Source organism: Ahaetulla prasina, chromosome 2, assembly GCF_028640845.1.
Source record: "Ahaetulla prasina isolate Xishuangbanna chromosome 2, ASM2864084v1, whole genome shotgun sequence".
NCBI lineage: Eukaryota > Metazoa > Chordata > Lepidosauria > Squamata > Colubridae > Ahaetulla > Ahaetulla prasina.
The window spans coordinates 5,842,126-5,911,716 of record NC_080540.1 but is presented as its reverse complement, the minus strand read 5'-3'; the positions used below and the strand labels follow the sequence as shown (position 1 = coordinate 5,911,716).

General features: G+C 44.3%; 5 protein-coding genes across 14 annotated transcripts; all 5 read left to right on the top strand.

Annotated features, from left to right (window-relative positions):
• Positions 1–2,481: 2,481 nt before the first annotated feature.
• On the top strand, positions 2,482–8,032 carry LOC131192771 (zinc finger protein OZF-like). 2 transcript variants are annotated; one of them, XM_058172273.1, is made up of 2 exons: positions 2,482–2,884; positions 5,608–8,032. In XM_058172273.1, the coding sequence occupies exon 2, from the start codon at positions 5,695–5,697 to the stop codon at positions 7,012–7,014; it is 1,320 nt and encodes a 439-aa protein (XP_058028256.1). In that variant the 5' UTR covers positions 2,482–2,884; positions 5,608–5,694; the 3' UTR covers positions 7,015–8,032. The 2 variants fall into 2 exon arrangements, with proteins under 2 accessions (XP_058028256.1, XP_058028255.1); XM_058172272.1 differs by having other exon boundaries at positions 5,605–8,032.
• A 16,049-nt stretch (positions 8,033–24,081) lies between these two features.
• Positions 24,082–26,284, top strand: LOC131192776 (zinc finger protein OZF-like). Its single transcript, XM_058172281.1, has one exon. It carries the CDS (start codon positions 24,165–24,167, stop codon positions 25,476–25,478), a length of 1,314 nt encoding a protein of 437 aa, XP_058028264.1. The 5' UTR covers positions 24,082–24,164; the 3' UTR covers positions 25,479–26,284.
• Positions 26,285–28,565: 2,281 nt separating this feature from the next.
• Positions 28,566–37,559, top strand: LOC131189527 (zinc finger protein ZFP2-like). Its single transcript, XM_058165652.1, has 3 exons — positions 28,566–28,763; positions 32,567–32,877; positions 35,876–37,559. The coding sequence occupies exons 1-3, from the start codon at positions 28,566–28,568 to the stop codon at positions 37,284–37,286; spliced, it is 1,920 nt and encodes a 639-aa protein (XP_058021635.1). The 3' UTR covers positions 37,287–37,559.
• Positions 37,560–42,991: 5,432 nt separating this feature from the next.
• LOC131192779 (zinc finger protein OZF-like) lies at positions 42,992–58,451 on the top strand. 5 transcript variants are annotated; one of them, XM_058172287.1, is made up of 3 exons: positions 42,992–43,284; positions 45,994–46,228; positions 56,430–58,451. In XM_058172287.1, the coding sequence occupies exon 3, from the start codon at positions 56,517–56,519 to the stop codon at positions 57,825–57,827; it is 1,311 nt and encodes a 436-aa protein (XP_058028270.1). In that variant the 5' UTR covers positions 42,992–43,284; positions 45,994–46,228; positions 56,430–56,516; the 3' UTR covers positions 57,828–58,451. The 5 variants fall into 5 exon arrangements, 3 of the variants coding, with proteins under 3 accessions (XP_058028270.1, XP_058028269.1, XP_058028271.1); XM_058172286.1 differs by having other exon boundaries at positions 56,427–58,451; XR_009153791.1 differs by lacking the exon at positions 56,430–58,451 and adding an exon at positions 50,552–54,427 and having other exon boundaries at positions 43,001–43,284.
• Positions 58,452–61,341: 2,890 nt separating this feature from the next.
• LOC131192724 (zinc finger protein 260-like) lies at positions 61,342–69,187 on the top strand. Of its 5 annotated transcripts, none has more exons than XM_058172159.1 (5): positions 61,342–61,399; positions 62,268–62,326; positions 63,473–63,707; positions 65,133–65,271; positions 66,454–69,187. In XM_058172159.1, exon 5 carries the CDS (start codon positions 66,544–66,546, stop codon positions 68,548–68,550), a length of 2,007 nt encoding a protein of 668 aa, XP_058028142.1. In that variant the 5' UTR covers positions 61,342–61,399; positions 62,268–62,326; positions 63,473–63,707; positions 65,133–65,271; positions 66,454–66,543; the 3' UTR covers positions 68,551–69,187. The 5 variants fall into 5 exon arrangements, with proteins under 5 accessions (XP_058028142.1, XP_058028141.1, XP_058028139.1 ...); XM_058172158.1 differs by lacking the exon at positions 61,342–61,399 and adding an exon at positions 61,406–61,781 and having other exon boundaries at positions 66,457–69,187; XM_058172156.1 differs by lacking the exon at positions 61,342–61,399 and adding an exon at positions 61,406–61,781.
• Positions 69,188–69,591: the final 404 nt, after the last annotated feature.

Sequence of the window (69,591 nt, the reverse complement as noted above, 5' to 3'; positions counted from 1 at the left end):
AGACCGCTACCCCAACAGCCCCAGTCAGAGAATGGGAAAAGCCCCAAGGGCCTTGGTCAAGAATCCACATTGACTTTGCTGGCCCTTTCACGGCCAAACGTTCCTAGTGGTGGTGGACGCATTTTCCAAATGGTTAGAGATCATACTTATGAAGTCCACCACAGTCAAGCAGTAATCGCAACCCTCGCCACCTATTCGCAACTCACGGGTTGCCGGACACTCTGGTGTCCGACAATGAGCCCCAATTCACGGCAGCCCAGTTTGAAGAGTACCTGGCAGAGGAAGGCATCCGACATGCCCTCTCTGCACCTTTCCACCCTGCGCCGAATGGCCTTGCAGAGCGCTCCGTCCGGAGCGCTAAGGAGGCATTGTCCAGGCTCAAGCCAGGTGACTGGCAAACAAAATAGACTTTTCCTAGCCGTCCAGCACAGAACCCCAAGCACAGCCACTGGGAAAAGCCCAGCCGAATTGCTAATGGGACGAAAACTCCGGTGCCCACTTGATCGCTTGAACCCCATTACACACCGAGGGTTACAAGGGGAGCTAGAAAAACAAGGAAATGAGCATAGGCGACGGGTGTGGGCCGAAACTATGGGGACGGCCCTAGTTGGCTCGCAGGACAAGTAACAAAAGTAACAGGGCCAAAATCGTATGTGGTAGAGCTACCAGACAACCGAATGTGGCGGCGCCACATAGATCAGTTAAGGAAACGAATAACTGACCAAACCAACCAACAGAGACAGGTAATGACCAATACCACTTTGAATCCACAGCTGACAATGACCCGGGGGAGGCGCAAGACTTAGCTGAGGTCCCAGAGTTCCAGCGACGCCATCAGGTCCCCGAGGGAAACAGCAAGGAAAATTCCAAAATTAATCCAAGGCCGGATGGCCAAGAAAAAGAGTCGGCCAATAATCCAGAGCCCGATGGCCCAGAGAAAGAGCTGGGAGGAGAAAACAGCCCCTCCGACCAGCTCAAAACACCACCCAGAACTGAACCGCGCAGGTCAGAAAGAACTAGGAGACGCCCAGGTTATTTGCGTGACTACGTCGAAAAATAACATGTAAATAAATATGTAAATAAGACCAAGTGTTTTCTGGGAGGGGAGGAGTGTTATGTATTAACAGTTGTGCCTTTAAATATTTGAGCGGGAAATCAGCACGTTGCTGATTGGACGAAGCCTCCAGCAGAACTGTATAAAAGGAGAGGTTTTTCCCCAGCTGGGTTGCTGGGTTCACCATACATTAAAGAGCTGTTGTCACTACCTTGGTCTCCAGCCTCGTTACTTCCCGAACCTAACAGGTTGTGTTGCCTCCATGGGAATAGAATAGAATTTTTTTTTTTTTATTGGCCAAGTGTGATTGGACACACAAGGAATTTGTCTTGGTGCATATGCTCTCAGTGTACATAAAAGAAAAGATACGTTCATCAAGGTACAACATTTACAACACAATTGATGATCAATATAGCAATATAAATCATAAGGATTGCCAGCAACAAGTTATAGTCATACAGTCATAAGTGGAAAGAGATTGGTGATGGGAACTATGAAACGATTAATAGTAGTGCAGATTCAGTAAATAGTCTGACAGTGTTGAGGGAATTATTTGTTTAGCAGAGTGATGGCCTTCGGGGGAAAAACTGTTCTTGTGTCTAGTTGTTCTGGTGTGCAGTGCTCTATAGCGTCGTTTTGAGGGTAGGAGTTGAAACAGTTTATGTCCAGGATGCGAGGGATCTGCAAATATTTTCACGGCCCTCTTCTTGATTCGTGCAGTATACAGGTCCTCAATGGAAGGCAGGTTGGTAGCAATTATTTTTTCTGCAGTTCTAATTATCCTCTGAAGTCTGTGTTTTTCTTGTTGGGTTGCAGAACCGAACCAGACAGTTATAGAGGTGCAAATGACAGACTCAATAATTCCTCTGTTGAACTGGATCAGCAGCTCCTTGGGCAGTTTGAGCTTACTGAGTTGGCGCAGAAAGAACATTCTTTGTTGTCCTTTTTTAATGATGTTTTTGATGTTAGCTGTCCATTTGAGATCTTGCGATATGATAGAACCCAGAAATTTGAAGGTTTCTACTGTTGATACTGTGTTGTCAAGTATTGTGAGAGGTGGAAGTATGGAAGGGTTTCTCCTAAAGTCTACCACCATTTCTATGGTTTTGAGTGTGTTCAGTTCCAGATTGTTTTGGTTGCACCACAAGGCTAGTCGTTCGACCTCTCGTCTATATGCGGATTCGTCATATAGAAGAAGGAGGAGATCTGGGTTCCTCCCCCAAACATTCCTCCTTCCTTCCTGTCTTGGCGTCTCTGGGGATTAGGAAATCCCGCTTCCAGCCTGCAGAGAGGGACACTCTTCCCATGGGCAGAGGAACCCTCCACACCGACGCCCATCGGAGCAACGGAGGCGGTTTCGGAGAATGTGGTCCTGGCTGGGAGGGGAGAATAGAGGGGGGGGGGGAAAGAAGAGGGGGCGGGAAAGGGGCGGGGTTTCAAACGGAGCCGAGAGGAGAGCAGAAGCTCCACCCCCCGCCTCTCCCCTCCCACTTTCTGGATCTCCGCTTCTTTCCCAGATTCCCTCTTCGGCCGGAGATCCCTCGGGAGACTCTTCTGGCTTCCGCTCGGAGCTGGACGGGCCGTTCTTCCTCCGGGCTCTTAGCCGCGCCTCCTCCCAGGAGATCCTCTCTCCACCAGGAGGAAGGGAGCTGCGGATTTTGCTCTTCGGCTTTTGGGGGTTTTCCTCGGAGAAATCCAGCTGGCGTTGCCTGCAGGGATCGGATCCCTCCCTTCCCTCCAAGGGGGCAAAGGGGGCTCCGTCCAGGGGCTGGATCAGCCCCCTCCTCGCCTGGCCGAGGCTCTCCGGGTGGATCCGGGGAGGAGCTTTGGGTAAGTTTCTTCCGAAGGTCTCTCTGTGGTCCGTAAGAGATCGAAGCCTCTGAGCGTCCATATCCATCAAGTACAGTTGGGAAAATGGAGTAAACGGAGTTTTAACACTTTTGTTGAGGTTTGTAATGTGCTCTCTCTATGGAGATTGGCCTCATTGCAATGGGGAGGGGAGAGTTTGGGGGGGAAAGAAAAGCTTTAAATTAATTGAATTGAGTTCATGTTGTCCTAACTCACAAGAGATCCTTTTTCCTTCAGCTCAATTTAAAAGGGGAAGAATGAGATCCTTTGATCTTATGCCAATGTTTAATCTGCTTCTGATCCTAAAGGCTTGGTAGAATCAGGAGAAATCGGTATTTTCCTTGTTTTGCCCTGAGGCGGATGTGATGTGGCTCTTCATGCTGGATGTTTTCCAAATCAAAGGTTTTAAGGAGGTTTGAGGCTGGTTGCCACCTGATGCTTCCCTACTATTCCCAGAGGGGCTGCCAAGAACCAGGGGGAGGCAGAAGGCTTGGGGTGGGGGGGGAGGAAGGGAAGGGCCGTGTCTCCTCCAGATGCTGCTTCAAGGCCAGCCAGCATCCCACTTCCTAGCAAACTCTGCTTGGACCCCTTGCCTGAACCTCTTTGGTTGTGGGGTTGGGGAATGGGAGGAGATCAGCCCTTTTCACACATGCTCTTCCCCGTCTGATCTCTCTCACCTTCCTTTGAGTTTTCCTACTCACAACTATGCCATGGTCCATGATGGACTTCATAGCTTAATCACACTATTCTGTGTGTGGTCCACATACACAACCACACCACACACAGAATAGCACTCACTCTGCTGGAGGGAAGTTCCCTGAGGATGGGCTCCAGCACATGTTTGAAAGCTCGGAAGACAAAACCTCTGATCCTGTTAACTGACCCGGATTGGATCCTGCAATTTGATTCTGGGACACGTTTATTCGCCTTTATTTGTTTATCTTTATTTGACAAAACGGCAATGCAGTGAAAGTTTTTGCCTTGACATTTGTGTTTCCTATAGGCAGTCCTCGATTTACGACTAAATGTGGACTGCAGTGTCACTTGTTGAGGAAAGTGGTCATTACGTGAGATATCACATGACTGCTTTGCTCAAGAACTGCAATTCTGCCCTGTGTTGCGTTTGTTATTAGCAATAGCACTTCGACATAGTGGTTTACAACAGGGTTGAAATGCTCCCGGTTTGGACTGGCTCACCCGATCCGGTAGCGATGGCGGTGGGTGGTTCAGAGACCCGGTAGCAAAAATCCCTGGCCCCGCCTCCCCTGCCTCTGCTGAGCCGCACCATCATCAGAGATGTTTTTTTTTACTTTTAAAAAAACATGCCTTTAAAAGTTTAAAAAAAAGCCTTTGAGGATCCCGCAGCTCAGCTGAGATTGCCAGAACCCTTTAAAAAAATTTTTTTAACAACCTGTTAGGCCAAAGAGGTTATTAAAAAAAAGGTTTTAAAAGGCTCCTCTAGCCTTTTTTTAAATTGATATTTCAACTTTGTATATTTTATTGTTTTTATTTTTGGCTGTACACCGCCCTGAGTCCTTCGGGAGAAGGGCGGTATAAAAGTTTAAATAAATAAATAAATAAATAAATAATAGCGATCCCAGCTGAGTTCCTCATCACCAGAACCTTAAAAAACATGTTTTCCACAAGCTCTTCAGTCAAAGAGCTTGTAGAAAACCTCCTTTTAAGAGGTTCTGGGCTGTGATATCTTATACTGCTCCTTTCCGGCTGGCTTTACATCAGTTGCATCAGCTAGCACCTGAATCCGCCTGCCTAAAATCCATCTCAGTCAGCAACTCAATTTGCCTGCTTTGCTGGCTGAGGAACTCTGGGAATTAAAGTCCACAAAACTTAAAATTACTAAGGTTGGAGACCCCGATCTAAAAAATATAAATAAAATAAAATAATAAAATATTTGTGCAGCTTTCTGAGATTTGCTGTGTTTCTGTAGTGCTTCACTCTAACTACACAAACACACAAAATCTCACAAAGCTGTATGTGGCATTTTGTGTGTGTGTGTGAGAGAGAGTCAGTTGTGTGTGTTTAAAGTGTGAAAGTTGGTTTTTGAGCTTTTTGTGGCTGTGTGAGGTTCCTGCTTGTTGCAGGGGCCATTTTGAGTGAAGGGCAGCTTCTTTTACATTGTGTGTGAGTCAGTTGTGTTGTGTTGTGTTGTGTGTGTGTAAAGTATGAAAGTTGGTTTTTGGTACCTATTGATTTGTATACTTTGTTTATTATTTTTATTATTTATTGTTATTGGCCACGCCCACCCAGTCATCTGACCACCAAGCCATGGTCTTGTCTGCGTTCCAGAAAACCCCTCCTGCGCCAATCCACAACCATCCCATGTCGAAGCATCACTCCAGCCACTCCTTCTCCAGATGCGAACCCAGCCTGACCTTGACCGGCAGAAAATGTTATTATGTCTAATCATCCCTTGCACTACCACCCTCCTCCCTTCCTTTCCCACAGAGGAGAATTGTGGCAGCGCATGGAAGCCTTCGGCCTAGTATGGCTTCCAAAGCTGACAGCCCACCAATTATGCCACGCCCACAGAACCGATAGAGAAAATTTTTAGATTTCACCCCTAGTTTATAACACTCTCTGGGCAGTTTACAAATGTCAGCATCTTGCCTTCAACAATTTTGTGATTTTCTGTGTTTCATGAAAGGAAATAATGTTTTCATTCTTCTATTTTGTTCCACCAGCAGGAAAACAACTGTGACCAAAGATTTACCTTTAAGACAATTAACAAGAGATAGTAGAAATTCAGCCCAAGGCAGCAGCCAAAGGAAAGCATGAAGCCTGGGAAACGCTTGGATCCCCCATCAGACAAAAGCAGCTCTCCAAGAACGCCCAAAAGGACCCATCAATGCTCAGAGTGTGAGAAATCCTTTGCTCGCAGATCCCTCCTTTTGACCCACAGGAAAGTCCATGTGGGAAGTGGATCCAGTCAAGGTTTGGAGGCTGAGAAATCTTTCTCTGGGAAAAACTCCAAAGAGCTCAGAAGTTCCCCTAGACTGAAACCCTATAAATGTGAGGAATGTGACTTATGCTTTGGTCGAAAGTCACACCTTCTTACACATCAGAAAATCCACACTGGAGAGAAACCTTATCAATGTCTGGAATGTGGGAAATTTTTCCGTAGAAAGGGCACCCTCAAAATCCACGAGAGAATTCACACAGGGGAGAAACCTTACAAGTGTTGGGAATGTGGGAAGAGCTTTTCTCAGAAATCAAATCTTTGTGCCCATGAGAAGAATCACGCAGGAATAAAACCTTACAAGTGCTTTGAGTGTGGAAAATCTTTCACTCTGAGTTCAACTCTTCAGTGTCATGAGAAAACACACCGAGGAGAGAAAAACGAAAAGTGCCTTGTGTGTGGGAAATGTTTTACCCAGAAATCAACACTGGTGCAACACCAGAGAATTCACACTGGAGAGAGACCCTATGAATGCCCAGAATGTGAGAAACGATTTATGTTTTCTTATGAACTTCAAACACACCAGAAGTGGCACAAAGGGGACCTACCCCATAAATGTGGGGAGTGTGGGAAAAGTTTTGTTTCTCCAGCCCATGTTCAGATTCATCAGAGAATCCACACAGGGGAGAAACCCTACAAATGTGAGGAGTGTGGGAAATGCTTTTCCCAAAAACAACACCTTGGACGCCATCAAAGGTTCCACACAGGAGAGAAGCCGTACAGATGTGTACAATGTGGAAAATCTTTTGCTTCTGATGGAGGCCTTTGGAGCCATTATAGAACCCACACAGGGGAGAAGCCACATCAATGCTATGAATGTGGAAGATTTTATCGTACTTCATCAGCCCTTAGAAGTCATGTGAAAAGTCACAGAGGGGAAAAAAACTACAAATGTTTTGATTGTGGGAGAACATTTGCTCATTCAGGTTCCCTTAGAAGTCACAGCCGAACCCATACCGGAGAGAAACCCCACAAATGCTCAGAGTGCGATAAATGTTTTTCTCGGAAATATTGTCTTGTGATGCATCAGCGAATCCACACTAGAAAGAAACCCTACAAATGTTTGGAGTGTGGGAAATGTTTTTTCCATCCTTCAACACTTCGGGTGCACACCCAAAGTCACACAGGAGAGTAGCCTCACAAGTGCACAGAGTGTGAGAAACTCTATGAGATTTTCATAGAAAATCAAAGGAAAAAAAGTACCAAAAAGTCTATAGCAGAGATAAATCTCTTCAGCTGTGGAAAACATTGGGAACACTTTTTTAACACATCTTAATGTTTACCAGGAACTTTACACAGTGACAATTAAAATCCTACAATTATTTGGTGTGAGTAAATGTTTTTCCTACTGAAGGAACCTGAAATAACATCAGAGAGGACACAATGAGGCAAAAGGGTGTAAATGTTGGGAGTGTGAGAATATGTTGCTCGCAAAGCCGCATTTTAAACTTACCGGAGTAATTACACAAAATAGTTATAAGTATGTGGGGAGTTGATGAAATGCTTCGCAGACTACAGGACATCCTTGACCTATGACCACAACTTGGAATGGATTTCCGCCTGTCATAAGTTCCTTCAGTCGTAAGTCAAGGAACCAGGTATTTCTCTTAATGTTCACTAGACTCTGTTGATCAATGAGAAGTGAAAATTTAGAGAGGAGAAAAGGGTGAAGAGTGGAATGAATCTGGTTGTTTTTTGTTTGTTTTTTGGTAAAAAGTTTTATTTTCATTTTCCAACAACCTATTCAATGTACAGTCTCTTATTCAACATTAGTCATTAACTTTCATTTGTTACTTATTCGGACCTGCCCAGTTACCACTTCCTTCCTTAACAAACCTTTCCTCCTCCCTTCTCTATTTTCTTCTACTTTCTTCATCCTTCCTCTCCTTTGCTTTTCTACATCCTCTCCTCCTTCCCCACTCCTCTCTTCTTCCACCCTTTCTAACCCTCTCTCTTTCCCCTTTCTTCTTCCTCTCCTTTCCCCCTTTTCTACCTCTCTCTTTCCTACCTACTTTCTTCCTTCACTCACTCCTCTCCCTTTCCATTCCCTTCTGAAATGGCAGCTGAGCAGCCCCGCTTTCATTTCAAATTATTTCTATTTCTTAATTACATATCTTCAATCATTCTTTTACATTGATCCTTCATCTCCCCCTCTCCCCTTCCCTCCTCCCCTCCACCCCGAGACTTCCCAGAACAAAGTACAGGTATAAAATCACTCCTCTCTCTAAGACCTTAACTCCGCTGCCAGAAACAAAAAAGTACATTCTTCTTCCAGTCCATTATATATCAGTCCATTCCACTCCTAAAATCTTCAGAATCTTCCAATTAAATTAGTATTTCCAGTTCATCAATAAAATACATAGTTTTTAATATCCAATCTTCATTAATTAACACCAAATATATATCAATCCATTCCACTCCTGAAGTCTTCAAAATCTTATAGTTTTTAATATCCAATCTTCATCGATCAAGACCAAAACGATATTCCATCTTCCAGTATTCATCAGAAATTCTTCTATAATATACCTTTCTTCCTTAAACAGTGTCCCAAATATAATTCATATTTCCAGCTTAAATTCTTAAATTTTTATCCAATCTCCAAAAATAATATTCTATCTTCTCATATCTTTAATATCACTTACATAAATCAAATAACATTGCTAATATTAATATTTCTTCAATTTACCTTACATCTATCAAATAACATTATTAAAATTATAACTTATATCCAAAATATATCAATTATAACAATTAAATTCTATTTAACCAAATACCAACATTACATCCATAAATTTTTCTATCCTCCAAAGGTTAAACAATATTCCAACTTCCCATTCCTTTATACCTCACATATATCAAATAGTAACACCTTATACCCAAAATAAGTCAGTTATAAAAATTAAACCCTATATATATATATTAAAAAAAAAAATACCATCAGAATCACATCTTAAGCATTCTCCTTCCCCTTGTCTTCTATCTTACACCTTTCCTTACACATTTTCAATCTCCAAAAATATCACTTACATAAATCAAATAACATTGCAAATATTAATATTTCTTCAATTTACCTTACATCTATCAAATAACATTATTAAAATTATAACTTATATCCAAAATATATCAATTATAACAATTAAATTCTATTTAACCAAATACCAACATTACATCCATACCTCCAAAAGTTAAACAATATTCCATCTTCCCATTCCTTTATACCTCACATATATCAAATAGTGATATACCCAAAATAAGTCAGTTGTAAAAATTAAACCCTATATATATATATTAAAAAAAGAAAATACCATCAAAATCACATCTTAAGCATTCTCCTTCCCCTTGTCTTCTATCTTACACATTTCCTTACACATTTTCTTACACATTTTCCACCATCTGCTCACCAATCAGCTTAACATCTAACAATAAAGAATTTCCAATCTTTAATATATTGGTGTAAAAATCTCTTGTTTAAAAACTTATTAAGAAAAGATAAGCCTCCAAAAGTTCCTATAAAAAAATAAAAATAAAAAAATTCCATATTTGAAATGAAGAAGTTTGCAAGATTTTAATAGTTAGTTCTGTTTGCTTAAGAGTCATTCATAAACTGCAAAATCTACCAAAAAGAGGAAAAAAAATTCAATAAACTTTTCTTCTTAAACATTGTGATAAAGAAAAAGGTAAAAAGGTAAAAAGAGAAAAAAAATCATTAACAATTCTTGTTCATTCCATTTAAAAAAGTAGCTTGTTATGTTCTTCTTTATAGTTTCACTTTCCTTTGTATATTGCAAACGCCATTTTAAATCCACTCAAGTTGAAAGTTAGTTCAAAGGAAAGCTATTTAAGAACTGAAGATTTATTACTTGCAAATTCTTGCTAGTCCTCCTACTTTGTTCTGTCTGTGTTGAATTCTCTTTAGAAATAAATCTTGGCACAGAGATGGTCGCGGCTTCTCGTTCTGTATAAACAGAAGCACCCTGGGCACGGAGCTTCGTCAGGCTAAAGGGGAGCTCTCACCCTTCGATCCCCTGGTTAAATTCCAGGGACTCCCGGGGAGCTCTACCCAAAACCTGACCACTCTTCCCTCCCCCTTCACCCGGGGGAGAAAATTCCAAACCGTTTGACAGCCCATTTACGCTGTCAGGGACGGTTTGACGAAACCCAGGGCAGAAGATCCCAAAGGAACGTCCATGAAGCCTGCGTTGCCAACCGGAAGCCTATGAATCTGGTTGTTTATTTAGTGATAAAGTTTTGTTGTTGAATCTGCTGGCTGAGGATGAAGAGGGAAAGTTTCTTTTTCCTTTTATATTTTTGGAAGGAATTTTTTTCATTGTCTTTTTCATAGATTCATACACGAATACTTGTACTAACTTTCTTTCTGCGCATATAATCCTGAATAAAAGTATTTGTTAAAATAATCAAGAGGCCCTTTTTCAGGAGATGGACTGGGTGGCTCAAAACAGACAAGATGGCAGTAGGGGTGAAATCCAGCAGGTTCTGGAGAACTGGTAGCGGAAACTTTGAGCAGTTCTGAGAACTAGCAAATACCACCTCTGGCTGGTCCCAGAGGGGTAGAAATGCAGATTTTGCAGTATCCTTCCCTTGCGACACCCACAAGCCACGCCTACCAAGTCACACCATGCCCACAGAACCGGTAGTTAAAAAATTTGGATTTCACCACTGGATGGCAGTCAGATTGTGCCATCTGTGCAGCCAAAGTGGGTTGAGGAAGTGGCTCTAGGACCTCCACTGGATCAGGGGATGGGCTGCGGGGAGGAGAAGGAGGAGGAAGGTTGTTTGGGAGTCCAGGGTCCATGGTTCCCAGTGACTACTAGCGGAGGGAGCCACATTTTCAGAGGAGGGGCGGGAAACCTGTTGCAAGAGGCTACCGGAAGATGCCCCCTAGAGGAGAGATGGGGAACTGTGGGTCCCAGCAGGATTCACCCTTGGTGGGGGGCCTGGAGCAGGGAGGAATATGAGGGGAAGGGGAGGTGCTTCCTGATTGGTCTCCATCTTTCCAGGGTGGAAAAAGGAGGCAGACACTCAACTGGTCCATCCGTCCCCCTAAAGCTCTGGAGAAAACATTGGATCCTGGTGGGGCCTCTTTGCCCCCCAAAACAGCAGAAAATACGAGAGATGGGAAGGGACCCCCAGGAACACTCTGGATTGCAAGGAACATAATATCCATACTTCTCTAGCCCTCTTCCTATTGGGGTGGATCTGGGGAGTGAATCACAATAAGGATACCTACACCCATAATCCTCTGCTCTCCCAGCCCTTCGACCCCCACCTGCCCTGGATACTCCAAAATTTTCTTCTCCCCCAATCTATCTATCTTTGAATGATTTTCAAGGCCTCTTTCCTGTCCCCCTCCCAAATTGGCCCCCTGTAGCCCCCCCCCCGAAGATCATCTCAAAGGGAGGGGCCCCAGCACCCTTCACTCAAGGGAGAGTTTGGAAGAGCAACTCACACCCCCCTCCAGTGGAAGCAGAGAGGGTGAGAGGGGAAGATTATGAGACTTGGAGGGAGGGGCTGCAGCTTAAGTGGGGGTGTTCAGGGGCTGCTTCATGCCAGGACCGGAGGATAGTTTGTATGATCTCTGGGGTTTTTGACTGCAGGGGGGGTCTGGCGGTCCGGTGGAGAAGGGGACCCCCCCCCCCGATTCCATGGTTATACGACTTTTCTTCTCCCCGCAACATAAATCCTACTATGTGCCTTTGCATCCATTTGGGGTTCAGCTCCCTTCTCTGTCCTGTGCAACCCCCCCAAGGCCATCTCAAAGGGAGGGTCTCCAACCCTCTTCACAAAAGGGATAGTTTTGGGGAGTCAGTTTATGAAAGCAAACCCCCCCCAAATATTCTTCTCCCTCAATTCCCACTTCCCATCCAGGTTGTGATTCAGCAATGGGGGATTATGGGGTGGGTGTGTGTGGGGGGGTTTCTGGGTCTCCTCCCCAAATTTAGTCTCTTCCCCCAAGAAGGGAATCGAAGCTCAACTCTTCCCGCAGCTTAAAACAAATGGAGATTCAGAAGAAAAACTGAAGTTGCAAAAACACTTTTGCCCCAAAAAAAAAAGCATTTTTTTTCTTATAGTTTTGGTGCAGTTTGTGGATTCAGGTCAGAAAATGCCTCAGTTTCCCTCTTTCACGTTGCCTTTCTATCTCCTTCCTCTTTTGAAGAAAGAAACTTTGGGACTTGGGTTCTAAATGAGGGTCGCAAAGGTCCCACTGCCACCCAGCCATATACCAAGCAGAAATATCTTGTATCCCTTTCTGCAATCAGGACCAGGCCACAAGAGGAATAGCTCCCTCTTTGTCATGTAAATTCAAAAGACCACATGGAGATCAAAGCTCCTGCAGGTTCCCACCTCTTTTACCCTCCATCCCATTTCCCACCACTGACATACCAGCTCCATTCTCCAAGGGTGAAATGTAAAATTTGTTACTACTGGTTCTGTGGGCGTGGCTAGGAGATATTGTGACTTCTAATTTTTTTAACTTTTAAAAGCATTTTTTCTACAACCTCTTCAGCCGAAGAGGTTGTAGAAAAATGCTTTTAAAAGCCTGTGATGATCAGGCAACACAGCTGGGATCATCAGAGGAAAAAAAAAGCTTCGAAAGGGTTCTAATGATCCCAGCTGAGCCGTGAGATCATCAGAGGCCTTTTTTTTTTTTACTTTTAAAAGCATTTTTTCGGCCAAAGAAAAAAATGCTTTTAAAAGTAAAAAAATAAATAAAACAAAACCTCTGATGATCGCATGGCTCAGCTGGGGCGGTGGGGGAGTGTCAGCCTCCACTTTATTTTAACTATTTCATCTACTGGACTGTTTTACTGTTTTATTACTTCATTAACGGTTTTCTTCTTACTGAATGTCTTACATGATTAATGGAGGAGGGGGGAGGTTTGTACTGTTGCCAGTGTTTGGCTGACATTACAGGTGTAGTAGGAGATAGTCTTTCAAGCAGACGTTTGAACTGATTTGGCCCGTGAACGTAACGGGAGTTGCCTGCTTCGCATTCCATCCAGAAGATTGACAGAGGGAGAATATCAGAAGTGAAACTACACGCGACCAAGGAGGAAGACGACATTGGATTATGACTGTTTGAACTCTGGTGGGAGGAGGGGTCAGGAGCAGATATGATGTCTGTGTTTATAGTATACCTTCAGTTCTGGCTTAGCTTTCTTGGCAATCTGACGTGTTTAGTAAAAATTACCAATCTCTTCAAAATGATAGAATAGAATAGAATAGAATAGAATAGAATAGAATAGAATAGAATAGAATAGAATAGAATTTTTTTATTGGCCAAGTGTGATTGGACACACAAGGAATTTGTCTTGGTGCATATGCTCTCAGTGTACATAAAAGAAAAGATACCTTCATCAAGGTACAACATTTACAACACAATTGATGGTCAATATATCAATATAAATCGTAAGGATTGCCAGCAACAAAGTTACTGTCATACAGTCATAAGTGGAAAGAGATTGGTGATGGGAACTATGAAGATTAATAGTAGTGCAGATTCAGTAAATAGTTTGACAGTGTTGATGAATTATTTGTTTAGCAGAGTGATGGCCTTGGGAAAAACTATTCTTGTGTCTAGTTGTTCTGGTGTGCAGTGCTCTATAGCGTCGTTTTGAGGATAGGAGTTGAAACAGTTTATGTCCAGGATGTGTGGGATCTGTAAATATTTTCACGACCCTCTTCTTGATTCGTGTAGTATACAGGTCCTCAATGGAAGGCAGATTGGTAGCAATTATTTTTTCTGCAGTTCTAATTATCCTCTGAAGTCTGTGTCTTTCTTGTTAGGTTGCAGAACCAAACCAGACAGTTAAAGAGGTGCAAATGACAGACTCAATAATTCCTCTGTAGAACTGGATCAGCTCCTTGGGCAGTTTGAGCTTTCCGAGTTGGCGCAGAAAGAACAGTCTTTGTTGTCCTTTTTTGATGATGTTTTTGATGTTAGCTGTCCATTGTAGATCTTGCGATATGATAGAACCTAGAAATTTGAAGGTTTCTACTATTGATACTGTGTTGTCTAGTATTGTGAGAGGTGGAAGTATGGAAGGTTTCTCCTAAAGTCTACCACCATTTCTACGGTTTTGAGTGTGTTCAGTTCCAGATTGTTTTGGTTGCACCACAAGGCTAGTCGTTGACCTCTCGTCTATATGCGGATTATTGTCTCGAATGAGACCAATCACTGTTGTGTCATCTGCGAACTTCAGTAGCTTAACAGATGGATCATTGGAGATGCAGTCATTGGTATACAGAGAAAGAAGTGGGAGAGCACAGCCTTGGGGGCCCTGTGCTAATTGTACAGGTCTTTGATGTGATCTTGCTTAGCTTCAGCTGCTGCTTCCTGTTTGTTAGGAAGCTTGTGATCCACTTACAAGTCTGTTCCGGTACCTGTAGCTGGTTTAGCTTAGTTAGAAGAATGTCTGGAATGATGGTATTGAATGCTGAACTAAAGTCTACAAAGAGCACCCTTGCATAGGTCCTTGGAGACTCAAGATGTTGTAGGATGTTATGCAGAGCCATATTAACAGCATCATCTGTTAATCTATTTGCTTGGTATGCAAATTGTAAGGGGTCTAACAGCGGATCCATGATGGTTTTGAAATAGGAAAGCACTAGCCTTTCAAAGGGTTTCATGACTACAGATGTTAAAGCAACTGGTCTGGTGTCATTCAGCTCCTTGATGGTGGGCTTCTTTGGCACATCTCTAGTGATTTATTGAAAATATGGGTGAAGATGGGGGCCAATTGGTCAGCACAGACTTTTAAGCAAGAAGGAGTTATCTTGTCTGGGCCTGGAGCTTTTCCTGGCTTTTGTCTGTGAAATAGGTCCTGCACTTCCTGTGATCACTAGGGTTGTGAACCCAATGAAATGGGGTCAGTTGTAGGAGGCTTGGCTGTTGTTGGTGTGTCTGAGATGGGGGTTGTGGAGATAGGTGGATGTAGTTTCCTTTCAAACCTGCAGTAAAACTCATTCAGGTCATCTGCCAGTTGTTGATTACCTTCAGCCTGGGAAGGAGGTTTGCCATAGCCGGTGATATTTTTAAGAGTTTTCCACATGTTTGCTGGTTCATTTGCTGAAAACTGATTCTTTAGCTTTTCAGAGTAGCTTCTTTTTGCTGCTCTTATCTCCCTTGTTAGTGCATTTCTGGCCTGATTGTACAGCATTTTGTCACCTTTTCTGTAGGCTTCCTCTTTGGAATGTCGTAGCTGCTTAAGTTTAGGTGTGAACCAAGGTTTGTTGTTACTGTATATTCACAAGTTCCTTGTAGGTACACATAGGTCTTCACAGAAGCTGACATATGATGTTACAGTATCTGTGAGTTCATCCAGGTCTGCAGAAGTATCTTTAAAAATATTCCAATCAGTGCAGTCAAAACATGCCTGTAGCTTTAATTTTGATTCCTCCATCCAGGTCTTCACTGATTTAATTATTGGTTTTGTGGCTCTATGTCTTTGCCTGTAAGCAGGTACAAGGTGAATCATGCAATGATCAGAGTGTCCTACAGCTGCACGTGGTAAAGACCGATAAGCATCTTTTAGTATTGTGTAGCAATGGTCTAGAGTATTCTTGCCTCTGATGGGACAATTGACATGCTGAAAGTATTTTGGTAGCTCTTTCCTTAAGTTTGCCTTGTTTAGATCTCCCAAAACAATGGCCAGTGAATCAGGGTGTTTGGCTTCAGCCTCCATGATTTGGTCAGCTAGAGTTCATAATGCCTTGTTTACACAGGCTGTGGTGGGACATAAACAGCAATTAGAAGAAATGAGGAAAATTCAATAAATAGGAAGGTTTGCAGTTGATAATTAGTGCCTCTAAATTATTGTCACAGAATTTGTAAATTATTTTAAAATCTTGACACCAGTTTCTGTTAATATATAGGCATAAGCCTCCTCCTTTCTTTTTACCAGATGTTTCTGGAATCCTGTCTGATCGTTCAATCTGAAACCCTGGAATGGTTAACTCTTTTCTAGCATATCTTTCCTTCTAACCAATGATAAAATAAATCCCATATTTTGGTGCTTATCTTCTTATTTCTCTAATTTCAAATGTCAGTTTACTCATCTCTGCATTCCATCATCATCCTAATAATTTCGTCTTGCAAGGTAATTTCTCATTTTCCAATTTTGCAAACACAATAGCTGCTGTAATAATATTCACAAAGATATTTTATATCTGTACTATATATTTCAGGTATAATTCCCACAAAACTTCTGAATAAAGTCTATATGTTTTAATCATTTTCTCAACCATCTGTTATTTTAGTCAATATCTGAATGAGACCAATCACTGTTGTGTCATCTGCGGACTTCAGTAGCTTAACAGATGGATCATTGGAGATGCAGTCATTGGTATACAGAGAGAAGAGAAGTGGGGAGAGCACACGGCCTTGGGGGACCCCTGTGCTAATTGTACAGGTATTTGATGTTATCTTGCTTAGCTTTACCTGCTGCTTCCTGTTTGTTAGGAAGCTTGTGATCCACTTACAAGTCTGTTCCGGTACCTGTAGCTGGTTTAGCTTAGTTAGAAGAATGTCTGGAATGATGGTATTGAATGCTGAACTAAAGTCTTAAAAAGGACCCTTGCATAGGTCTTTGGAGACTCAAGATGTTGTAGGATGTAGTGCAGAGCCATGTTAACAGCATCATCTGTTGATCTATTTGCTCGGTATGCAAACTGCAAGGGGTCTAACAGCGGATCCATGATGGTTTTCAAGTAGGAAAGCACTAGCCTTTCAAAGGTTTTCATGACTACAGATGTTAAAGCAACTGGTCTGTAGTCATTCAGTTCCTTGATGGTGGGCTTCTTCGGCACTGGGATGATGGTAGAGCGTTTGAAGCAAGAAGGAACATAGCACATCTCTAGTGATTTATTGAAAATATGGGTGAAGATGGGGGCCAATTGGTCAGCACAGACTTTTAAGCAAGAAGGAGTTATCTTGTCTGGGCCTGGAACTTTTCCTGGCTTTTGTCTGTGAAATAGGTCCTACACTTCCTTTTCTGTGATCACTAGAGGTTGTGAACCCAATGAAATGGGGTCAGTTGTAGGAGGCTTGGTTGTTGTTGGTGTGTCTGAGATGGGGGTTGTGGAGATAGTTGGCTGTAGTTTCCTTTCAAACCTGCAGTAAAACTCATTCAGGTCATCTGCCAGTTGTTGATTACCTTCAGCTTGGGAAGGAGGTTTGCCATAGCCGGTGATATTTTTAAGAGTTTTCCACATGTTTGCTGGTTCATTTGCTGAAAACTGATTCTTTAGCTTTTCAGATTTGCTTCTTTTTGCTGCTCTGATCTCCCTTGTTAGTGCATTTCTGGCCTGATTTTACAGCATTTTATCACCTTTTCTGTAGGCTTCCTCTTTGGAATGTCGTAGCTGCTTAAGTTTAGGTGTAAACCAAGGTTTGTTGTTACTGTATATTCACAAGTTCCTTGTTGGTACACATAGGTCTTCACAGAAGCTGACATATGATGTTACAGTATCTGTGAGTTCATCCAGGTCTGCAGCGGTATTTTTAAAAATATTCCAATCAGTGCAGTCAAAACATGCCTGTAGCTTTAATTTTGATTCCTCCGTCCAGGTCTTCACTGATTTAATTATTGGTTTTGTGGCTTTAAGTCTTTGCCTGTAAGCAGGTACAAGGTGAATCATGCAATGATCAGAGTGTCCTACAGCTGCACGTGGTAAAGACCGATAAGCATCTTTTAGTGTTGTGTAGCAATGGTCTAGAGTATTCTTGCCTCTGGTGGGACAATTGACATGCTGAAAGTATTTTGGTAGCTCTTTCCTTAAGTTTGCCTTGTTTAGATCTCCCAAAACAATGGCCAGTGAATCAGGGTGTTTGGCTTCAGCCTCCATGATTTGGTCAGCTAGAGTTCATAATGCCTTGTTTACACAGGCTTGTGGTGGGACATAAACAGCAATTAGAAGAAATGAGGAAAATTCACGAGGTGAATAGGAAGGTTTGCAGTTGATAATTAGTGCCTCTAAATTATTGTCACAGAATTTGTAAATTATTTTAAAATCTTGACACCAGTTTCTGTTAATATATAGGCATAAGCCTCCTCCTTTCTTTTTACCAGATGTTTCTGGAATCCTGTCTGATCGTTCAATCTGAAACCCTGGAATGGTTAACTCTTTTCTAGCATATCTTTCCTTCTAACCAATGATAAAATAAATCCCATATTTTGTAATGTTGCTTATCTTCTTGTTCTCTAATTTCAAATGTCAGTTTACTCATCTCTGCACATTCCATCATCATCCTAATAATTTCGTCTTGCAAAGGTAATTTCTCATTTTTCCAATTTTTGCAAACACAATCCTAGCTGCTGTAATAATATTCACAACCAGATATTTTATATCTGTACTATATGTTTCAGGTATAATTCCCAACAAAAAAACTTCTGGCTTATAAAGTCTATATGTTTTTTAATCATTTTCTCCAACCATCTGTGTATTTTAGTCCAATATCTTTTCGCTTCAACGCATGTCCACCACATATGGTAATATGATCCAGGTATCTGATGACACTTCCAACATTTTTCGGATTTGTCCTTGAACATTCTAGATGCCACCTGTAAAACATCGTTCATCAGGTACAACATTTACAACACAATTGATGATCAATATATCAATATAAATCATAAGGATTGCCAGCAACAAGTTATAGTCATACAGTCATAAGTGGAAAGAGATTGGTGATGGGAACTATGAAACGATTAATAGTAGTGCAGATTCAGTAAATAGTCTGACAGTGTTGAGGGAATTATTTGTTTAGCAGAGTGATGGCCTTGGAAAAACTGTTCTGGTGTCTAGTTGTTCTGGTGTGCAGTGCTCTATAGCGTCGTTTTGAGGGTAGGAGTTGAAACAGTTTATGTCCAGGATGCGAGGGATCTGCAAATATTTTCACGGCCCTCTTCTTGATTCGTGCAGGTCCTCAATGGAAGGCAGGTTGGTAGCAATTATTTTTTCTGCAGTTCTAATTATCCTCTGAAGTCTGTGTTTTTCTTGTTGGGTTGCAGAACCGAACCAGACAGTTATAGAGGTGCAAATGACAGACTCAATAATTCCTCTGTAGAATTGGATCAGCAGCTCCTTGGGCAGTTTGAGCTTACTGAGTTGGCGCAGAAAGAACATTCTTTGTTGTCCTTTTTTAATGATGTTTTTGATGTTAGCTGTCCATTTGAGATCTTGCGATATGATAGAACCCAGAAATTTGAAGGTTTCTACTGTTGATACTGTGTTGTCAAGTATTGTGAGAGGTGGAAGTATGGAAGGGGTTTTCCTAAAGTCTACCACCATTTCTACGGTTTTGAGTGTGTTCAGTTCCAGATTGTTTTGGTTGCACCACAAGGCTAGTCGTTCGACCTCTCGTCTATATGCGGATTCATCATTGTCTCGAATGAGACCAATCACTGTTGTGTCATCTGCGAACTCCAGTAGCTTAACAAATGGATCATTGGAGATGCAGTCATTGGTATACAGAGAGAAGAGAAGTGGGGAGAGCACACAGCCTTGGGGGGCCCCTGTGCTAATTGTACAGGTATTTGATGTGATCTTGCTTAGCTTCACCTGCTGCTTCCTGTTTGTTAGGAAGCTTGTGATCCACTTACAAGTCTGTTCCGGTACCTGTAGCTGGTTTAGCTTAGTTAGAAGAATGTCTGGAATGATGGTATTGAATGCTGAACTAAAGTCTACAAAAAGACCTTGCATAGGTCTTTGGAGACTCAAGATGTTGTAGGATGTAGTGCAGAGCCATATTAACAGCATCATCTGTTGATCTATTTGTTCGGTATGCAAATTGCAAGGGGTCTAAGAGCGGATTCGTGATGGTTTTCAGGTAGGAAAGCACTAGCCTTTCAAAGGTTTTCATGACTACAGATGTTAGAGCAACTGGTCTGTAGTCATTCAGTTCCTTGATGGTGGGCTTCTTCTGCACTGGGATGATGGTAGAGCGTTTGAAGCAAGAAGGAACATAGCACATCTCTAGTGATTTATTGAAAATATGGGTGAAGATGGGGGCCAATTGGTCAGCACAGACTTTTAAGCAAGTAGGAGTTATCTTGTCTGACCTGGAGCTTTTCCTGGCTTTTGTCTGTGAAATAGGTCCTGCACTTCCTTTTCTGTGATCACTAGGGGTTGTGAACCCAATGAAATGGGGTCAGTTGTAGGAGGCTTGGCTGTTGTTGGTGTGTCTGAGATGGGGGTTGTGGAGATAGGTGGCTGTAGTTTCCTTTCAAACCTGCAGTAAAACTCATTCAGGTCATCTGCCAGTTGTTGATTACCTTCAGCCTGGGAAGGAGGTTTGCCATAGCCGGTGATATTTTTAAGAGTTTTCCACATGTTTGCTGGTTCATTTGCTGAAAATTGATTCTTTAGCTTTTCAGAGTAGCTTCTTTTTGCTGCTCTTATCTCCCTTGTTAGTGCATTTCTGGCCTGATTGTACAGCATTTTATCACCTTTTCTGTAGGCTTCCTCTTTGGAATGTCGTAGCTGCTTAAGTTTAGGTGTAAACTTAATGATCTTGATTCTGTCCCTCTGTTTATGCAGCCCAGAACTGTGTTGGCTTTTTTAGCAGCTGCTGCACACTGCTGGCTCATATCTAAATGGTTGTCCACTAGGACTCCAAGATCCCTCTCTCAGGTACTACTATTGAGCAAGGTACCACATATCCGGTATCTGTGCATTTTGTTTTTTTGGCCTAAATGTAAAACCTTACTTTTTTTACTATTGAATTTCATTTTGTTAGATAGCGCCCAATGTTCAAGTCTGTCAAGATCTTTCTGTAACTTGAGCCTTCTGGAGTGTTGGCTATTCCTGCCAGCTTGGTGTCATCTGCAAATCTGATGAGTTCCCCATCTATCCCCTCGTCCAAGTCATTGATGAAGATGTTGAAGAGTACCGGGCCTAAAACAGAGCCTTGGGGTACTCCACTGCATACTTCCCTCCATGTGGATGTAGTTCCGTTGAGGACTACACGTTGAGTGCGGTTGGTCAGCCAGTTATGAATCCATCTGGTGGTGGTGCTGTCTAACCCACATTTTTCTACTTTATCTAGTAGTAGGTTATGGTCTACTTTATCAAATGCTTTACTGAAGTCCAAGTAAATTATATAGACAGCATTCCTCTGGTCTACTAATTTTGTCACTTTGTCAAAGAATGCGATAAGATTAGTCTGGCATGATCTGTTTTTGACAAACCCATGTTGGCTATTAGTTATTACTTTGTTTGCTTCTAGGTGTTCGGTGATTTGTTGCTTGATTATCTTTTCCAGAATCTTCCCCGGTATTGAGGTCAGACTTTTCCTTTTTTGAAGATGGGAACTACATCAGCTCTTTTCCAGTCCTCTGGCAGCTCTCCTGTGCTCCAGGATCTTTGAAAGATATAGTTCAGTGGTTCTGAGATCTCATCTGCCAGTTCCTTCAGAACCTTGGGGTGTAATCCATCCGATCCTGGTGATTTGAACTCGTCTAGGGTAGACAGGTGTTCACTTACCATTTTCTTCCCTATTTTAACTTGTGTTTCTAATCTGTTTTTTGTGGTGCTGTTTTTGATAGGTTGGATTGTTTTTTCCTTTTGTGTAAAGACAGATGCAAAATATGAGTTAAGTAGATCTGCTTTCTCCCTGTTGCTTGTCATCTTCTTGCCACTTTCTCCCAGCAATGGGCCAATTGTTTCCTTGACTTTTAACATGTTGGAAGAAGTTTTTTTGTTATTTTTTACTTTTGTCGCTAGCCTTTGTTCATTGTGAGCCTTAGCTTTCCTCACTTCATCTTTACAGGCTCGGGCTATTTGCTGATATTCTGCCTTAGTTATTTGCCCCCTTTCCCCTTTTTATACTTGTCCTTTTTGTCTTTCAATTTGTCAGATAGTTCTTTATGCATCCATGCTGGTTTCTTTTGAGATCTATTATTTTTCTTCCTCATTGGTATTGTGCTAGACTGGGCTTTTATAATCTCTTTTATAATATATGATCGACACATAAATAAAATAAAATAAATAAATAAATAAGGAGTGTCTCTAGATTCCCAGAAAAAAAGAAATCTGGAGGATTTAAAAAAATAACCCTGAGGGTTAGGGTTAGGGATATTTCCATAGAGATATCACTTCAAAGAGTTTAAATTTAATGCAAGGTTTTTGTGGGATTCTTTGGCTTCAGTAAATGAGACCCTCCTTAACTCATCACTTGCCTTTGATCACTTGCCGTGTGGTTAATTCTCTTCGTGGACCTCTTGCTTCACAATCAGGAGGTTGTGAGTTCGATCCTAGGTAGAGGCAGATGTAGGGTCTCCTACTTGGGCAGCACTGGACTAGATGACCTGCAAGGTCCCTTCCCACTCTGTTAATCTGTTAAATGGTATCTCCTCCCCAGCCCTAAGCAGCACAATGTTTTCTTAGCTGTTTTACTTGGGAAGTGGTCTCTTCCCTCTTGATCTCATAGAAATATCCTTTGTGACATCGCTGATGTGCTCAGAAGCTGGGATCAGCCAGACTCCTATTGGCTACTTCAGGAGGGCTGCTGTCATCTTCCTGCCTCTTGTGAGCACCTTCATGAGGACACCTGATTCCCCAGAAGTGGATCCCACTGTAGCACTAGGGAAGAGGTGCACCTAACTGGAGGGGAAACTGAGTTCCCCTCAGAGCTGCTCTTCCTCTGGGTCAGGATCCCCTCCCCTCTTCTCCAGCTCCAGAAACGCCAGGAGCCTTAGAATCAATCAGGGAGGAGATCTCAGGGCGGAAATGGGGGGATCCTTGGTGGTCTCTGAGCTTTGGTGTTTCCCCGGAGACGTCTCATTACCCACGTGCATGTGCAGTTGGAAAAATGGAGTAAATGAACCTTGAAAACGTTTCTTGAGGCTTGTAATGTGCTCTATGCAGACTGACCTCATTGCAATGTGGAGGGGAGAGTTTGGGGGAAAGAAAAGCTTTAAATTAATTGAATTGAGTTCATGTTGTCTTAACCTATAAGAGATCCTTTTTCCTTCAGCTCAATTTAAAAGGGGAACAATGAGATCCTTTGATCTCATGCTAATGTTTAATCTGCTTCTGATCCTAAAGGCTTGGTAGAATCAGGAGAAATCGGTATTTTCCTTGTTTTGCCCTGAGGCGGATGTGATGTGGCCCTTCATGCTGGATGTTTTCCAAATCAAAGGTTTTAAGGAGGTTTTGAGGCTAGTTGCCACCTGATCCTTCCCCTCTGCTTCCCTCCTATTCCCAGAGGGGCTGCCAAGAACCAGAGGGAGGCAGAAGGCTTGGGGTGGGGGGGGGAAGGAAAGGAAGGGCCGTGTCTCCTCCAGATGCTGCTTCAAGGCCAGCCAGCATCCCACTTCCTAGCAAACTCTGCTTGGACACCTTGCCTGAACCTCTTTGGCTGTGGGGTTGGGGAATGGGAGGAGATCAGCCCTTTTCACACATGCTCTTCCCCGTCTGATCTCTCTCACCTTCCTTTGAGTTTTCCTACTCACAACTATCCTTGGCTCCCATTGGACTTCATCCTGCTGGTTTCTTCCATTTTGGCTCATCAAAATCTTCGTTAAATATTGGTTTAGAGCATAAAGATTTGTTTTTTATGGATCCAATTGGGTCGGTTACCAGGATTTTGTCTTCTGAGCTTTTGGTCTTGTGCTGGAGCCATTCTCAGAGAACCTCTCTCCAACAGAGTATGTGCTGTGTGTGTGTGGTCCACATACACAACCACACCACATACAGAATAGCACACACTCTGCTGGAGGGAAATTCCCTGAGGATGGGCTCTAGCACAATTCCAAAAACTCGGAAGACAAAATATCTGATCCCGCTGACCTACCCAGATGGGATCCTGCAACTTCATCCTGGGACACGTATATTCACCTTCATTTGTTTTTTACCTTTATTTGACAAAATGGCATTGCACTGAAAGTTTTTGCCTTGACTTTTGTTTTTTCTATTGGCAGTCCTCGAGTTACGACTACAACTGGGCCGCAAACTCATTTCTTGATGAAAGTGGTCATTACATGAGACATAACATGAATGCTTTGCTCAAGAACTGCAATTCTTCCCTCACTGTTGCGCTTGTTATTAACAATAGCACTTTGACTTAGACACATAGTGGTTTACAGCACTCTCTGAGCAGTTTACAAATGTCAGCATCTTGCTTTCAACAATTTTGTGATTTTCTGTGTTTCTCATTCTTCTTTTTTGTTCCACCAACAGGAAAACAACTGTGATCAAAGATTTACCTTTAAGACAACTAACAAAAGAGAGTAGAAATTCAGCCCAAGGCAGCAGCCAAAGGAAAGCATGAAGCGTGGGAAACTCTTGGCTCCCCCATCAGACAAAAGCAGCCCCCTAAGAACGCCCAAAAGAACCCATGAATGCTCAGAGTGTGGGAAATTCTTTGCTCGCAGATCCTTCCTTTTGACCCACAGGAAGGTCCACGTGGGAAGTGGATCCAGTCAAGGTTTGAAGGGTGAGAAATTTTTCTCTGGGAAAAACAATCTTAGAAGCTTCCCTAGACTAAAACCCTATAAATGTGAGGATTGTGACTTATGCTTTAGTCGAAAGTCAGACCTTCTTACACATCAGAAAATCCACACTGGAGAGAAACCTTATCAATGTCTGGAATGTGGGAAATCTTTCCGTAGAAAAGCCACACTCAGAAGCCACGAGAGAATTCACACAGGGGAGAAACCTTACAAGTGTTGGGAATGTGGGAAGAACTTTTCTCAGAAATCAAATCTTTTGACCCATGAAAAAATTCATGCAGGAATAAAACCTTACAAGTGCTTTGAGTGTGGAAAATATTTCACCCAGAGTTCAAGTCTTCATAGTCATGAGAAAACACACCGAGGAGAGAAAAACGAAAAGTGCCTTGAATGTGGGAAATGTTTTACCCGGAAATCAACACTGGTGCTACATCAGAGACGTCACATTGGAGAGAGACCCTATGAATGCCCAGAATGTGAGAAACGATTTATGTATTCTCGTGAACTTCAAACACACCAGAAGTGGCACAAAGGGGACCTACCCCATAAATGTGGGGAGTGTGGGAAAAGTTTTATTTCACCAACCCAAGTTCAGATTCACCAGAGAATCCATACGGGGGAGAAACCCTACAAATGTGGGGAGTGTGGAAAGTGCTTTTCCCAAAAACAACACCTTGGACGCCATCAAAGGGTCCACACAGGAGAGAAGCCATACAGATGTGTACAATGTGGAAAATCTTTTGCTTCTCATGGAGGCCTTTGGAGCCATCATAGAACCCACACAGGGGAGAAGCCACATCAATGCAACGACTGTGGAAGATTTTATCGTACCTCACCAGCCCTTAGAAGTCATGTGAAAATTCACACAGGGGAAAAAAACTACAAATGTTTAGATTGTGGGAGAACATTTGCTCATTCAGGTTCCCTTAGAAGTCACAGCCGAATCCATACCGGAGAGAAACCCCACAAATGCTCAGAGTGCGATAAATGTTTTTCTCGGAAATATTGTCTTGTGATGCATCAGCGAATCCACACTGGAAAGAAACCCTATAAATGTTTGGAGTGTGGGAAACGTTTTTTCCATCCTTCAACACTTCGTGTGCACACCCGAAGTCACACAGGAGAGTAGCCTCACACGTGCGCGGAGTGTGAGAAACCTTTTCATAGAAAATCAAAGCAAAAAAAGCACGGAAAAGTCTATAGCAGAGATAAATCTCTTCAGCTGTGAAAAACATTGGGATCACTTTTTCAACACATCTTAACGTTTACCAAGAATTTTACACAGTGACAAGTAAAATCCTATAATTATTTGGTGTGAGTAAATGTTTTTTCCTACTGAAGTAACCTCAAATCCCATCAGAGGACACAATGAGGCAAAAGGGTGTAAATGTTGGGAATGAGAATATTTTACTCACAAATCCACATTATAAACTTACCGGAGTAATTACACAAAATAGTTTATAAGTATGTGGGGAGTTGATAAAATGCTTCGCAGACTACAGGACATCCTTGACCTATGACCACAACTTGGAATGGATTTCCGCCTGTCATAAGTTCCTTCAGTCGTAAGTCAAGGAACCAGGTATTTCTCTTAATTTTCACTAGACTTTGTTGATCAATGAGGAGAAGTGAAAATTTAGAAAGGAGAAAATGGGGTGAAGAGCGGAATGAATCTGGTTGGTTATTCAGTGATAAAGTTTTGTTGTTGAATCTGCTGGCTGAGGATGAAGAGGGAAAGTTTCTTTTTCCTTTTATATTTTTGGAAGGAATTTTTTTCATTGTCTTTTTCATAGATTCATACACGAATACTTGTACTAACTTTCTTTCTGCGCATATAATCCTGAATAAAAGTATTTGTTAAAATAATCAAGAGGCCCTTTTTCAGGAGATGGACTGGGTGGCTCAAAACAGACAAGATGGCAGTAGGGGTGAAATCCAGCAGGTTCTGGAGAACTGGTAGCGGAAACTTTGAGCAGTTCTGAGAACTAGCAAATACCACCTCTGGCTGGTCCCAGACTGAGGTGGAAATGGAGATTTTGCAGTATCCTTCCCTTGCTATGCCCACCAAGCGACACCATGCCCACAGAACCGGTAGTAAAAAAATTTGGATTTCACCACTGGATGGCAGTCAGATTGTGCCATCTGTGCAGCCAAAGTAGGTTGGAGGAAGTGGCTCTAGGACCTCCAGTGGATCAGGGGATGGGCTGCGGGGAGGAGGAGGAGGAGAAGGAAGGCCATCAGGGAGTCCAGGGTCCATGATTCCCAGCAGCTGCTAGAGGGTGGAGCCACGGTTTTCAGAGGAGAGCGGGGAAACCTGTTGCAAGAGGCTACCGGAAGATGCCCCCTAGAGGAGAGATGGGGAACTGTGGGTCCCAGCAGGATTCACCCTTGGTGGGGGGCCTGGAGGTGGGAGGAATATGAGGGGACGGGGAGGGCTTCCTGATTGGTCTCCGTCTTTCCAGGGTGGAAAAAGGCAAGCAGAGACTCAACTGGTCCAGCAGTCCCTATAAAGCTCTGGAGGGAACCTTGGATCCTGGTGGGGCCTCTTTGTCCCCCAAAGCGGCAGGAAATACGAGAGAAAGGAAGAGACCCCCAGGAACTCTCTGGGCTGCAAGGAAAATAATATCCATACTTCTCTATCCCTCTTTCTTTGAGGGGGAATCTGGGGAGGGGATCACAATACAGATTCCTACACCCATAATCCTCTGCTCTCCCAGCCCTTCGACCCCCAGCTGCCATGGATACTCCAAAATTTAAGGTTTTTTAAGGCCCCATGGAGTCCAGGCCTTTTTCAAAATGGCAGCTGGACTTTCTTGGTTTTTTTCCCTTGGTTTTTTCTCATCCCAGAAGCTTCTCCAGTTCTGACTGAGTGGTGGAGGATGGAAGGATTGATATTCCTTGCAGTCACTTGGTGCTGAATCAGGGAGCAAAGGGGTCTGGAGCCTTCCTGGGGTTGCTGAAAAGACCCTGTTGTAGACAGGAGGAGGGGGGGGTTCCTTTCCACCCCCCCTCTGTTGTGGGAGGGCTGCTCGTTTTGGCAAAGATTTGGCCCCTCTTTCCATCCAGGGCTCCTCTCTGTCCAGAAGGTGGAGGTGGCTGTCCTCGAAAGAGCCCCCCCATGTCTTTTTAGATGCATCTCCTCCTCATAGGTTTGTCCTCTGGGACACAATACAAATCCTTCCTTTCTCCCCCTCCCAGTCAGTCAGAACTGAAGAAGCTTCTTAGATGAGAAGGGAAATGTTTTCAAGGATTTTTTTTTTCCTTTTGGGGGAAAAATGCACCTTTGCGAAGTGAAGACAGGGTTTGGGGGCTCTTCGGACTTAGTCTGGGGGGAGGAAGCCTCTAGCAGTGGCTGGTCCGGAACCTTTTTTAGAAGTTAGCCAAGGTGGGGGGGAGGCAGAGAGTGCCTGGAGGGCTGGGGTCCCCGGAAACCCCTCTGCAGCCCCGTTTTTTGGGAGGGCTGTATCTTATCACACATCAGCTACCTGTTCTGTTTCCCTCCCCCCAATACTCCCAGCAAAGAGTCAGTCAGAGGCCTCCTTTTCTAATTTATTTACATAGATTAGATGTCCGGGCCACGTCTACCCACGGGCCTGCCAAGTTTCTGGAGATAACGAGGAATTTATAGATAAGGCCAGAATTACTCACGAATATACTCTTCCCTCCATTGATACAGTTTGCCGGCGCCAATTCATTGCTTTGTCCAAGACAAAAAACCAGGAAGTCCCGCCTCCTATTTATAGTCTCTGCAGATGTCACTGCATGACAATTATGACTTGGCTTTCCCCCAACACTCCTTCTGCTGCGCACGCTGATCACGCCTGCGCAGCCTTGCATCACTCCAAAACTGTTCTTGGGGTGTTGCCAAACCAGAAGAAGGCTCCAGGGAATCAGGTCTTGCCGGCCCCTCCTCCTCCCTTTGAGTGGGTGCCAGGGAGGGAAAGGGCTCAAGAGAAACAGGGCTTGCCAGGTCTTCTCCCTCACTGTCTGAATCATCCGAGTCCAGGAGTCCGGGTCCAGGAACCTGGGTCACAACACTACCTTTCCTTGACCCCCCCCCACCTCCACTTCTAGGGAAGGGAAATTGGGGGAGAGAGGGGGCGGAGACCATGTGGAGATCAAGGCTCTTGCAGGTTCCCACCTTCTCTTGCCCTCCACCCCATTTCCCACTACTGAAGTACCAGCCCTTTTCTCCCTCCTCCTTCCCCCAGAAGCAATGAGGGCCCCTCCCAGCTCCGCTCCTGCCCCAGGCAAGCCCCCTCCTTACCAGAGGTCCTCTGTCCCCCTTCGCTCCAGGGATCTGGCCAGCACCCCCACCAGCAGCATCAGGGGGATCCCTGTTGAGCCCATGGATGCTGCCCCACAAAGAGAGAGGAGAAAGACGCGGATGCTCCCAGCCCCAGAGACCGCATCTGTGGGTCTGTATTGAGGGGAGGGAGCGTTCTCCTTGAACTTCGGAATTGGGAATACCCAAAATCAAGGCAACAGTCGGGCCACTAAAGAGAGAAGACGGCAAAGAAGAAACAGGCAGCAGAGAGAAAGCAGAGCTGCTGAACTCAATGCTGCCGAATCCATGGTGGCGAAAAAAAACGAGGTAAATGTTCAGATTGGGAGAAAAGCCCCACCCACCCTTCAGCATTTGGCAGCCACACCCGAAATCGCACAGGAAAGTGCCTTCACAAGTGTGCAGACTGAGAGAAACCTTATCATCGTAAATGAAAGCTAAAAATGCATCAGAAAGTGCATAGCAGAGATAAATCTCTTCAGTCGTGAACAATGCAGCCGTCATTATTTTCAAAAGTCGCATCTTAAATGTTCACCAGGAACTTCGCACAATGACAGAAAGGAAATTCTACAATTGTTTGCTTTGGGGAAAATGTTAAATACAATCTGAGACTCCAGAATCATACAAAACTGCATAGATGTTGGGAATGTCAGGAGGTTTGGCTCACAAAGCAGCAGCACTAGAAACTTGGCAGAATGAAAAAGAAAAGAAAATTTTTTTACGGGAGTGGAGATCATTTTTGGCAGAGCACAGCTGGTCCCCCACTTATAATCACAGTTAGAAACGGATTCCTGGTAACAGATTTATACAGTTGTACTTTCTGGCAGCCATATGACTGAATCACATTTTATGACATTTTTTTGTGGTCAGTAAACAAAAAGGAATCCAAAGTATAAAGCAAATCTGGTCGCAAAAGCCAGCCGGTTGCCAAGTGCTCATAATGTGGTCACATAACGTGTGTACGGTAGGGGGGACAACATTTTACTATGGCCAGATTTGTTTTATGTTTGCCGTAAATTGAGGACTGTTTGTAATGAAATCTTGATAAGCCTTGGAGCATTTGCGAAAGGGGATCATTGTATAAATACTTGGAACATTGCAAAATACTGACTTCACTGAGACCTCTGGAGACCCCAAAGGATGCACAAAAAAAAGAAATTGTGCGTTTGGTGTATGGGAAATATTTTTCTAGAACGTCTACCTGGGTCTGAAGGTTAAAATGACCTCCAGAAACCCTCCAGGTGCTCAGATGGCTGGAGACTCTTTTTTTTTTTAAAGTTTTTTATTTTTAACACATTAAAACAAGACACAAACATACAACATTTATATACATATCACTTTTTTTTTATCGGCACATTCGAAATGGTCCTTTCTTACGATTTACACGTATTTTAACTTTGTCTTAATCTGCTTTTACTATCTGTCTTCCTTTATTTCATCTTCATTTTACCTTGATCTTCATCATTTCATCTCTTCTTTATTCCCCTTTCTCAATTTTCCTATTTTCCAACCATTCATACCACCTACACCACACTTTGTAATATTATGTTTCCTCTTTCTCCTTGAGTTCTTTTGTTAGTTTATCCATCTCTGTGCATTCTAAACCTTTTTTAATTAATTAAGTCTTCTTCTGTTAATGGGTTCTCCTTCCAATTTTGTGCATAGACTATGCGGGCTGCTGTTAGTATGTGTAATGTTAAATACTGTATTTCCTTTGTGTAATTTCCTATGGGAATCCCTAGTAAAAATTGCTGTGGCTGGAGACTCTTTCTGCGTGACAAACCACATCAGAGCTTTGTGTGTGGAAAATCTGTTGCTTGAAATGAGACATTTGTGAGTCCCCTCAGAGAAAGTCCCTAGAAATCTTTCTGGCATAGAAAAGGTTTTATCCTGAAATCTTTTCAATATAACACAAAAGCAAGTCATATTTGGGGTAAAATGAGAAAAAAGCTCCCTGGCCTATTGATATTAAAGAAAGCTTGTCATCTTTTTAATTTGACCTGTCAGAAATGGTGTAGCATCTCCTGCTTGGGGGGGGGAGGTGTTGGGGTTCGACTAGATGACCTACAAGGTCCCTTCCAACTCTATTAACCTGTTAATTTAGAATGTATTTCAATTCCTTTATGGTTATTCTTGTTATTCTCTTACTGTGATATTTCATCAGTATTCATATACCATGTTACATTAAATGTTCTTACTTATTTCTTTCAATCTGAAACCAATTATTCAATTTTTCATAGAGATATCACTTCAAAGAGTTTAAATTTAATGCAAGGTTTTTGTGGGATTCATTGGCTTCAGTAAATGAGACCCACCTTAACTCATCAACACTTGCCCCGTGGTTAATTCTCTCCGTGGAGCTCTTGTCTCACAATCAGGAGGTTGTGAGTTCGATCCTAGGTAGAGGCCGATGTAGGATCTCCTCAATGGTGGGATTCAAGTAATTTAACAACCGGTTCTCTGCCCTAATGATTTCTTCCAACAACCAGTTTTCCAAACTGCTCAGAAAGTTAACAACAGATTCTCCCGAAGTGGTGAGAACTGGCTGAATCCCAACACTGGATCTCCTTCTTGGGCAGGGGGTTGGAATAGATGACCTGCAAGGTCCCTTCCAACTCTGTTAATCTGTTAAATGGCATCTCCTCCCCAGCTCTAAGCAGCATAATCTTTTCCTAGCTGTTTTACTTGGGAAGTGGTCTCTTCCCTCTTGATCTCCACTTACCTTCGCCCATTGGCGCTGGATCCCTCAAGAGAGGCTTCTGATTTGAATTCCGGGAGCTGAAGTCTCCCCATCATAAAAGATGACAATTCCCAATCAACACCAAGGACATTCTATTCTATTCTATTCTATTCTATTCTATTCTATTCTATTCTATTCTATTCTATTCTATTCTATTCTATATGGCCTAAAAGCCCTGCATTAGAAAGCCTGAGGCTATGGGTTCCTGCTTTGGCCATGAAAGCCAGCTTGGGTGACCTTGGGCCAATCACTCTCTCAGCCTAGGCCGCCTCACAGGGTGGTTGTGAGGCAAATAGGTAAAGGAAGATGTGTGGGATAGGTAATTTGAAAAAAATAATAAAGGCGGATATCAATAAATAAAAATAAAAAATCCTCTCCATTTCACAGTAGCTTGGCTGCCTTGTTTCCCTCTTGGGTTGGGTTGCCTCCATGGGAAGAAGGAGGAGATCTGGGTTCCTCCCCCAAACATTCCTCCTTCCTGTCTTGGCGTCTCTGGGTATTAGGAAATTTATTGTTTATATTGTTTCCTTCATTATATCAAATTGATATAGTTGATGCATATTTTTTTTACATATATATACACACACACACACACACACATATATATGTATGTAGGTCTTTGGTTATTCGGGTTTTCTCCCGCGTAAAATTGGAAGTGTCTTGGCGACGTTTCGACGAAGTCTCATTCGTCATCTTCAGGCTTCAGCTTCATGCTTCTGGGAGCAATGTATGATTGCAGCTGTTTCCTCCTTTCTTCCTGCTGCAATCACACATTGCTCCCAGAAGCACGAAGCTGAAGCCTGAAGATGACGAATGCGGCGTCATCAGTCAATTACGAGTGAAACCCGAATAACCAAAGATCTACATACCAAGATACGTTGTTTTATCTATGACAATTGTTTGTGTATACTGTTGTAACAAAAAGAAATTTTAAAAAAATCACGCTTCCAGCCTGCAGAGAGGGACACTCTTCCCATGGGCAGAGGAACCCTCCACACCGACGCCCATCGGAGAAACAGAGGAGGTTTCTGAGCACGTGGTCCTGGCTGGGAGGGGAGAATAGAGGGGAGGGGGAGGGCAAAGAAGAGGGGGCGGGAAAGGGGCGGAGCTTCAAACGGAGCCGAAAAGAGGGCAGAAGCCCCACCCCCCCGCCTCTCCCCTCCCACTTTCTGGATCTCCGCTTCTTTCCCAGATTCCCTCTTCGGCCGGAGATCCCTCGGGAGAATCTTCTGGCTTCCGCTCGGAGCAGGAGGGGCCGCTCTCCCTCCGGCCTCCAAGCCACCCCTCCTCCCAGGAGATCCTCTCTCCACCAGGAGGAAGGGAGCTGCGGATCCCGCTCTTCAGTTTCTGGATTTTCCTCGGGGAAATCCAGCTGGCGTTGCCTGCAGGGATCGGATCCCTCCCTTCCCTCCAAGGGGGCAAAGGGGGCTCCGTCCAGGGGCTGGATCAACCCCCTCCTCGCCTGGCCGAGGCTCTCCGGGTGGATTCGGGGAGGAGCTTTGGGTAAATTGCTTCAGAAGGTCTCTCTGTGGTCCGTAAGAGATCGAAGCCTCTGAGCATCCATATCCTGCACGTGCAGTTGGGAAAATGGAGTAAACGAACCTTGAAAACGTTTCTTGAGGCTTGTAATGTGCTCTCTTTATGCAGACTGACATCACTGCAATGGGGAGGGGAAGAGTTTGGGGGAAAGAAAAGCTTTAAATTAATTGAATTGAGTTCATCTTGTCTTAACTCACAAGAGATCCTTTTTCCTTCAGCTCAATTTAAAAGGGGAAGAATGAGATCCTTTGATCTTATGCCAATGTTTAATCTGCTTCTGATCCTAAAGGCTTGGTAGAATCAGGAGAAATCGGTATTTTCCTTGTTTTGCCCTGAGGCGGATGTGATGTGGCTCTTCATGCTGGATGTTTTCCAAATCAAAGGTTTTAAGGAGGTTTGAGGCTGGTTGCCACCTGATGCTTCCCTACTATTCCCTGAGGGGCTGCCAAGAACCAGGGGGAGGCAGAAGGCTTGGGGTGGGGTGGGGGGGGAGGAAAGGAAGGACCCTATCTCCTCCAGATGTTGCTTCAAGCATCCCACTTCCTAGCAAACTCTGCTTGGACACCTTGCCTGAACCTCTTTGGCTGTGGGGTTGGGGAATGGGAGGAGATCAGCCCTTTTCACACATGCTCTTCCCCATCTGATCTCTCTCACCTTCCTTTGAGTTTTCCTACTCACAACTATGCCTTGGCTCCCTTTGGACTTCATCCTGCTGGTTTCTTCCATTTTGGCTCATCAAAATCTTCATTAAATCTTGATGAAGGTATCTTTTCTTTTATGTACACTGAGAGCATATGCACCAAGACAAATTCCTGGTGTGTCCAATCACACTTGGCCAATAAAATTCTATTCTATTCTATTCTATTCTATTCTATTCTATTCTATTCTAAAGATTTGTTTTTTATGGATCCAATTTGAATTGGTTACCAGGATTTTGTCTTCTGAGCTTTAGGTCTTGTGCTGGAGCCTGCACAATGTGTGCTGTTGTGTGTGTGGTCCACATAAGTAGTGGGTTGCTACCGGTTCTCCCCAGTTCGCAAGAACCAGTAGTAAACATTTTGAGTAGTTCGGAGAACCAGTAGTAAAAATTCTGCCTGGCCCCACCCCCAATATATTGCTACCTCCCGACTCCTAGCTGATCAGCTAGAAGGAAAAAATCAAGACTCACTTGTTGAAGAAGAGGGGGGGAAAAATCAAGACACTGTCCCTTTAAATTGAGAAGCCAAGAAGCCTCCCAACTGATCGGCTCACTTCTCAGCCAGGAGATCGCTTGGCAAAGAAGGTGGGGGGAAAAACGCTGTTGTTTTAAATTGACAGAATGGCTAGAAGCTCCTTTCTCGGTCAGCTGAACAACAAATTGGATAAGAGGAGGAATTCTTATATGGTTCAATGTTTTTGAAGTTTTGGGGTTTGTGCAACATGGGCTTTGTGTTTCTAAAAAGGTTTGGGCGATTTCCATTGTGAAGTATCCTGTCTTGAATGAGTTTTCTGCCTGCTTGTAAATGGAGCCGAACTTCCGGCTTCCACTTTCTATGATCTCTGCTTACGAAGTTTCCTTTATGCAGCTGGCAGGAATGTGGAATTCCAGGCAGGTTCCTTGCTAGCAGCTTGATTATTCCTTAATTATCTGGGATTTTTATTTGGGAAATGAAGAGGGGAGAATTTGATTCCTTCCCAGAACAGATTAGTGGGATGGGGAGGAAATGGGGATTTTAAAGTAACCTTCCTCTGGAGTGGGGAGGGAATGGGGTTTTAGGCTTGCTGTCAAACGTCAGCCATAATACTAATGATTGTTTTGAATAATATGCAGGTTGCATTACATGAATGGCTATTTTATATGTGAAATTATGACTGAAACCTATATAGGTTCACACTGTCAGGAAGTTTGTCCTTAGTTTTAGGTTGCTTCTCTCTTTGTTGAGTTTCCATCCATTGCTTCTTGTTTTGCCTTCTGGTGCTTTGGAAAATACTTCTCCCCCCACTTCTTTCTAGCAGCCCCTTCAAAGACTGTTGCCTATCACACTCTGGGGCAAAGCATTTGAGCCATTTCCTCCTTTCAGTGGTCCATGAAAGTGCATCTATAGCAGAGGTCTCCAACCTTGGCCACTTTAAGACTTTAAGACAGCAAAGCTGGCTGAGGAATTCTGGGAGTTGGTCCACAAGTCTTAAAGTGGCCAAGTTTGGAGACCCCTGATCTATAGTATGTAGATAATAAAGTTAAAAAAAGGTGAACAACATTTTTACAGAACTATAGATACGTTGAGGCTGGGTGTGACAATGAATGGCTGGGAGGGGAGGGGCCAGGCGTGGTACTCCTTGACATGAGAGACATTGAGTTGGCCACGCCTACCCAGTCACATGACCATCCAGCCATGCCCACAAAATAAGCCACGCCCACAGAACCGGTAGTAAAAAAATTTAGAACCCACCCCCGGTCCACATACACAACCATACCACACACAGAATAGCACACACTCTGCTAGAGAGAGGCTCCCTCAGGATGCGCTCCAGCACGAGTCTGAAAGGTAGGAAGACAAAACCTCTGATCTTGTTAACTGACTCAGATTGGATCCTGCAACTTCATTCTGGGACACGTATATTCACTTTCATTTGTGTTTTATCTTTATTTGACAAAACGGCAATGCAGTGAATATTTTTGCCTTGACTTTTGTGTTTCCTATAGGCAGTGCTCAACTTATGACTAAAACTAGACTGCCATCTCACTTGTTGAGCAAAGCGGTCATTATGTGAGACATTACATGAATGCATTGCTCAAGAACTGCAGTTCTGCCCTCACTGTTGCGCTTGTTATTAACAATAGCACTTTGACTTAGACACATTGTGGTTTACAGCACTCTCTGAGCAGTTTACAAATGTCAGCATCTTGCTTTCAACAATTTTGTGATTTTCTGTGTTTTTCAAAAGGAAATAATGTTCTCATTTTTCTTTTTTGTTCCACCAGCAGGAAAACAACTGTGACCAAAGATTTACTGGCAAGTCAGCTGTCAACCTATAGTAGAAATTCAGCCCAAAGGCAGCAGCCAAAGGAAAACATGAAGCGTGGGAAACTCTTGGGTCCCCCATCAGACAAAAGCAGCCCTCCAAGAACGCCCAAAAGAACCCATGAATGCTTAGTGTGTGAGAAATCCTTTGCTCGCAGGTCCCTCCTTTTGGCCCACAGGAAGGTCCATGTGGGAAGTGGATCCAGTCAAGGTTTGGAGGGTGAGAAATCTTTCTCTGGGAAAAACTCCAAAGATCTCAGAAGTCCCCCAACACAAAATCCCTGTAAATGTGAGGAATGTGGCTTATGCTTTGGTCAAAAGTCAGACCTTCTTAGACATCAGAAAATCCACACTGGAGAGAAACCTTATCAATGTCTGGAATGTGGGAAATTTTTCCGTAGAAAATACAGTCTAAGAATCCACGAGAGAATTCACACAGGGGAGAAACCTTACAAGTGTTGGGAATGTGGGAAGAGCTTTTCTCGGAAATCAAATCTTTCGACTCATGAGAAGATTCATGCTGGAATCAAATCTTACAAGTGCTTTGAGTGTGGAAAATGTTTCACCCTGAGTTCAGGTCTTCGGAGTCATGAGAAAACACACAGAAGGGAGAAAAATGAAAAGTGCCTTGAATGTGGGAAATGTTTTACCCAGAAATATATACTGGTGCGACATCAGAGAATTCACACTGGAGAGAGACCCTATGAATGCCCAGTATGTGAGAAACAATTTATGTATTCTCATGAACTTCAAACACACCAGAAGTGGCACAAAGGGGACCTACCCCATAAATGTGGGGAGTGTGGGAAAAGTTTTATTTCACCATCCCACCTCCAGGTTCATCAGAGAATCCACACGGGGGAGAAACCCTACAAATGTGGGGAGTGTGGGAAATGCTTTTCCCAAAAATACCAACTTCGAAGACATCAAAGGTTCCACACAGGAGAGAAGCCATACAGATGTGTAGAATGTGGAAAATTCTTTGTAGACAAACGAGGCCTTTGGTGTCATCATAAAACTCACACAGGGGAGAAGCCACATCAATGCTATGAATGTGGAAGATTTTATCGTACCTCATCAGCCCTTAGAAGTCATGTGAAAATTCACACAGGGGAAAAAAACTATAAATGTTTAGATTGTGGGAGAACATTTGCTGATTCATCTCACCTTAGACGTCACAGCCGAATCCATACAGGAGAGAAACCCCACAAATGCTCAGAGTGCGATAAATGTTTTTTACAGAAATATTCTCTTGTGATGCATCAGCGAATCCACACTGGAGAGAAACCCTATAAATGTTTGGAGTGTGGGAAATGTTTTGCCCAACCTTCAGCACTTCGCATGCACACCCGAATTCACACAAGACAATAGCCCCACAAGTGCACAGAGTGTGAAAAACTTTTTCATAGTAAATCAAAGCTAAGGTAAATCTCTTCAGCTGTGAACAACCTTGGGAGCACTTTTTTTCAACAGTCACATCTTAATGTTTATCAGGAACTTCACAGAGTAACAGAAGTAATGATGATAAATGTTGAAGATGATGACACAAAAATGTTGTACCCAGATGATATACAAATTGATCAGTGATGTACAAGAATGATAAAAGAGATGTAGTCATAAAATAAAAAAGAATTTGAAATGAAGATGTATGTTATGTTATGTTATGTTATGTTATGTTATGTTATGTTATGTTATGTTATGTTATGTTATGTTATGTTATGTTATGTTATGTTATGTTATGTTATGTTATGTTATGTTATGTTAAATAGAAAATTGGGGCTGCCCGAATACCATTCTAGATTGAATTGATAATGGAAACAAGGGAGTGGAAAAGGAGAGAGGAGAAGGGAGGAAAGGAGAGGAAGAAAAGGCAGGAGAAAGAAGAGTAGGAGAGAGGGTTAGAAAGGGAAGAAGAGAGGAGTTGTGGAAGGGGAGAGGGAGTAGGAAAGGAAAGGAGAGGAGGAACAAAGAAAGTAGAAAGAGACACAAGAAGGAAGGGAAGGGAAGAAGAAGAAGAAGAAGAAGAAGAAGAAGAAGAAGAAGAAGAAGAAGAAGAAGAAGAAGAAGAAGAAGAAGAAGAAGAAGAAGAAGAAGAAGAAGAAGAAGAAAGGTTGTAGTAAAATAAAGGAGAGGAAATGGTAAAAGAGCAGCCCTGAACAATTAAAAATGAAAGTTAAAGGATAAGATGAATGATGGCTAAGAGACTACATTTAAATATGTTTATGCCAAATAAAAATAAAAACTTTTTATAAAAAAAAAGGTTGGAGCTTTTTTCAACAGTCACATCTTAACGTTACCAGGAACTTCACACAGTGACAAGTAAAATCCTACAATTATTTGGTGTGAGTAAATGTTTTTCCTATGGAAGAACCTCAAATAACATCAGAGAGTACACAATGAGACAAAAGGATGTGTTGTGACCCAGGTTCCTGAACCCGGACTCCTGGACTCGGATGATTCAGAAAGTGAAGGAGAAGACCTGGCAAGCCCTGCTTCTCTTGAGCCCTTTCCCTCCCTGGCACCCACTCAAAGGGAGGAGGAGGGGCCGGCAAGGCCTGATTCCCTGGAGCCTTCTTCTGATTTGGCAACGCCCCAAGAACAGTTTTGGAGTGATGCAAGACTGCGCAGGCGTGATCGGCGCGCGCAGCAGAAGCAGAGTTGGGATAAAGCCAAGTCATAATTGTCATGCAGTGACATCTGCAGAGACTATAAATAGGAGGCGGGACTTCCTGTTTTTTTGTCTTGGACAAAGCAATGAATTTGCGCAGGCAAACTGTATCAATGGAGGGAAGAATATATTCATGAGTAATTCTGGCCTTATCTGTAATTTCCTTGTTATCTCCAGAAACTTGGCAGGCCCGTGGGTAGACGTGGCCAGGACATTTATATATATGTAAATAAATCAGAAAAGGAGGCCTCTGACTGACTCTTTGCTGGGAGTATTGGGGGAAGGGAAACAGAACATATTGGGAGTGTGAGAATATGTTGCTCGCAAAGCCGCATTTTAAACTTTCTGGAGTCATTACACAAAACAGTTATAAGTATGTGGGGAGTTGATAAAATGTTCCGCCGAGTACAGGACGTCCTTGACCTATGACCACAACTTGGAATGGATTTTCGCCTGTCATAAGTCCCTTCAGTCGTAAGTCAAGGAACCAGGTATTTCTGTTAATTTTTACTAGATTTTGTTGATCAATGAGACGTGAAAATTTAGAGAGGGGAAAATGGGGTGAAGGATGGAATGAATCTGGTGGTTTATTTAGTGCTAAAAGTTTAGTTGTTGAATCTGCTGGCTGAGGATGAAGAGGGAAAGTTTCTTTTTCCTATTACCTTCTTTTTTTCATTGTCTTTTTCATATATTCACACAGAGATATTGGTACTAACTTTCTTTCTGTGCATATAATGCTGAATAAGAGTATTTTTTTAAAATAACCAAAAGGGCCTTTTTCAGATGGACTGGGTTGCTCAAAACAGACAAGATGGCAGTTGGATTGTGCCATACGGTGCAGCTCTCGCACCTCCCCTAGATCAGGGAATGGGCTGCAGGGAGGAGGAGGAGGAGGAAGGCCTTCAGGGAGTCCAGGGCCCATAGTTCCCAGCAGCTACTAGAGGAGGGAGCCAGAGGAGGGGCGGAAAACCTGACCCAAGAGGCTACCGGAAGATGCCCCTTAGAGGAGAGATGGAGAATTGTCAGTTCCACTCTTGGGGGGCCTGGAGGGGGGAGGAAAATGAGGGGAAGGGGAGGCGCTTCCTGATGGGCCTCCTCCATCTTCCCAGGCTGGAAAAAGGCAGGCAGATACTCAACTGGTCCAGCAGTCCCCCTAAAGCTCTGGAGGGAACCTTGGATCCCATTGGGGCCTTTTTGCCCCCCAAAGCGGCAGAAAATACGAGAGAAGGGAAGAGACCCCCAGGAACTATCTGGGCTGCAAGGAAAGTAAGAGCCATACATCTCTATCCCTCTTTCTTTGAGTGGGGGAATCTGGGGAGGGGATCACAATAACGATTCCTACACCCATAATCCTCTGCTCTCCCAGCCCTTAAACCCCCACCTGCCCTGGATACTCCGAAATTTTCTTCCCCCCCAATCTTCATCCCCACTGTCTTTGAATGGTTTTCAAGGCCTCTTTCCTGTCCCACTTCCAAATTGGCCCCCCTGTAGCCCCCCAAGATCATCTCAAAGGGAGGGCCCCCCAGCACATTTTACTAAAGGGAGATTTTGGAAGAGCAACTCAACCCCCCCCACCCCGAAATTGGACTTTCTTGGTTTTTTTCCCTTGAAAACATTTCCCTTCTCACCCCAGAAGCTTCTCCAGTTCTGACTTGAGTGGTGGAGGATGGAAGGATTGATATTCCTTGCAGTCACTTGGTGCGCAATCAGGGAGCAAAGGGGTCTGGAGCCTTCCTGGGGCTGCTGAAAGGACCCTGTTGTAGACAGGAGGTGGGGGGGTCCTTTCCACCCCCCTCAGTTGTGGGAGGGCTGCTCATTTTGGCAAAGATGGCCGCTTTGGCCCTTCTTTCCATCCAGGGCTCCTCTCTGTCCAGAAGGTGGAGGTGGCTGTCCTTGAAAGAGCCCCCCCATGTCTTTTTAGATGCAGATGGACATCTCCTCCTCATGGGTTTGTCCTCTGGGACACAATACAAATCCTTCCTTTCTCCCCCTCCCAGTCAGCCAAAACTGAAGAAGCTTCTTAGATGAGAAGGGAAATATTTTCAAGGATTTGTTTTTTCCTTTTGGGAGAAAAATGCACCTTTTGAAATTGAAGCCAGAGTTTTGGGGCTCCTTCCGACTCAGTCTGGGGGGAAGGAAGCCCCCAGCAGTGGCTGGTCCAGAGCCTTATTTAGAATTTAGCCAAGTGGGGGGAGGCGGAGAGTGCCTGGAGGACTGGGGTCCCCGGAAACCCCTCTGCAGCCCCGTTTTTTGGGAGAGCTGTATCTTATCACACATCAGCTACCTTTCTTTGCCGAAGGGAAATTGGGGGAGAGGGGGCAGAGACCATGTGGAGATCAAGGCTCTTGCAGGTTCCCACCTTCTCTTGCCCTCCACCCCATTTCCCACTACTGAAGTACCAGCCCTTTTCTCCCTCCTCCTTCCCCCAGAAGCAATGAGGGCCCCTCCCAGCTCCGCTCCTGCCCCAGGCAAGCCCCCTCCTTACCAGAGGTCCTCTGTCCCCCTTCCGCTCCAGGGATCTGGCCAGCACCCCCACCAGCAGCATCAGGGGGATCCCTGCTGAGCCCATGGATGCCGCCCCACAAAGAGAGAGGAGAAAGACACAGATGCTCCCAGCCCCAGAGGCCCCATCGGTGGGTCTGTATTGGGGGGAGGGAGCGTTCTCCTTGAACTTCGGAATTGGGAATACCCAAAATCAAGGCAACAGTCGGGCCACTAAAGAGAGAAGACAGCAAAGAAGAAACAGGCAGCAGAGAGAAAGCAGAGCTGCTGAACTCAATGCTGCTGAATCCACGGTGGTGAAAAAAACGATGTAAATGTTCAGATTGGGAGAAAAGCTCCACCCACCCTTCAGCATTTGGCAGCCACACCCGAAATCGCACAGGAAAGTGCCTATAAGAGTGTAAAGGACCCCTCCATTTCCACCCTGAGCTCTTCTCCCTGATTGATTCTAAGGCTCCTGGCATTTCTGGAGCTGGAGAAGAGGGGAGGGGAGCCTGACCCAGAGGAAGAGCAGCTCCCAGGATAACTCAGTTTCCTCTCCAGTTAGGTGCACCTCTTCCCTGGTGCTACAGTGGGATCCACTTCTGGGGATCCAGGTGTCCTCATCAAGGGGCTCACAAGGAGCAGGAAGATGACAGCAGCCCTCCTGAAGTAGCCAATAGGAGTCCGGCTGATCCCAGCTTCTGAGTACCTCAGGAACGATGTCACAAAGGACATTTCTATGGGATCAAGAGGGAAGAGACCACTTCCCAAGTAAAACAGCTAGGAAAACATTGTGCTGCTTAGGGCTGGGGAGGAGATACCATTTAAAGGATTAACAGAGTGGGAAGGGACCTTGCAGGTCATCTAGTCCAACCCCCTGCCGAAGCAGGAGACCTTACATCTGCCTCTACCTAGGATCGAACTCACAACCTCCTGATTGTGAGGCAAAGAGCTCCACGGAGAGAATTAACCACGGTTAAAGGCAAGTGATGAGTTAAGGTGGGTCTCATTTACTGAAGCCAAAGAGTCTCTGAGCTTCGGTGTTTCCCCAGAGACGTCTCATTACCCAAACTAGTAACATCATCAAGGCAGCAACCAATCACCAAGCTCAAGGAGCCCCAAGAACACCTCAACTCTTATGGGGCCTTTTTGCTCAACTCTTTCAGGCAGTGGTGAAATGTAACAATTTTTGCTACTGGTTCTGTGAGCTTGGCTTGGTGGGTGTGGCTTGGTGCTGGGTCTTGTGACTGGGTGGGCATGGCCAACATTTTTTTAAAAAAGCTTTTTAAAGCATTTTTACTACCTATTCTCCTGAACACAAACACACAATCACAGAAACACACAAAGGGTTTCAGAACAGGTAGTCCTAGCTGAAAGCAGGAGGGAGAAGGGGTGGGGCCTCAAGGAGTAGGTGGAGCCCGAGATGAAGCTAGAAGCCGCACCCCCCTCGCTCCCCTCTCACTGGCTGGGTCTCCACTCCCCTTCCCCAGCAAGGATCTGCGCTGGATCCCTCAAGAGAGGCTTCTGATTTGAATTCTGGGACCTATCATAAAAGATGACCATTCCCAATCAACACCCAGGACATCCAGTATTAAGTGTTGTACCTTAGAATTCTTGATGAACGGATCTTTTCTTTTATGTACACTGAGAGCACATGCACCAAGACAAATTCCTTGTGTGTCCAATCACACTTGGCCAATAATTCTATTCTATTCTATTCTATTCTATTCTATTCTATTCTATTCTATTCTATTCTATTCTATTCTATTCTATATGGCCTAGTCTTAAGGCCCTGCATTAGAAAGCCTGGAAATAGGGGGGGGGTCCTTGGTGTTTCTCTGGAGACGTCTCATTACCCAACTAGGTAACATCATCAGGGCAACAACCAACCACCAACCTCTGGGAGCCCCAAGGACTTCGCAACTCTTTCAGAGCTTCAGCTTCTAGAGATACACACAAACACAAAGACACAATGGCACACACACAAAAAAAAGGGTTCCAGAGCACGTGGTCCTAGCTGAAAGTGGGAGGGGGAAGGAGAAGAGGCGGCGAAGGGGCGGGGCTTCAAGGAGTAGGCGGAGCCCGATAGGAAGCCAGAAGTCCCGCCCCCCCCCGCCTCTCCCCTCCCACTGGCTGGATCTCCGCGATTCCCGCTTCGCCCGGCGAGAACCGGCGCTGGATCCCTCGGGAGAAGCTTCAGGGTCCCGATCGGGGCAGGTGAGGCTGCTCTCCCTCCGACCTCCAGGCCGCCCCTCCAGCCAGTAGATCCTCTCCCCGCCAGGAGGAAGGGAGGTGCGGATCCCGCTCTTCGGCTTCCCGGGGTTTCCTCGGGGAGATCCGGCTCTGGCGTTGCCTGCAGGGAGCGTCTTCCTCCAGGGGGGCAAAGGGGGCTCTGTCCCCGGGCTGGATCTGCCCCCTCCTCGCCCCGAGGGGATCCGGGTGGATCCGGGAAGGGGCTTTCTTCCTTCAGAACGTCTCTCTGATCCGGCAGACCACGAGGTCTCTGAGCATGCGTATCCCGCAATTTGAAAAGAAAGTGTAAATTGTGCTTTAAAACATTTACTGAGATTTGTAATGTGTTATTCACACTCTGACCTCTTTGCAACTGGGAAAGGAAAGAAAAGAACAATTAGTTGTTTTCACAATCCATAAAAGAGATCCTCTTTCTCTGACCTCTGTCTGAAAGGCCAAAAATAAAATCCTTTGTTTTTATGCTAATCTTTGCTTTGCTTCTGCTGTAGAATAGAATAGAATAGAACAGAATAGAATATAATTTTTTATTGGCCAAGTGTGATTGGACACACAAGTGAATTTGTCTTGGTGCATATTTCTCTCAGTGTACATAAAAGAAAAGATACGTTCATCCAGGTACAACATTTACAACACAATTGATGGTCAATATATCAATATAAATCATAAGGATTGCCAGCAACAAAGTTACAGTCATACAGTCATAAGTGGAAAGAGATTGGTGATGGGAACGATGAGAAGATTAATAGTAGTGCAGATTCAGTAAATAGTCTGACAGTGTTGAGGGAATTATTTGTTTAGCACAGTGATGGCCTTCGGGAAAAAACTGTTCTTGTGTCTAGTTGTTCTGGTGTGCAATGTTCTATAGTGCCGTTTTGAGGGTAGGAGTTGAAACAGTTTATGTCCAGGATGCGAGGGATCTGCAAATATTTTCACGGCCCTCTTCTTGATTCGTGCAGTATACAGGTCCTCAATGGAAGGCAGGTTGGTAGCAATTATTTTTTCTGCAATTCTAATTATCCTCTGAAGTCTGTATCTTTCTTGTTGGGTTGCAGAACCGAACCAGACAGTTACAGAGGTGCAAATGACAGACTCAATAATTCCTCTGTAGAACTGGATCAGCAGCTCCTTGGGCAGTTTGAGCTTACTGAGTTGGCGCAGAAAGAACATTCTTTGTTGTCCTTTTTTGATGATGTTTTTGATATTAGCTGTCCATTTTAGATCTTGCGATATGATAGAACCTAGAAATTTAAAGGTTTCTACTGTTGATACTGTGTTGTCTAGTATTGTGAGAGGTGGAATTATGGAAGGGTTTTTACTAAAGTCTACCACCATTTCTACAGTTTTGAGCGTGTTCAGTTCCAGATTGTTTGGGTTGCACCACAAGGCTAGTCGTTCGACCTCTCGTCTATATGCGGATTCGTCATTGTCTCGAATGAGACCAATCACTGTTGTGTCATCTGCGAACTCCAGTAGCTTGACAGATGGATTATTGGAGATGCAGTCATTGGTATACAGAGAGAAGAGAAGTGGGGAGAGCACACAGCCTTGGTGGGGGCCCTGTGCTAATTGTACAGGTATCTGATGTGATCTTGCTTAGCTTCACCTGCTGCTTCCTGTTTGTTAGGAAGCTTGTGATCCACTTACAAGTCTGTTCCGGTACCTGTAGCTGGTTTAGCTTAGTTAGAAGAGTGTCTGGAATGATGGTATTGAATGCTGAACTAAAGTCTACAAAAAGGACCCTTGCATAGGTCTTTGGAGACTCAAGATGTTGTAGGATGTAGTGCAGAGCCGTATTAAGAGCATCATCTGTTGATCTATTTGCTCGGTATGCAAATTGCAAGGGGTCTAACAGCGGATCCGTGATGGTTTTCAGGTAGGAAAGCACTAGCCTTTCAAAGGTTTCCATGACTACAGATGTTAAAGCAACTGGTCTGTAGTCATTCAGTTCCTTGATGGTGGGCTTCTTCGGCACTGGGATGATGGTAGAGCGTTTGAAGCAAGAAGGAACATAACACATCTCTAGTGATTTATTGAAAATATGGGTGAAGATGGGGGCCAATTGGTCAGCACAGACTTTTAAGCAAGAAGGAGTTATCTTGTCTAGGCCTGGAGCTTTTCCTGGCTTTTGTCTGTGAAATAGGTCCATTCTTTAAAAAGATAGGTAGAATTTCTCAACTTTCTATTTCCCTTGTTTTGCCCAGAAGAGGCTGTGATGTGGCAGCTCCTTCTTGGTAGATGTTTTTCAAAGCTCAAAGGAAGTTTTGAGGATGGTCTTGTGAGCAGCTGCTAGAAGAAGCTGATGGCCAGAAGGTGCCTTTCCTAACTGGAAAGTTTGAGTTGACAGTTTGAGACGCCTAACTGGAATCTTTGTGGCTTTGCAGCCTCCAAAAAGAGCAGGAGAGAGCAGCCTTTTTCACACATGCTCTCCCCATCTGATCTCTCCCATCTTCCACTAGGTTTTCCTAGGCACAACTATGCTTTGGTCCCTGTTGGACTTCAGCCTGCTGGTTTCGTCCATTTTCTCTTATTAAGGTATTTTTGAATTACGATTCAATCTTCATTATTTTGTATCCTCATCCAATAATCCTATTTTCTCCTCCCTCTTCCAGATCCTTTACAGGTTAAGTTCAAGATCACTTTCTGCATCTGAGCCTTTTTCCTTTCTCTTTGCAGGAGACCAGTGAGGAGGTGGCCGTGAACTTCACAGAGGAGAAAGAGACTCTGTTCTTGGATTGGGATCCACCAACCTTTGGCCAGGACTCCATTCCAGAAAATTTGGAAATTGTGGCGTGGATGGAGAAGCAGCTTCCTGCACAAAGGGCCAATCGATTAAGGAGAAACCAAATCAGTCAGGAGTGAGGGTCATACCTGGCCTTGACCCAGAGGCTTCTTCATTGTAACTTTAAAGGTGAGTAAACAAAGCTTGGTTAAAACTTGGTTTGGAGAACAAGCATCCATTTTTTAAATCTTATTTGAGCAATGCACAAAAAATGGATGAGGGTATAATGTAGTCCCATTGAGGACTATACGTTGAATGCGGCTGGGCACCCATTTATGAATCCCATCAGGTGGTGGCAGATCCATTGCTTGATCACCTAGGCTTTGGCAGATCCATTGCTTGTTTAACTTTTCCAGGATCTTTCCAGGGACTAATTAGTCTTTAGCTTCCTGGATCTAATTCCCCCCCTCCCCCTCTTTTTACTTTATTTTATAAAATATACAAAAAGTGTCACGAGGAAGCCGGGATCGAGAAGTGATGGTGGGATGGAGCTCATATGGGCAAAAGTGAGAAGAAGCAGGAAAAAGGAATAAGAATCAGAAAAAGTTCATTTATAGGAGCCTGAACTCTTTTTCCTTCTCTTTTGCTGATGCGATGCCTTAGTTTAGTTTGGTTTGGTTTGGTTTGGTTTAGTTTATTGTCATTGCACCTTGTACAATGAAATGCCATCTTCAGTCTACATTATAACTGTAAAAAATAAAACACAAACACACATCCTTCGCATTCTATGCAATTGAATTGAAACCCCCTGATATTGCATTCATATTGCGCTATAAAGTAGAATTCAGTCTAGTTACTGCTCTGGGATAGAAGCTGTTTTTCAGCCTATTTGTTCTTGTTTTTATTATCCTGTACCGTCTGCCAGATGATAATAGTTCAACAAAAAGGCTGCCCAGGATGAGATGGATCTCTAAGAATGTTTTGACCTTTCTTAAGGTAGCGGGAGCTGTAAAACTCTTCCAAGGAGGAGAGAGGGCAACCAATGATCCTCTGGGCAATGACATTAACCATCTGGAGCGGTCTCCTATCTGCCACTGGGCAATTAGCAAACCATACACAGGTGCAGTAAGTTAAAATACTCTCTATGTGCAGCGGTAGAAGGTCACTTAGTTTTTGGTAATTCCTGTAATGTGTCCTACACTTATGACCACAATTGGTGTCTTGCTCGTTGAGCAAAATGGTCGTTAAGTAAGGTGTCACGTGAGAGGTTGGCTCTATGACTGCAACTCTGTACTCCTGATTGTTGTTGTTAAGCGATTTCATGTGTCGTTAAAAAAAGTCCCAGGTAAGGAATGTGGGGTTGTCTGAAGTGAGCAGGAGAGGCCTTGTGTTTCCCAGGCACAGGCCCCCATTCGACTTAAGGGGTCCTGGGGAAACTTAGGGGACCTTTGGGACACGTTGCTTGGAAATGGTATGGAACACAACTCAACAGGATCGGACGAGCCCCCAGATGTTGCAGCGAGTCTGCAACACGTACTCTTTGTCCGAGGTTCCCTGTTGATGTTGTCCTGGGTTCGGCTTCTGGGTGGCGCCATCTTTCTCGCTGGGTGCCAATTTATGGCACTCCGCATTGAATACCGTAAAAGCCGGATTTAACAACTGATCCCGGCTTCATTTCTCTCTCTGGTTGAAAGAGAGAGACAGAGCAAGGGGGAGGAATTGGGTAGATTCCCCTAGGGGCTTTGTTTTTGTAATACAAAGTCCTGAACGGTGAATCCCCTTATTTACCCCTCCCCCACCTCCAGTATTCTCTGCGCTCCTGAAAAAGCAGGAAAAGAGGAAGATGTCCACTTCTGCTAGCAATTGATTTTTTTTGTGGATACGAAAAGCAGGCGGAACGAATGTGAGGAGCAATTATTGGTTTGCAAGTATTTTTGATTTTCTGACTTCCTCCCCCCCTTTAGTTTCGTTTTAGAGAAACTGAAAGCAGAGCGATACATCAAAGGGAGCTTTGCTGTTGAATCGAAACTGAATGGAGATTTTATCTTATTGTGTTTGACTGTGGACTGTTGGATTATATTATGCTGTTTAAGTACGTTACAAGGGGATTCTCAGCAGGAATTTTGTTATGGAGGTTCTTTCAGAAGAATGGGTTCGGGACGTTATACAGGACTACACAGAAAGAATGTATTTAATTATTCAAAAATACAAATTGATAAAAATGGGGACGTTTTGGATGAGAGTTTGGAGCAAATTAACCAGTGCAATTATTCGGAAAATGGAATGGAGGATATACAAATAAAAGTGGATAAATATGAAGATTTGATCGTGAAGAAACAAGGTGATCTAAAGAAGTTTTCTTTAAATAGTTTGGATGAGCTGCCTGAATTTGTGCTACAGGAGATTGTCCCTCAAATGGAAAAGACTCACAAGCTTAATGTTTCCCAAGAGTTCTCTTTTTGGACTGATGGAATATACGGCAGTAATTTTTGGATTTCTGGACATAAGGAATTACTAGGAAATATTGTGATTGACTTTTTAAAAGGAGCAACGAAGGAAAGACAGAGATTAATGCACCAAAAAAAATGGCAAGAGACAATAGTATTATTTTTGAAACAAGGTTTTTTTAAAATATTAATAGACAAAATATTTGTGTCCCCGAAAGAATTATATGGTTATATGGTTATAGAAGCTATAAGGGAGATATTCTCTGAATTGGATTGGATTTTTACGTTTTAGCTGGTTTTAAATATTTTAGGATTAATTTGTTCTACTGATTTATATATTTTATTATTGTTTATTGTTAATTTTTTGAAGGATTTGGTTATGTAAGGAGGAAGTCAGAGCTAGAGAGGGAGAATTGGTATAATAGTTTTGGGAAAAAATTTTTTAGCATATGTTTGTTTTATTTTAACTATACCTTGTGTTTGTTCCGGGAAGCCAGGGGAGGGGAGGGGTTTGTGAAGGAAAGGGGTTGGGGAAAGGGAAAAAATTTTTTTTAGCATATGTTTGTTTTATTTTTAACTATACCTTGTGTTTGTTCCGGGAAGCCAGGGGGGGAGGGGGAGGGGGTTTGTGAAGGGAAAGGGGTTGGGGGGAAAGGGGAAAAAAATTTTTGTAAAACTTTTTGAATAAAAAAAAAAAAAAAGATGTTGTCCTGGGTTCCCGCAGGAACGAGTCTCAGCCCTCGCCGAGACAATTTAGGGGGTCCTCGCAAGGACGAAAGAAGTCGAATAAGAGACACCACACCAGAAGTTTCTCAAGATGAGAGAGCACGAAGTGCCCGGGGTGATGTTGTGTCCCCTGAACAGATCGCAACAGTCTCCTTTATTCAGCAGTTTTAGCAGGGCGGGGTAACTACAGCAGGGAAGGAATAGCATATCGAAAGTTACCAGACAGCGAGAGTCAGAGTATACGTGTTAGCAAAACACCACCTGATTTACAAGAAATCATACATTTCAGCGGAATAGAAACCTAACTCAGGGAAAGCGAAACTTAACTTGAGGAGCAATGCTATGGGTACTATGAATCATGTCTGTCAGGCATTAGATATCATGTAGCACTGAAAAAGGTCAAGTCAAGGTTGACTTAGGCTGTGAGGCCTAAGAAAACCTGAAACAATGATATATCCATACAAGGCTTCAAAAGCCTCTGATGTGGGGGTTACGGGCATATTTCTCAGTGGTAGCAGTGACTGTGAGGTGAAGCCCAGTCGTGGGGTCAATGGCAGATGGCTGAGACTGCTGAAGGCCTCCACTCAAGGCCCAGCCCCAGCCCAGCATTGCTGTCACCAAGGGCTGCTTTGCATAGCCGGGCTTAGGCTTCCAGGGGTGGCAGCACCTTTGCATATCACTTTAGTGGGTGGCTCCCCAATTTATGGATGGCCTTTGCCTGTCTTCGCCTGCTCCCTAGTTGCCCCCATGACCATTGCCTGCTCCTCCCCCCACGTAAGGACCTCCAAAATCACTTGTGATTGCAACCAGGAGTTTGGGGTGTCGGTTGTGGGCTGAAATGCTCCTGTGACCCCTCCTCTAACCACTGTGTCCTGGTTCCGACTAATGAACCCAAACGATTCAGCACTCTGAGATTTTCGGCTTCCTCAAAGAACTGCGTTATTGAGTACATCATTTCGGGACGGATGAACTTAAAACCAGCTCCAACTGTTCTCTGCACTTTCAGCATAATTAAACGTTAGAGATCTCCCCTCCCCTGGTGTCACAGGTCACGTTGCCCAGTTAGGTGTTCTTGCGTTTCCTTGGCAACCAGTTCCATTCTCCTGATGGCACCTGTTGAGAATGACCTTGGTTCCTACGAGATAGCTGGTTGTTTTGGCTAGATCGCATTCCATTCTTCTCCCGACTCCCCGAGTTGTGTGGCAACTAGAGAAACGGAAGATGGCTGTGGCAGGCGATCCGTTTCAGAGTTGACACACTGCTTCACTGAACGACTGAGGTTACCCTTTCTGTGCCTCAAAAGAACATATAATTCTTCACTTCTTTCTCCTTCTAACAGCAGATAATAGATTGAGACCAAAGATTTACCTACAAGCCAATTAAAAACAGATAATAGATAATCAGCACAAGGCAGCAGCCGCCAGAAAGGATGGAGCGTGAGAAAGTCTTGGATCCCCCATCAGATACATGACCGAATCTCATTTTATGACATTTTTTGTGGTCAGTAAACAAAAAGGAGTCCTAAGTATAAAGCAAATCTGGTCGCAAAAGCCAGCCAGTTGCCAAGTGCTCATAATGTTGTCAGATAACGTGGGTATGGTGGGGGGGGGGGACAACATTTTACAATGGCCAGAATTGTTTTATGGGCCATCAATGTTTGCCGTAAGTTGAGGACTGTCTGTAATAGAATCTTGATAAGCCTTGGAGCATTCGCAAAAGGGGGTCATTGTATAAAATACTTGGAACATTGCAAAATACTGACTTCACTGAGACCTCTGGAGACCCCAAAGGATGCACAAGAAAAAGAAATTGTGCATTTGGTGTGTGGGAAATATTTTTCTGGACTGTCTACCTGGGTCGAGGTAAAAATGCCCTCAGAAACCCTCCAGGTGCTCGGAGGGCTGGAGATTCTTTCTGCATGACAAACCACATCAGAGCTTGGTGTGTGGAAAATCTTTTTCCTTGAAATGAGACAATTGTTGTCCTGCATTTGTGAGTCCCCTCAGAGAAGGCCCCTAGAAATCTTTCTGGCATAGAAAAGGTTTTATCCTGAAATCTTTTCAAAATAACACAAAAGCAGGTCGTAATTGTGGTATAGTAAGGAAAAATCTTCCTGGCCTATTGATATTAAAGAAAGCTTGTCATCTTTTTAATTTGACCTGTCAGAAATGGTGTAGCGTCTCCTGCTTGGGTGGCGGGTTGGACTAGATGACCTACAAAGTCCCTTCCAACTCTGTTAACCTGTTAATTTAGATTGTATTTCAATTTCTTTATGGATATTCTTGTTATTCTCTTACTGTGATATTTCATCATTATTCATATACCATGTTACATTAAATGTTCTTACTTGTTTCTTTCAATCGGGAACCAATTACCCAATTTTCCATAGAGAGATCAGTTCAAAGAGTTTAAATTTAATGCAAGGTTTTTGTGTGTTTGGTCTCATTCGAGTGATTGGTCTCATTCGAGACAATGACGAATCCGCATACAGACGAGAGGTCGAACGATTAGCCTTGTGGTGCAACCAAAACAATCTGGAACTGAACACACTCAAAACCGTAGAAATGGTGGTAGACTTTAGGAAAAACCCTTCCATACTTCCACCTCTCACAATACTTGACAACACAGTATCAACAGTAGAAACCTTCAAATTTCTGGGTTCTATCATATTGCAAGATCTCAAATGGACAGCTAACATCAAAAACATCATTAAAAAAGGACAACAAAGAATGTTCTTTCTGCGCCAACTCAGTAAGCTCAAACTGCCCAAGGAGCTGCTGATCCAATTCTACAGAGGAATTATTGAGTCTGTCATTTGCACCTCTATAACTTTCTGGTTCAGTTCTGCAACCCAACAAGAAAGACACAGACTTCAGAGGATAATTAGAACTGCAGAAAAAATAATTGCTACCAACTTGCCTTCCATTGAGGACCTGTATACTGCACGAATCAAGAAGAGGGCCGTGAAAATATTTGCAGATCCCTCGCATCCTGGACATAAACTGTTTCAACTCCTACCCTCAAAACGATGCTATAGAGCACTGCACACCAGAACAACTAGACACAAGAACAGTTTTTTCCCGAAGGCCATCACTCTGCTAAACAAATAATTCCCTCAACACTGTCAGACTATTTACTGAATCTGCACTACTATTAATCGTTTCATAGTTCCCATCACCAATCTCTTTCCACTTATGACTGTATGACTATAACTTGTTGCTGGCAATCCTTATGATTTATATTGATATATTGATCATCAATTGTGTTGTAAATGTTGTACCTTGATGAACGTATCTTTTCTTTTATGTACACTGAGAGCATATGCACCAAGACAATTCCTTGTGTGTCCAATCACACTTGGCCAATAAAAAATTCTATTCTATTCTATTCTATTCTATTCTATTCTATTCTATTCTATTCTATTCTATTCTATGTTCACCAAGGACCCCCCATTTCCACCCTGAGCTCTTCTTCCTGATTGATTCTAAGGCTCCTGGCATTTCTGGAGCTGGAGAAGAGGGGAGGGGATCCTGATCCAGAGGAAGAGCAGCTCTGAGGGCAATTCAGTTTCCCCTCTAGTTAGGTGCACCTCTTCCCTGGTGCTACAGTGGGATCCACTTCTGGGGATCCAGGTGTCCTCATCAAGGGGCTCACAAGGGGCAGGAAGATGACTGCAGCCCTCCTGAAGTAGCCAATGGGAGTCCGGCTGATCCCAGCTTCTGAGCACATCAGCAATGATGTCACAAAAGGGATTTCTATGTGATCAAGAGGGAAGAGACCACTTCCCAAGTAAAACAGCTAGGAAAACATTGTGCTGCTTAGGGCTGGGAAGAAGATACCATTTAAAGGATTAACAGAGTGGGAAGGGACCTTGCAGGTCATCTAATCCAATCCCCTGCCGAAGCAGGAGACCCTACATCTGCCTCTACCTAGGATCGAACTCACATCCTCCTGATTGTGAGGCAAGAGCTCCACGGAGAGAATTAACCACGGTTAAAGGCAAGTGATGAGTTAAGGTGGGTCTCATTTACTGAAGCCAATGAGTCTCTGAGTTTCAGTGTTTCCCCGGAGACGTCTCATTACCCAACTAGGTAACATCATCAGGGCGGCAACCAACCACCAAGCTCAGGGAGCCCCAAGGACATCTCAACTCTTACGGGGCCTTTTTGCTCAACTCTTTCACACAGTGTTGAAATGTAACAATTTTTGCTTCTGGTTCTGTGAGCTTGGCTTGGTGGGTGTGGCTTGGTGGTGGGGTCATGTGACTGGGTGGGCATGGCCAACTTTTTTTTAAAAAAAAAACTTTTTAAAGCATTTTTTACTACCTATTCGCCTGGACACAAACACACAATCACAGAAACACACAAAGGGTTTCAGAGCAGGTGGTCCTAGCTGAAATCAGGAGAGATAAGGGGCGAGGCTTCAAGGGGTAGGTGGCGTCCGAGATGAAGCTAGAATCCTGCCCCGTCGCTCCCCTCTCACTGGCTGGATCTCACTTCCCTTCGCCTGGCGAGGATCTGCGCTGGATCCATTGAGAGAGAGGCTTCTGATTTAAATTCTAGGAGCTGAAGTCCCCCCATCATAAAAGATGACCATTCCCCATCAACACCCAGGACATCCAGTATTATTGAATAGAATTCTTGATGAATTTTTCTTTTATGTACGCTGAGAGATTATGCACTAAGACAAATTCCTTGTGCGTCCAATCACACTTGGCCAATAAAAAATTCTATTCTATCCATTCTATTCTATATGGCCTAGTGGTTAAAGGCCCTGCATTAGAAAGCCTGAGGCCATGGGTTCCAGTCCTGCCTTGGCCATGAAAGCCAGCTTGGGTGACCTTGGGCTACTCACTTTCTCAGCCTAACACACCTCACAGGGTTGTTGTGAGGCAAATAAGTAAAGGAACATGTGTGGGATACGTTCACTGTGTGTTATGTTATTTGTAAAAATAATAAAGGTGGATATGAATAAATAAAAATAAAAAATCATTTCCATTTCACAGTGGCTTGGCTGCCTTGTTTCCCCCTTGTGTTGTGTTGCCTCCATGGGAAGAAGGAGGAGATCTGGGTTCCTCCCCCAAACTTTCCTCCTTCCTTCCTGTCTTGGCGTCTCTGGGGATTAGGAAATCCCGCTTCCAGCCTGCAGAGAGGGACACTCTTCCCATGGGCAGAGGAACCCTCCACACCGAAGCCCATCGGAGGAACGGAGGAGGTTTCGGAGCACGTGGTCCTGGCTGGGAGGGGAGAATAGAGGGGAGGGGGAGGGGAAAGAAGAGGGGGCGGGAAAGGGGCGGGGCTTCAAGTCGGGCCAGAGAGGAGAGAAGGCCCCGCCCCTTTCCCCTCCCACTTTCTGGATCTCTGCATCCGAGGTTCCCGCTTCGCCCAACGATCGCCTAGCGATCCCTCGGGAGAGTCTTCTGGCTTAGAGCAGGAGGGCCGCTCTCCCTCCGGCCTCCAAGCCGCCCCTCCTCCCAGGAGATCCTCTCTCCACCAGGAGGAAGGGAGCTGCGGATCCCGCTCTTCCGCTTCTGGGGTTTTCCTCGGGGAAATGTAATGTGTGCTGTCTTTATGCAGACTGACCTCATTGCAATGGGGAGGGGAGAGTTTGGGGGGAAAGAAAAGCTTTAAATTAATTATGTTGAGTTCATGTTGTCTTAACCCACAAGAGATCCTTTTTCCTTGAGCTCAATTTAAAAGGGGAACAATGAGATCCTTTGATCTTATGCTAACCTTTAATCTGCTTCTGATCCTAAAGGCTTGGTAGAATCAGGCGAAATCGGTATTTTCCTTGTTTTGGTAGAATCAGGAGAAATCTTGGTTAAATCTTGGTTTAGAACAGCTGTCACCATCTGGTGGTCCCTGAGAAAATTTTGATGGTCCGCAGAAATTTTTTTTGCATTTTTAATATTGCACTAAATCAGGGGTCCTCAAACAAAAGGCCTGGGACGGATACGTGCAGTGAACGTTCGTGTTGCTGCAGAGAGTCTCCCCCTTTGAGGTTTTTTTTTGTGTGGGTCGAAGGGGGGTAGAAATACCAACTTGGTGTCTGCTTCAACCTCCTGGTGTGGGGCTTTGGGTGGAGACTGGAGGGAAGTGTCACTGGTGGCAAAGAGCCGGAGGGCCTTGTTCCAGTGGGACTGCATCAAGGCCTGGAACTGGCTGACCATCTCTGCCTGCTGAGCCTCTAGGCGACGGTACCTGGCCTTGCACTCCTGCAGGTCTTCCCTCTGTTTGGAAAGCCTATGCTCGTAGTCCTCAGTGAGGTGCTTCTGCTGAGCCTTCTTCTCGGTCAGATCTAATTTGAGCTGAGCTGTTTTGCCAACTCTTTCTCATGGTGGCTGCTTAGCTCCAACCACTGCTTCTTATTGGGGCCCTAAGGAGCCCAGGTGGGGAGGCGAGGAGTTGGCAACGCCCACACAGTAACATGACCACCTAGTCACGCCCACCCAGCCGGTCATTAGGCAGATCATATTAGTGGTCCGCAGGATTTAAAATTATGAACTCAGTGGTCCCTGAGGTCCGAAAGATTGGGGACCTCTGGTTTAGAACATAAGCATTTGTTTTTTGTGGTTCCAATTTGGGTCGGTTACCTGGATGAGAGATTTTGTCTTCCTACCTTTCAGACTCCTGCTGGAGCCCATCCTGAGGGAACCTCTCTCCAGCAGAGTATGTGCTGTGTGTGTGTGGTCCACATACACAACCACACCACACACAGAATAGCACTCACTCTGCTGGAGGGACGTTCCCTGAGGATGGGCTCCAGTAGAGTCTGAAAGCTCTGAAGACAAAACCTCTGATCCTGTTAACCGACTCAAATTGGATCCTGCAACTTCATTCTGGGACACGTATATTCACCTTCATTTGTGTGTTATCTTTATTTGACAAAACGGCAATGCAGTGAAAGTTTTTTCTTGACTTTTGTGTTTCCTATAGGCAGTCCTCGACTTATGACTAAAACTGGACTGTCATCTCACTTGTTCAGCAAAGCGGTCATTATGTGAGACATCACATGACCGCTTGGCTCAAGAACTACAATTCTGCCCTCACTGTTGCGCTTGTTATTAACAATAGCACTTTGATTTAGATACATAGTGGTTTACAGCACTCTCTGAGCAGTTTACAAATGTCAGCATCTTGCCTTCAACAATTTTGTGATTTTTTGTGTTTCTCAAAAGGAAATAATGTTCTCATTCTTCTTTTTTGTTCCACCAGCAGGAAAACAACTATGACCAAAGATTTACTGGCAAGCCAGCTGTCAACCGATAGTAGACATTCAACTCAAGGCAGCAGCCAAGGGAAAGCATGAAGCGTGGGAAACTCTTGGATCCCCCATCAGACAAAAGCAGCCCAAGAATGCCCAAAAGAAGCCATGAATGCTTAGTGTGTGGGAAATCCTTTGCTCGCAGATCCCTCCTTTTGACCCACAGGAAGGTCCATGTGGGAAGTGGATCCAGTCAAGGTTTGAAGGGTGAGAAATCTCTCTCTGGGAAAAAGAATCTCAGAAGTTCTTCTAGACTAAAACCCTATAAATGTGAGGAATGTGACTTATGCTTTGGTCAAAAGTTAGACCTTCTTACACATCAGAAAATCCACACTGGAGATAAATCTTATCGATGTCTGGAATGTGGGAAATTTTTCCGTAGAAAAGCCACACTCAGAAGCCACGAGAGAATTCACACAGGGGAGAAACCTTACAAGTGTTGGGAATGTGGGAAGAACTTTTCTCGGAAATCAAATCTTTCAACCCATGAGAAGATTCATGCAGGAATAAAATCTTATAAGTGCTTTGAGTGTGGAAAATATTTCACCCAGAGTTCAGGTCTTCGGAGACATGAGAAAACACACAGAGGGGAGAAAAATGAAAAGTGCTTTAAATGTGGGAAATGTTTTACTGAAAAATCCACCCTGGTGCTACATCAGAGACGTCACACTGGAGAGAGACCCTATGAATGCCCAGAATGTGAGAAGCGATTTATGTTTTCTCGTGAACTTCAAACACACCAGAAGTGGCACAAAGGGGACCTACCCCATAAATGTGGGGAATGTGGGAAAAGTTTTATTTCACCAACCCAAGTTCAGATTCACCAGAGAATCCACACGGGGGAGAAACCCTACAAATGTGGGGAGTGTGGGAAATGCTTTTCCCAAAAACAACACCTTGGACGCCATCAAAGGTTCCACACAGGAGAGAAGCCATACAGATGTGTAGAATGTGGAAAATCATTTGCTTCTCATGGAGGCCTTTGGAGCCATCATAGGACCCACACAGGGGAGAAGCCACATCAATGCAACGACTGTGGAAGATTTTATCGTAGCTCACCAGCCCTTAGAAGTCATGTGAAAATTCACACAGGGGAAAAAAACTACAAATGTTTAGATTGTGGGAGAACATTTGCTCATTCAGGTTCCCTTAGAAGTCACAGCCGAATCCATACAGGAGAAAAACCCCATAAATGCTCAGAGTGCAAGAAATGTTTTTCTCGGAAAGATTCTCTTGTGATGCATCAACGAATCCACACTGGAAAGAAATCCTATAAATGTTTGGAGTGTGGGAAATGTTATTTCCATCCTTCAACACTTCGTGTGCACACCCGAAGTCACGCAGGAGAGTAGCCTCACAAGTGCACAGAGTGTGAGAAACCTTTTCCTAGAAAATCAAAGCTAAAAAAGCACCAGAAAGTCCATAGCAGACATAAATCTCTTCAGCTGTGAAAAAGATTGGGAACACTTTTTCAGCACATCTTAACATTTACCAGGAAGTTTACACAGTGACAAGTAATTTTTTAATCTACAATTATTTTGTGTGAGTAAATATTTTTCCTACTGAAGGAAATTTTAAACTTACTGAAGTGATTACACAAGAGTTATAAGAATGTGGGGAGTTGATAAAATGTTTCGCAGACTACAGGACGTCCTTGACCTATGACCACAACTTGGAATGTCATAGGTCCCTTCAGTCGTAAGTCAAGGGATCAGATATTTCTTTTAATTTTTACTAGACTGTTGATCACTGAGAAATGAAAATTTAGAGAGGGTGAAGAGTGGAATGAATCTGGTTGTTTGTTCCGTTTTGTTGTTGAATCTGCTGGCTGAGGATGAAGAGGGAAAGTTTCTTTTTCCTTTTATATTTTTGGAAGAAATTTTTTTCTTTGTCTTTTTCATAGATTCATACACGAATACTTGTACTAACTTTCTTTCTGCGCATATAATCCTGAATAAAAGTATTTGTTAAAATAATCAAGAGGGCCTTTTTTAGGAGATGGACTGGGTGGCTCAAAACAGACAAGATGGCAGTAGGGGTGAAATCCAGCAGGTTCTGACAGGTTCTGGAGAACCGGTAGCAGAAATTTTGAGCAGTTCCGAGAACTAGCAAATACCACCTCTGGCTGGTCCCAGAGTGGGGTAGAAATGGAGATTTGGCAGTATCCTTCCCTTGCCACACCCACCAAACCACACCATGCCCACAGAACTGGTAGTAAAAAAATTTGGATTTCACCACTGGATGGCAGTCAGATTGTGCCATCTGTGCAGCCAAAGTAGGTTGAGGAAGTGGCTATAGGACCTCCACTGGATCAGGGAATGGGCTGCACGGAGGAAGAGGAGGAGAAGGAAGGCCATCAGGGAGTCCAGGGTCCATGGTTCCCAGCAGCTGCTAGAGGGTGGAGCCACGGTTTTCACAGGAGGAAAGGCAAAGCTGTGGCAAGATGCCCCCTAGAGGAGAGATAGGGAACTGTCGGTCCTGGCAGGATTCACCCTTGGTGGGGGGCCTGGAGCAGGGAGGAATATGAGGGGAAGGGGAGGCGCTTCCTGATTGGTCTCCTCCATCTTCCCAGGGTGGAAAAAGGCAGGCAGACACTCAACTGGTCCAGCAGTCCCCCTAAAGCTCTGGAGGGAAACTTGCATCCCGGTGGGGCCTCTTTGCCCCCCAAAGCGGCAGGAAATATGAGAGAAAGGAAGAGACCCCCAGGAACTCTCTGGGCTGCAAGGAAAGTAATATCCATACTTCTCTAGCCCTCTTTCTTTGAATAGAATAGAATAGAATAGAATTTTTATTGGCCAAGTGTGATTGGACACACAAGGAATTTGTCTTGGTGCATATGCTCTCAGTGTACATAAAAAAAAAGATACGTTCATCAAGGTACTACATTTACAACACAATTGATGGTCAATATATCAATATAAATCATAAGGATTGCCAGCAACAAGTTATAGTCATACAGTCATAAATGGAAAGAGATTGGTGATGGGAACTATGAGAAGATTAATAGTAGTGCAGAGGGGGGATCTGGGGAGGGGATCAGAATAAGGATTCCTACACCCATAATCCTCTGCTCTCCCAGCCCTTTGACCCCCACCTGCCCTGGATACTTCAAAATTTTCTCCCCCCCCCAATCTTCATCCCCACTATCTTTCTTTGAATGGTTTTCTAGGCCACTTTTCTGTCCCCCTTCCAAATTGGCCCCCCTGTAGCCCCCCAAGATCATCTCAAAGGGAGGGGCCCCAGCACCCTTCACTCAAGGGAGAGCAACTCAGACCTCCCCCCCAGGGAAGCAGAGAGGGTGAGAAAGGGGAAGATTTTTAGTTTTTTGGGGGGGTGTTGCAGCTTCAGGGGGCTACTTCATTTTGTGTCCTCCATGACTCTAAACCAGAATCTCCCTTTCTCTTTGTGCATGGAGGGGTGGGCTAGATGTCCCTTTAAGGTATTTTAAGGCCCCCAGGAGTCCAGGCTTTGTCAGCAGAGATTTAGAAAGGGGAAAGTGGAGCCAGGGGTCTCTTATGAAGAGCCTCCATCCTCCAGGTCATGGTTGTCTCCAAGATATTTTTCAAAATGGCAGCTGGACTTTCTTCATTTTTTCCCTTGAAAACATTTCCCTTCTCACCCCAGAAGCTTCTCCAGTTCTGACTTGAGTGGTGGAGGATGGAAGGATTGATATTCCTTGCAGTCATTTGGTGCTGAATCAGGGTGCAAAGCCATCAGGGTGTGGAGCCTTCCTGAGGCTGCTGAAGGGACCCTGTTGTAGACAGGAGGTGGGGGGGTCCTTTCCACCCCCCTGTTGTGGGAGGGCTGCTCATTTTGGCAAAGATTTGGCCCCTCTTTCCATCCAGGCTCCTCTCTGTCCAGAAGGTGGAGGTGGCTGTCCTAGAAAGAGCCCCCCCATGTCTTTTTAGATGCAGATGGACATCTCCTCCTCCTGGGTTTGTCCTCTGGGACACAATACAAATCCTTCCTCCCTGCCCCCAGTCAATCAGAACTGAAGAAGCTTCTTAGATGAGAAGGAAAATATTTTCAAGAGGAAAAAATACCCAAGAAACTCCAGGTTGCCTTTTTTTAGTGCGGAAAAGCATCTTTGTGGAGTGAAGCCAAAGTTTTGGGACTCCTTCGGATTCAGGCTCAGGGGAGGAAGTCCCCAGCAGTGGCCGGTCTGGAGCCTTTCTAAGAAGTTAGCCAAGGGGGGGGGAGGCGGAGAGTGCCTGGAGGGCTGGGACCCCGGAAACCCCTCCCTGCAGCCCCCTTTTTGCCTGCATTTGCTGCCCTGGTTAAATTCACAAATTCCCATCTGAACAGCAGCTCCTGGAGAGATGAAACGTTCTCCCCCCCCCCGCCCCGCAAGAGCCCAGAGCGAAGGAGCCCCCAGGAGACGCCCCTCTCAAGACCCCACACAGGAGAGACCCCCCCCCTTCAGCACCAAGGACTCTGTGGGACAGACCCTCCCTCCAGAAGTGATTTCCTGGTGCAGCAGCCCTGGGACCGCAGTTGAGGAATGGGAGGCGAAGGTTCTCCCCTTGGGGAGCCAGCTGGTCCTGGATTCAAATCCTGATGCTGCCACTCTCACCTTTGAGCATGGGAGCCTACTGTGGCCTGGAGAGGTCCTGGTTTGAGAAATTGGGCAGAGATGGGGGGAGATCACGTGGAGATCGAAGCTCTCTTGCCCTCCCTCCCATGTCCCACTCCTGGGATCCCCCTTTCTCCCCCCTCCTTCCCCCAGGAGGAAAAACACACAAAGGGGTTCGGAGCACGTGATCCTGGGAAGGCAGATTGGGGGCGAATGGCGGAGGGGGAAAGAGAAGAGGCGGGGCTTCTAGACGGGGGCGGAGCCTTAGAGGAAGTCAGAAGCCACGCCCCCGCCTCTCCCATCCCCCTGGCTGGATCTCGGCGAGGATCGGCGCTGGATCCCTCGAGGCAGGTGAGGCTGATCTGCTCTCCCTCCGGCTTCCAGGCCGCCCCTCCTCCCAAGAGATCTTCTCCCCGCCAGGAGGAAGGGAGCTGCGGATCCCGATCTTCGATTTGCCGGGGTTTTCTCGGGGAGATCGGCTCTGGCGTAGCCTGCAGGGAGCGGATCCCTCCCTTTCCTTCCGTTCAAGGGGGTAAAGGGGGCTTTGTCCCCGGGCTGGATCTGTCGTTCCCCCCCGGCCAAGGATCCCCGGTGGATCCGGGAAGGAGCTTTGGGGAAGTTGCTTCAGAAGGTCTCTCTGTGGTCCGTAAGAGATCGAAGCCCCCGAGCATCCATATTCATCAAGTGCAATTGGAAAAAATGGAGTAAACGGAGTCTTAAAACATTTGTTGAGGTTTGTAATGTGCTCTTAACACAATGAGGAGGGAAGAGTTTGGGGAAAAGAAAAGCTTTAAATTGAATTGAGTTCATGTTGTTCATACGTTGCCTGCAGGGAGCAGATCCCTCCTGTCTCTCCTGGGCTGGAAAAGGGGGCTCCGTCCCCAGTCTGGATCTGCCCCCTCCTCTCCCCGGGTGGATCCCCGAAGGAGCTTTATGGAAATTCCTTCAGAAGGTCTCAGTGGTCCAGCAGATCACGAGGTCTCTGAGCATGCGTATCCCGCACGTGCATTTGAAAAGAAAGTGTAAATTGTGCTTTAAAGCATTTACTGGGATTTGTAATGTTATTGCGGGTGGGGGGGAGAAGTGATAGATCGTTCCCCGAATGGGTTCGAATTTCCCGGCTGGGAGCTCCTCTCCAGCAGATTGGAGCGTTGCCGATGTGTTAGAAGAATTGAGATCGAAGCGAGCTGCGTGAAAGCGAGGTTTCTTTATTTTTCAGGAAGACGAATCCAGCAAGCGCAAGGACCGCGTTCCTGGGTGAGCTGACAACCATATACAGTAAGTGTACATTTTTTATACTCTTTTTCCCTTTTCATTTCTTTGTTTCGGGAGTACTTGATGGGTTTTCCTTTTGTGTATGTGTTTGCTAAGTTCTCTGTGTTTTGTCTTTCTGATTATGTTAATGTGGGTGGGTTTCGTGTTCGGGCGTGTGTTCCGGTTTAATCTGTTCATTCTAACGATTTGATTTCCTCAAGTATTCTCCCTTCCGTTAGTTGTTTTCCATATGCTTTGACTGAAGTTAATCTATTTAGGCTTGTGATTGAATCTTGTCTTGATCTAATCTATTTCTTTTATTTGGTCGGCTATGTCTGTGTGACCTGATTATTTTCTTTCCTGTATTTCTAAGTATTGTCTTTTAAATAGCCTTGAGGTTTGTGGGTTTTTCCCTGGCAAGATTTAATTCTAAGTCAGTGTTTTTTATTATGATGCATCCTGGCTTGGTTTCCTTTTGCTCAACACTGCCTAGGTGAAGTTCCCTTCCTACAGAAGTAAAGAAGTTTAAATTAGTTGAATTGAGCTCCTGTTTTCTTAACCCAGAAAAGAGATCCTCTTTCTTAGAGCTCCGTCTGAAAGGCCAAAAATAAAATCCTTTGTTTTTATGCTAATCTTTTCTTTTATTTCTACTTTAAAAAGATGGGTAGAATTTCTCAACTTTGTATTTCCCTTGTTTTGCCCAGAAGAGGCTGTGATGTGGCAGCTCCTTCTTGGGTGGGTGTTTTTCAAAGCTCAAAGGAAGTTTTGAGGATGGTCTTTGTGAGCAGCTGCTAGAAGAAGCTGATGGCCAGAAGGTGCCTTTCCTAACTGGAAATACAGTTTGAGACGCCTAACTGGAATCTTTGTGGCTTTGCAGCCTCCAAAAAGAGCAGGAGAGAGCAGCTCTTTTCACACATGCTCTGCCCCATCTGACTTCTCCCATCTTCCACTGGGTTCTCCTAGGCACAACTATGCTTTGGTCCCTGGTGGACTTCAGCCTGCTGGTTTCGTCCATTTTCTCTTATTAAGGTATTTTTGAATTACGATTCAATCTTCATTATTTGGTATCCTCATCCAATAATCCTATTTTCTCCTCCCTCTTCCAGATCCTTTACAGGTTAAGTTCAAGGTCACTTTCTGCATCTGAGCCTTTTTCCTTTCTCTTTGCAGGAGACCAGTGAGGAGGTGGCCGTGAACTTCACAGAGGAGAAAGAGACGCTGTTCTTGGATCGGGATCCACCAACCTTTGGCCAGGACTCCATTCCAGAGAATTTGGAAATTGTGGCCTGGATGGAGAAGCAGCTTCCTGCACAAAGGGCCAATCGATTAAGGAGAAACCAAATCAGTCAGGAGTGAGGGTCATACCTGGCCTTGACCCAGAGGCCTCTTCATTGTAACTTTAAAGGTGAGTAAACAAATCTTGGTTAAATCTTGGTTTGGAGAACAAGCACCCATTTTTTAAATCTTTATTTGACAAATGAGCAGTACAGAATAATTGGGTTTTGCTCCCAGGGTGCTGGGTGAGGGCATAATGTAGTCCTATTAAGGACTATACGTTGAATGTGGCTGGGCAGCCATTTATGAATCCCATCAGCTGGTGATGCTATCCCACATTTTGTTTATCTTGCCAAGAATTAGGTTGTGGTCTTCTTTGTCACATGCCCCACTGAAGTCCACGTATGCTGTGTCCACAGAATTTTAGTTGCTTTGTCAGAGAATGCAATAACGGTTTCTGCCGTGGTCTGTTTTTGACAAACCCATGTTGGCTTGTAATAAGAGCTTTGATTGTTGCTAGGCTTTGGCAGATCCATTGCTTGATTGTCTTTTCTAGGATCTTTCCAGGGACTGATTGGGTCCTTAGCTTCCTGGATCTAATTCCCTCCCCCAGCTTTTTTTTTTTTTACTTTATTTGATAAAATATACAAAAAGTGTCACGAGGAAGCCGGGATCGAGAAGTCATGGTGGGATGGAGCTCATATGGGCAAAAGTGAGAAAAAAGGATAAATATCAGAAATGGATTTTTTACAGGAGCCTGAACTCTTTTTCCTTCTCTTTTGCTGATGCGATGCCTTAGTTTAGTTTAGTTTGGTTTGGTTTAGTTTATAATCATTGCACCTCGTACAATGAAATGCCATCTTCAGTCTACATTATAACTATAAAAAATAAAACACAAACACACATCCTTCGCATTCTATGCAATTGAATTGAAACCCCCTGATATCGCATTAACATTGCGCTATACAGTAGAATTCAATCTAGTTACTGCTCTGGGAAAGAAGCTGTTTTTCAGCCTATTTGTCCTTGTTTTTATTATCCTGTACCGTCTGCCAGAACTCAGAGCCCCACCCCACCCCACCCCCTGCCCTCTGGTAGAAGCAGAGAGGGTGAGAGTGGAACGTTTTCAGTCTTGGGGGGAGTTGCAGCTTCAGATGGGTGTTCAGGGGGCTGCTTCATGCCAGGATTGGAAGGCAATGTGGATTTCCTTTTCTGCCCCTCCATGACTCAACCTAAATCTCCCTTTGTGATTTAGGGGCCCCCTGTGAGCCCCTTGATCCGGACACCTGGTACCCCAGAGGCTCCTGAAGTCTGATGGAGGCTCTTTCTCTTTATGGATTTAAGGCTCTTGGGGGACAAGGTCCAGTCCTGGGATACACAGAAAGTCAACTGAAAATAGAAAAAAGGAGCCGTTTTGTCAATTTATGCTGCTAATTCTTACATACACTCCCCCCCATGTCCATTTGCCAGCATTCAGCTCCTCCTGCCAACAAGGGGGGGTTTCATTATTTGAGGCCTCTCCTGTGTGAGGCTCTGTCCTTCCTTCCCTTCTCAGCTCAAGTGGGAGAGGCTGAGTTTGGGTCCATCCCCCCTTTCAGCCAAGAGCTCATCAGGCACAGCTGGAGGGCAGAGAGAGACACCGAAGTCATCCAGCTGCACCTTTTCAGAGTTACGATGGATTCCACCCACAAAAGGTATTTATGACCCGGATCAGAGACTCCCTTAAGGATAAAAGTCTGTAGTTGTGTATTCATAATTATTATCAAATATAGAAACCACCCAACTCACAATAAGTTAGCTTATTTGCCCTGTTGGCAAACATCTATGCTGTGAGTTGAGGACAATCGCCTCAAACAAGTTCTGGTCTTGATTGTGGATTTGAATTCTTAAATTTATCCTTCTTGAATGGGGAAACACTTTGATAAACACACTCCTCAAACACATATGTGTCTACATGGACACTGATGCTTGTTTACATACGTCCATATCCGTGTTTCTCAATCTTGACAACTTTTAAGCTGTGTGGATTTCCGCTCCCAGATTCCCCAACTGGCATGAATTCTGGGAGCTGAAGTCCCCCCATCTTAAAAGATGACTATTCCCAATCAACACCCAGCATGGCCTACTGGTTAAAGGCCCTGCATTAGAAAGCCTGAGGCCATGGGTTCCAGTCCTGCCTTGGCCATGAAAGCCAGCTGGGCCACCCCACAGAGTTGTTGCGAGGCAAATAGGTAAAGGAAGATGTGTGGGATAGGTTACTGTAAAAATAATAAAGGCGAATATCAAGAAATAAAAATAAAAAATCATCTCCATTTCCCAGTGGCTTGGCTGGCTTCTTTCCCTCTTGGGTTGTGTTGCCTCCATGGGAAGAAGGAGGAGATCTGGGTTCCTCCCCCAAACATTCCTCCTTCCTTCCTGTCTTGGCATCTCTGGGGATTAGGAAATCCCGCTTCCAGCCTGCAGAGAGGGACACTCTTCCCATGGGCAGAGGAACCCATGGGCAGAGGAATGGAGGAAGTTTCGGAGCACGTGGTCTCTATTTGACAAAAGGGCAATGCAGTGAAAGTTTTTGCCTTGACTTTTGTGTTTCCTATAGACAGTGCTCAACTTACGATTAAAATTGGACTGCAGTCTCACTTGTTGAACAAAGCGGTCATAACGTGAGACATCATATGACCGCTTTGCTCAAGAACTGCAATTCTGTCCTCACTGTTGTGCTTCTTATTAGCAATAGCACTTTGTCTTAGACACATTGTGGTTTACAGCACTCTCTGAGCAGTTTACAAATGTCAGCATCTTGCCTTCAACAATTTTGTGATTTTCTGTGCTTCTTGAAAGAAAATAATGTTCTCATCATTTTTTTTTTGTTCCACCAGCAGGAAAACAACTGTGACCAAAGATTTGCCTTTAAGACAACTAACAAGAGATAGTAGAAATTCAGCCCAAGGCAGCAGCCAAAGAAAAGCATGAAGCATGGGAAACTCTTGGATCCCCCATCAGACAAAAGCAGCCCTCCAAGAACGCCCAAAAGGAGCCATGAATGCTCAGAGTGTGGGAAATCCTTTGCTCGCAGGTCCCTCCTTTTGACCCACAGGAAGGTCCATGTGGGGAGTGGATCCAGTCAAGGTTTGGAGGCTGAGAAATCTTTCTCTGGGAAAAACTCCAAAGATCTCAGAAGTTCCGCTAGACTGAAGCCCTATAAATGTGAGGAATGTGACTTATGCTTTGGTCAAAAGTCAACCCTTCTTAGACATCAGAAAATCCACACTGGAGAGAAGCCCCATGAATGTCTGGAATGTGGGAAATTTTTCTCTGAAAAAACCACTCTCAGAAACCACGAGAGAATTCACACAGGGGAGAAACCTTACAAGTGTTGGGAATGTGGGAAGAGCTTTGCTCAGAAATCAAATCTTTGGAGCCATGAGAAGGTTCATGCAGGAATCAAATCTTACAAGTGCTTTGAGTGTGGAAAATGTTTCATCCAGAGTTCAGGTCTTCGGAGACATGAGAAAACACACCGAGGGGAGAAAAATGAAAAGTGCTTTGAATGTGGGAAATATTTTTCCAGTAAATCAACCCTGGTGCTACACCAGAGACATCACACTGGAGAAAAACCCTATGAATGCCCAGAATGTGAGAAACAATTTGTGTTTTCTTATGAACTTCAGAGTCACCAGAAGTGGCACAAAGGGGACCTACCCTATAAATGTGGGGAGTGTGGGAGAAGTTTTATTTCACTAGCCCATGTTCGGATTCATCAGAGAATCCACACGGGGGAGAAACCCTACAAATGTGAGGAGTGTGGGAAGTGCTTTTCCCAAAAATGCCAACTTGGAAGCCATCAAAGGTTCCACACAGGAGAGAAGCCATACAGATGTGTAGAATGTGGAAAATTCTTTGTAGAAAACCGAGGCCTTTGGAGTCATCATAAAACCCGCACAGGGGAGAAGCCACATCAATGCTACGACTGTGGAAGATTTTATCGTACTTCATCAGCCCTTAAAAGTCATGTGAAAATCCACACAGGGGAAAAAAACTACAAATGTTTAGACTGCGGGAGAACATTTGCTCATTCATCTTCCCTTAGAAGTCACAGCCGAATCCATACAGGAGAAAAACCCCATAAATGCTCAGAGTGCGATAAATGTTTTTCACGGAAAGTTTCTCTTGTGATGCATCAGCGAATCCACACTGGAGAAAAACCCTATGAATGCCCAGAATGTGAGAAACAATTTGTGTTTTCTTATGAACTTCAGAGTCACCAGAAGTGGCACAAAGGGGACCTACCCTATAAATGTGGGGAGTGTGGGAGAAGTTTTATTTCACTAGCCCATGTTCGGATTCATCAGAGAATCCACACGGGGGAGAAACCCTACAAATGTGAGGAGTGTGGGAAGTGCTTTTCCCAAAAATGCCAACTTGGAAGCCATCAAAGGTTCCACACAGGAGAGAAGCCATACAGATGTGTAGAATGTGGAAAATTCTTTGTAGAAAACCGAGGCCTTTGGAGTCATCATAAAACCCGCACAGGGGAGAAGCCACATCAATGCTACGACTGTGGAAGATTTTATCGTACTTCATCAGCCCTTAAAAGTCATGTGAAAATCCACACAGGGGAAAAAAACTACAAATGTTTAGACTGCGGGAGAACATTTGCTCATTCATCTTCCCTTAGAAGTCACAGCCGAATCCATACAGGAGAAAAACCCCATAAATGCTCAGAGTGCGATAAATGTTTTTCACGGAAAGTTTCTCTTGTGATGCATCAGCGAATCCACACTGGAGAGAAACCCTACAAATGTCTGGAGTGTGGGAAATGTTTTGGGCAACCTTCAACACTTAACATGCACACCCGAATTCACACAGGAGTGTGGCCTTACAAGTGCTCAGAGTGTAAGAAACCTTTTCCTAGTAAATCCAAGCTAAAAAGGCACCAAAAAGTCCATAGCAGAGATAAATCTCTTCAGCTGTGAACAACATTGGGAGCACTTTTTTTTTGAAACAACCTTTACCAGGAACTTCACACAGTGACAGAAAGGAAATCCTACAATTATTTTGTGTGGATAAATGTTTTTTCTACTGAAGCAAAGGAACCCCAGAGAGTACACAATGAGACAAAAGAGTGTAAATGTTGGGAGTGTGAATTTGTTTTGGTCACAGAGCAGCATTAGGACCTTCCCAGAGTGATTGTACAAAAGTTATATGTGTGTGGGGAGTATATATAATGTTTTGCAGAGTACAGGAAGTCTGACTTATGACCACAAGTGGAAATGCATTTCCAATTATAAGTTCTTCCAGTTGTAAGACAAGGCACCCAGATATTTTTGTTATATTTTGTATTGGCCCTTTGATGAACTGAATAATGAGAACTGAAGATTTAGAGAGGAAAAAATGGGTTGAAGGAAGATGCAGCTGGCTGTTTATTTCGTAATAAAGTGTTGGTGTTGAATGTGCTTGTTGAGGGTGAAACGGGAAAGTTTCTTTTTCCTACTATCATTTTTGGAGGGATTTTTCCCCTTTTTTTCATTGTCTTTTTCATATATTCGCACACAGATATTTCTATTAAGTTTTTTTCTATGCATATAATCCTGAATAAAAATATATTGTTCAAAATAACCAAGAGGGCCTTTTTCAGGAGAGGGGACTGGGTGGGGTCATCACAGACAAGATAGCAGTCAGATTGTGCCATACGGTGCAATCAATGTGGGCTGAGGAAGTGGCTCTTGGACCTCCCCTGGATCAAAAAACGGGCTGTGGAGAGGAGGTAGAGGAACCCATCAGGGAGTCCAGGGCCCATAGTTCCCAGCGGCTTCTTAAAGGAGGGAGCCACACTTCTCAGAGGAGTGTGGCAAAAGGCTACCCTATGACACCCCCTAGAGGAGAGATGGGGAATTGTTGGTCCCAGCGGGATCCACCCTTGTGGGGGAGTCTGGAGGGGGGAGGAAAATGAGGGGAAGGGGAGGCGCTTCCTGATGGACCTCCTCCATCTTCCCAGGCTGAAAAAAGGCAGGCAG

Excerpts from the sequence above, each read along its gene's own strand:
- LOC131192771 (XM_058172273.1), top strand. The coding sequence starts at position 5,695 with ATGAAGCCTGGGAAACGCTTGGATCCCCCATCAGACAAAAGCAGCTCT.
- LOC131192776 (XM_058172281.1), top strand. The coding sequence starts at position 24,165 with ATGAAGCGTGGGAAACTCTTGGCTCCCCCATCAGACAAAAGCAGCCCC.
- LOC131189527 (XM_058165652.1), top strand. The coding sequence starts at position 28,566 with ATGAGGGCCCCTCCCAGCTCCGCTCCTGCCCCAGGCAAGCCCCCTCCT. Across the intron at positions 28,764-32,566 it reads CAGCCCCAGAGACCGCATCT|ATTCCCTCTTCGGCCGGAGA; the intron begins GTGGGTCTGTAT and ends CTTCTTTCCCAG. Across the intron at positions 32,878-35,875 it reads GATTCGGGGAGGAGCTTTGG|CAGGAAAACAACTGTGACCA; the intron begins GTAAATTGCTTC and ends TTGTTCCACCAG.
- LOC131192779 (XM_058172287.1), top strand. The coding sequence starts at position 56,517 with ATGAAGCGTGGGAAACTCTTGGATCCCCCATCAGACAAAAGCAGCCCA.
- LOC131192724 (XM_058172159.1), top strand. The coding sequence starts at position 66,544 with ATGAAGCATGGGAAACTCTTGGATCCCCCATCAGACAAAAGCAGCCCT.